The sequence below is a fragment of the Anoplopoma fimbria genome, chromosome 9 (genome assembly GCF_027596085.1).
Source record: "Anoplopoma fimbria isolate UVic2021 breed Golden Eagle Sablefish chromosome 9, Afim_UVic_2022, whole genome shotgun sequence".
Classification (NCBI taxonomy): Eukaryota; Metazoa; Chordata; class Actinopteri; order Perciformes; family Anoplopomatidae; genus Anoplopoma; species Anoplopoma fimbria.
In genome coordinates, this window is record NC_072457.1 from 8036312 (window position 1) to 8104223 (window position 67912).

Below are 67912 nucleotides of genomic sequence, written 5' to 3' on the forward strand. Positions count from 1 at the left end.
TTTCATTTTAAGCAGAAATAAACTTTTATCACTCCACATTTCAGAGGGAAATATTGTAGTTTTACCACATTTATCTCAAGGTTCTGCTTTTCAGGAAAAACAGCCTGGTTTCACCTTGATGACATCATGCTCTTTTAATTTTGTCCATTATTATGTTTATCTCTCCGACTGTCCTCTGTCACAATTTTGACATCGCGGAAATCCATCCAAACTTGGGAGTTAAAACACCAAAAATATTGGATACTTGAGAACATTTTACTTCTTAAAACTGTTTACTTTTAACTAACAATCTACATTTCTGCAAACCGCCACTTTACCAGTTGAACCCTTCATCTACAACTTGTTCACAATAAATGCAAGAAAATATGACCAACAGATGAGTCAGGGTGTATTAAATGAGGTGAAAAGGAGGTACAATTTCCGAGAGAAAAATGTGGTTTTACACTAGAATGATGTTGATCGCTGCTTAAATATCATAATTTAGCCAATGATGAAGCTTTTTTCCTCACAGGAAAAGGGTTTAAAACAAGTACACACACATTGATAGGCTGGAATAGAGGAGGTTCACATGTTTGCCCAGTCTTCTTAAGCTTGTAAGCAAGTAGACAGTTATATTAAAGTTCTTAGTCTTCTTTTTTGATTTGATTTGGCATTTGGCAAAACCTGCTGATTCTGTAGTTGAATAAATCATCATTGAGCATCATATTCTCATCCAAATAAAGATAAAAATCAGACGGGTAAAGTTATGCTGGTATATAATAGATTTTAGCTAAATCAGAGAATGAAGCACTGTTAAAAATAATGAAATAGACAAAAATTAAAACTACATTAGAACTTTTTTCATTCACACAATTAGTTTTAGTTTGGACCAGATGTATTTTAGTTATATTACACTTCCTCAGTGCCACAAAAATGTACATCCCTCCAATTTCTTCACAAATCACTGAGCTGCAATTATATTTAAAAAAAAATAAAAAGTGGAAATAGTTCATGGTTACTGAATTAACTAATAATGCATTTGCATTTTATAATTGCAGTTCAACTTGACATCTTAGAACTGCAGCGCTCCATTCATTTCTACTGAGAAACATATTAACCTGCAGCTGTAAATCTGGTTAAAGGAAATCTATTTTCTTTGCCACATTTTGATTTGATTGACAGTGTGCCTTTACACATCCCTTAGTCTGTGACCAACATCCTCAAAGCTTTTTTTTGAGGATTAACGAGATCCTGTGGAGTGTATACCCGAGGGTGTGGTGGGGCTGTGATTATGAAAACCTAAAGGGAAAGCTAAAAGCACCTGCACTTAAGTAAACACAAGTCCATTTGAATCCCCTTGTCAACAGACTATAAATAACTGAAGACTTTCTGGACAGGAACAAAAAACAGGATGAATTCAGCAAAGGTTTACTCAAAATGTAATTGTAAAAATCTGATGGGGCGTATCAAAAGCTTTTTGTCATCAGACATTATCACTTCTGCTGAAGCCTTCTTGATCAAATTTATTTTTTGGCCCCTTGTGTTGACTTCTGATAGAAGCTGCTACTACAAACACGACAAGATAATAAAGAAAAGAAACTTTAATCTTCCCAAAGAGTTTACACAACATTCAGAATCCTTTTCTTTTCTCAACATTTGTTAATGTTTTATCATCACAAAAGGTAAAGACCCACTAGCTCATGCTAGTTCTAGCACATCATTCTGCAGGTCTTCCAGAAAAAACAATCAAAAACAAAAGCCAAATGGCAGCATTTATCATAAACTACAAGGTAAAATAGAGAAAATTACAAATATATATATCCATCTATTTCAGGGAAACAATAGATTGTTGACACTCTCAAACTGCTATGGTGAGCCATAGGAAAAGTACAAATCCACAAAGTGAGGACGTGACAGCTGGTTATCATTAACAGCGTATAGATATGTCCTCTTTGAAAAATATACTTTTATGTAGCCCAATGACACTAACTGTTAGCAGCTCAGACAAAGGATGCTGGTCTTTCAAATTTACAAAAAAGTTAATCGTCTTTTGGTTTTCACCTCACATATCATACAGTTGTTTTTTAATTAGTCTCAAATGCATAAATGTGCATATGTGCAATATGGATAAATATCTTTGAGAACAGCGAGTCTTAAAAACTTATTTAGACTTTCTGAATGTTACTGGAGTGTTTTTTTTTAAACACAGCTATCGTATGTGTGTTGTGTGGAGTGTTTAAACATGTACAGTCGTACAGGCTCTGACTGTACTGTCCTCTGAGAGTGTGTGCGTTTGGTCCGTTCTCTTCCATCAAGAGTTGGTCCTGAAAACTAGAAGTTAAAACGACTTTTTTCAACAACAAGATCAAATATTGAAGCGCGGAGGGGAAGAGAAGAAGAAATTCAAGAATTCAAGGCACATTTAGTCACATAAGGCTGGTCCTTCATTGTCTCTGGAATTAAAGAGAATCAAACACTTTTATCCATTCAGTCATTTGCCAAACGGAGAATAATATTGATTAAAAATAGCATCCTGTCAGCATAGTCGTCTCACAACAGACAGGATTTGTTGTGAATGGACATCAATATGATTTTAACATCAATTTAAAAGAAATAGTTTCATATTTTGGGAAATACTCTTAATTGTTTTAATGTGCAGAGTTAGAGGAGAAGATCAAAACATTTTCATGTTTGTACGTTTAATATAAAGCTACAGCCGGAAACTGGTTAGCTTAGCTTAGCATAAAGACTGGAATCAGGGGAAACTGTTAGCCTGGCTCTGCACTAAGGCACATCACCTCCTGTTAAACCTCATCTTTATTTATTTTTTTACAGTTTGGTTTTTTATATTTGTGAGGTTTAGATGTGCTGGTAGGCAGAATTTTGTTTACCTTTAGTGAAAGCCAGGTTACCCTGACAGCTAACCGTTTTCAGTCTTTATGCTAAGCTATGCTAAGCTAACAGGCTGCTGGCTGCAGTCTTATATTGAACAAACTCTCAGCAAGAAAGCCAATAATAGCATTTCCCAAAATGTCAAACTAAAACTTTATTCAGAGTTTGCTGGCCAGTTTGCATGCATGATCCGCAAATCTTAATGCCGCTTTGCCCTGTTTATCACAACAGGTGTCAAATCAAATCATGAGAGAATTCATGTTCAGGGGTTCCTGAAGCTTCCTGATTAGACTTTCGTAAAGTATTCATCTAGATCTCACTCAACTGATAAGAGTTCTGTAAATAATGTGTAACCGGCAGTCGTAGCTGTCCTTACAGAGCCAACATGTCCGCCATGCTGCGATACAACATTCATAATGCTGGATTACAAAAGGCCATTTACAGTTCCCAAATGTGTTTACTGCAGCGACTCCTGTTCAACAGATTTGTCAAACAGTTTAAAAGTGCGTTTCCGATGATTTCAAATCACTGCAAGATGAAAACGATGATTTTACAACAACAGTAAAAGGATTGTAGGAGTTTTTTTTTTTTTTTTGCGTATTGAGTTAAAAGATTTACAAGAGTGAAAGTTTGAAAGGCAGCGGCAGTCGAGTCCCCGTAGATTTGCAACATTTCCTGTCAAATTGAGCCGCTGTGGCTTCAAACGGAGTGATTAGTGCTCTTCCAGCCAAGATGGACTGTCCCCACCTGGCATTTTCAACTTGATGTGGAACTGCTTGAGTGTCTGTTCCAGCTGCTGTTGGTTTCCGGCGTAGTACGCAGCGATGGCGTTGTGGAACAGGATGAGCTGGTGATGCAACACCTTCACCTGTATGGGGAGCAGGAAAAGGAAAATAAAGAGACAATGAGCACACCTGGAATGTAAAGCCGTTACGTTTACGCAGGTATGTCGGGCAGAACAACTCTGTAGCCGACCTTGTTCTCTTCCAGGAACTTCAGCTTGATGGAGACGTCGTTTCGCATCCTCTCGAACTTCTCGCGGTGGATCTGGAACTGCTGCTGGGAGAACTCGATCTTGGGCATGGTGGTGGCATCACGGGGCCCCAGATTCAACTCCTCCAGATCCGTACGGTACGCGTCATATTCAACCCTAGACGTATGGTAGTAAAAATAAACATCACTATAGGGGCAAGGCTGTTAGAAATCAACATGAGACAGGAGTAAACCCTGAAATGTGTTATGAAGGAAAATTCATTGAATTTCTTTACTAAACCTCAAGGTTATGTTTAAATGTGTTTTATTGAGCAACACTGAATGGAAAAATAACTTTTGTTTGTTTGTGAGAATCCTTTAACAGACACCTTTAATATGCATTCATTCACATGTATGCTTAGAATATTTCCGAGCAGATGCATTATTCAAGTCACTGCCTGTATGAGAGTGTAGATGTTAGCTTGCATTAAGAGTTAGTGGGCAAGCTCTGTTGTTTTCACATGAAGTGTGAAGTAAATGTGGTGTTTGCCACTAAAGCAGGTCAATTCAAACATCTAATTTTGTTCTTGCAGAAAACAACACAATCAACACCTTTTCTGTATCACAAATAACACACTTTACAGTGCTTGAGGTAAGGAGGCAAAACGTTTTTGATCTCACGAAGGATCCAGCCAGGACCGAAACAAATGGTGAGATCATATTTTGTGGTTGTCTGCTAAATGACTGTAATGTAATGTAATGTAATGTAATGTAATGTAATGTGGTTTGGAGATGGTGCCCACACGTGATCATGCATTACCTACCTGGCAAATTCATACTGCTTGATATTAAGCAGGGTGTCTTCGATTGTTTTGTCCACGAGTGTGTTCACACTGGAGATGAAGTAGTTGATGGAACCCAGCAGTGTCTCTCCGTTTTTGGACAGAAGCTTTTGGGTTTCAGCGTTGTAACCAAACTCCTCCTAAAGAACAGAGTCAAACAAGTTTTAGTTAATTTTGCTTATTTGGCACCGTTGTCTGCAGTGGCTACTGCGGGTGCCAACATCATACAAGTAATATAATATATATATATATATATATATATATATATATATATATATATATATATATATATATATATATATATATATATATATATATATATATATATATATATATATACATACACACAGAAATGATAGTGATTATTAAAGTGTAATAGTGTGACACAATTACCATGGGGAGATCAATTCCTGGTTGTTTACCTCCAGCAATCATTTATTTATTTTTCTTTTTGTCATCCCTTGATCATTTTAAACTATTAGACACGTGTGTAAAATTGTCAGAATTAGCATTTGAATTCTTGAGTTTTAGCTCAAAATGAGTTTGAGAGGTCACAGTGACCCTTGACCACCAAAATCTGATCCTGTTTGTGTCAAATTTAACCAAATTCCCTTGTTGCCAAGGGATATTGTGTTCACAAGAATAAACCGGGCGTATGGACAACCCAAAAACATAATGACCTGACCAGGTAGTCGCCGGCACAGAGACATACAAATAAATGAATGTGCAGACTAGATAAAACATAATAAAACGGCATTGCAACAATTAATATACAGCACAAAATTCCCAAAAGAGCATCAATGTCTGAGATACAAAATACATACATCTAGTTCTATGATGTAGAGACATTCTCTTGTATATAATGCACTCACTCAAATCAGAAAAAGAATGCACTTTGTATTTGAATAATGGAGCCATAAAGAGAAATCACGTAAACACAATTCGAGCACTCAGAGGAAGTGGAGGAGGACCCAAACTTCAACTATGAAAGACTCTTTAGTGCCTTTTAAGCCATTAACTTGCAATGCTTCTAAAGAATACAAATACACAGTGATCTAAGTGATCAGAGTAGATAAACCACAAATCAATATACATCCTGCATTATTTTATGACTCTTTGCTGGGCCGCTAAGTGAAGACGATAACACGCCCCTTCCTGTTTATTCCATCCAATCTGATCGATTACAAGGCATCGAAATATTTACGGACTCACGTGTAGTTGTGGTGACTTGAGGCTGAGGTCGGCGAAGGCGTCGCCCAGCTGCCTCTGCGTCTGCATTATCTGGGACAGCTGAGAGGCCAGAGTCTGAGCCAGCTTGATGACGTTCTGGTACTTTCTCTTATTGTCCCGGAGGACTTCGATTTGAGCCTCCAGCTCCAGGTCCACGGTCCTCGAGCCCCGGCCCAGCTTCTCTGACAGGATCTGCCTGGTGCACTGCAGAGGACGGAGCATTTTTAAACATTAAGAATGAGTGGCGGGAGTCGCTACGACAAATCCTAAAAAACAAGAAATGATATCAACAATTTGTATTTTTCCATTGTTCACTTTTCTGCCAACATCCTAATGAACAGAAGGATTGAGACTGAAGCTAAGAGAAGAAGCAGTGTGAGGAGGGATATAAAAAAAGAAAAAAAAAAAAAAGCTCAAGGACAGAGAGGATTACTTTATATGTGTTGATGCTCCACTTCCTCACTAGGTCCAGTTTTTCCATGGCTGGGCTCTTTAAGTCATCTGAAAGGACCACCGCTCCGCTGTTTGGCTGTTCATTCATCGTGCCTGGACAATTAAAAGTAATTCACTTAGTGGGTGATTAAGTTATTGGGTTTGCAGGCTAGAGGGCTGTGGTGAAAAATGAAGGGAAGTACAATTCAAAGTGTTACAATCATCAAACAGTGTGATGAGATTGTCACGTTAACACTGACACTTAGACACTAATTTTAAGGCATTAGAGGACGCTGATGACATCTACGGTTATTAAAATCACAATGAACATTAAAATACAATTAGTCATGACTTACCATTTTCAAAAAAACAGTCATAGTTAAAGTGATGAAAAGTGCTTTATTGTGGTTTGGGCATAGAGGGGAAATGCTGGAAGATATTGAGCACAGAAACTGACAAAATATACTTAAAAGGATATCAGACAAGTCAAAAACATAGCTGAATACATCACAATAATATTGTTAATTAAAGGGGCCAGTGTGAAGCATTACAGGGGATATATTAAGGAAATGGAATATAATATTCCTAACTGTGTTTTCCTTAGTTTATAATCACCTGAACCTAGGAATCGTTTTGTTCCCGTTAGCTTACAATGAGTCCTTCATATCTACATATGGAGAGGTTCCTCTTTACGGAGTCCACCATGTTTCTACAGTAACCCAGAATGGACAAACCAAACACCGGCTCTAGAGCTTTTCAGGTTTTATGCAGTAGCATTCTGCAACCACACCGCTAGATGCCACCAAATCCTACACACTGTCCCTTTAAATAAAGAAAAAGTGGTATAAAAAACTAAAAAGTTTGCTTACCAGATTAAATGGTTTTATATGTAACCAGTTTACGCAGTCATGCTACAACACTATGCAGCATATAGATGATTACAGCTGCGTGCACTGACTGCTGGAGGTAGCTATAATAACTGAAAAGGCTGGTGGTCAATGTGTTTTTTTTAATTTATTTAATCAACCGATTGGTGGTAAAGGATTTTTTTTTACCAACAACTGAATGGAGGTAAATGGCTGAATAAAAAATGTATACTTATTTTAAAACTATATTTTAAATGATCTATTGATGTATTCTCTTATATCTTTTACTAGTCTGACAACCTTTTACTATATTTGTCAGTTTCAGGATTCCATAGAGAGACTAGGGAAGACTAGGTATGCAAACTTTTGCAAGGACAAAGGTTACAAGCAGGAACAACCCACTGCGATTAGGTGTGAAAGCAGTTCTTTCCCAGCCAAGCGAATTGCTTTAGGCATCAAGAGGTTTCATCAGACGTAGAAATCCTGAGATCTAGATCCTAGGTAAGATGACTCTAAGGGGTGTGTAGAAGGCATTTCATTAGCCACTGCAAAGCAGGAAACTACTCCAGTTAGCCCATACTTATGCAAAGACAAAGTTTGAAGAGCCAACAAACAACGAAGGAGAAGAAGAAAGGTTTGATTCTGAGTGGAGTGCAGCCTGTGGGAACAAGGAGCAGGTGAGAAACTGATGAAAACCAAGAAAGGTGCGACAGGCCTGCGGTTAATTCAGTGTGGAAACGGTGACGATTCAGCATCATCTGATTCATACGGCTGTCTCTGCTGGTACCTTTCTCAGCCTGACTATCGCTGGCAGAGCGCGCCAGGCGGCAAGCAACAGCCGAGCTGGGCGCTACAGAGGCCACGGGAGACGTGGGCAGGCTTGCTGACCCTGGGAGATATTCAGAGTTATGATTCATTAGTATGTCACCATCCAGACGACACAAGCGTAAGGGGGGGGATTTTTTTCATTGAGGTTGATTTCCTGTGCGTGTTTTGTCTTATCGTGGTGGCTCTCTCCTTGTCACAGGATGAATGAATTGATGAACAAAAGCCTACCTCAACCAGTGTAAACAACATGGAAAATGGCCATGGCAACATGGTGGTACACGGGCTGCAACAGCTCCCCACTCTATGGGGAGATTTTTTTTAAAATTTGCATTTGTAACAAGGGCACGATGATGAAAAGGAGAGGAGGGTTACAACGTCGGAGATCAGAGGGACCTCATTAAATTCAATTGGATGTTCACCTTTACAAATTCAAATGTTCTGCCTTTCAAATTTCATATTAAAACCCCAAAGTGGAGCACTGTGAATACAGGAGGAGAAAAACACTGTTTGTAAACACAGAACGCTGCAAAGCAATCAGAGAACGTAATAAGGACCGATACGTTTCTGATGAGCGAGGAAACAGCGCATGGACAAAAAGGAGAGATGTTTTTACCTTTGTACGGTCCTGATTCAATGATGCCTTCTGTTGTTGAAGCAAAGTTGCTGGAGGTGACACAGGACTCTGACAGGTTTAGGGCCCCAGGGCCACTGGGGTAAGAGTCCTGTGGAAAAAGAAAAATGTAACCGGTTTTAGTTGTTCCTAGCAGACAGGCAGCAGACAGGGAACTTTCTGTACTTTCTCTCTGTGTGTCACCAAATATTTTAAATTAACACACACAAAAAGTACAATACATTTAGATTAACTTCTCAATAAAAGCCTTAATAATCTCTCTGAAAAAGTATTTTTATTGCATGTTTACTTAAGTAGAAATGAATAAACATTCCCTGCTCTCTCCTGTCTGGTAACCTTTCCTCGTTTTCAGCAGAACTTTGAATAAGTCATGTCTGTGCTTTCCCCTTAAACAAAAATATAATTTTAATATTTTGGAAAAAATGCTTGATTGTGTAGAAGCGTACACGTCATAACATTTATGTCACTAATGACTGACGTTAACTCACTGCAAACCTGAAGTAGAGAGCTGCAGCTGAATGGTGGACTGCTGATAAACCTGTGAATGCATTTTACATTCAGTGTCTGATTTAACATCTTGAAGCTGAACACATTCTTGTGGTTGTGGCGAGGTGTCAGTGTGACTGTGAGCCATTAGGGGGAAACAGCAGGCCGTCCGGAAGCACTGCCTCCTCAGACAGATGGATGAGACATGGAGGGCACCCTGAGGTCTCAGACTAAAGGACTGCACTGCAGAAGGATCCGACCTTGAGTGTCAACGATTTGTTGAGTTTACTTTAAAATTGGTTGACAAACATGAATCTGCAACTATTTTGGTGAGTATATTTGCGAGCAGGTTTTTACAAAGTTTTCTGATGTTTCATGGACATGCTTTAAACTGATTCATTGAGATAATAATGATGAAGTGCAAAGTAATTGTTGCAGCCCTACCATTTAGCTTACAATGCCAAAGACATAAATTATACATATTTGTTTTTGCTCTGTTCTTTTTCATCCAGGAGCAGAGTTTTTAATATAAAAAGTAGAGCCAATTTAATGAAAGATGTAAATGATGTAACGTTGTTGTAACAAACATAATCTTTCAAAGGAAGGACTTTTTAGACTTGGTAAAGTTTTGTTTGGGAAGCCAATAAACTCATTTTGACAATGACACAGCTTGGAGAGATGCTGTTCCCACAACAAAGCCCTTACCCTCTGGAATACGGTCTCAGGGCTCTGATCCAGGTCTCCATTGCTGGTGACCGGGATCTCAGCTGCTGAGCTTCTATGGGACTCCTCAGTCATTGTGCTTTCCTGTGACACAGAGGGTGAAATGAAGCAGGTTATTCTTTCAAAGCTTTCCCAAACAACTGCAAAGAGAGAGAGAACACCGTTTAAGAGAAGAGGACTCAGGATCCAGGACACAACAGGACACTAGTTGTGGGCTGCCATCTTGTGGACACAGCCATGGTGGAAATCAGTAGCTTCAAAATTGATAATAAAAGGTTGTGGGTATCATATACTGACGTGATAAAGTGATTTCTGAGTAAATATATACATTGGCGATAACAATTTGAAAGTTTAAAAACACTACAATACCTACAATACATTGTAACACAAGCTGTGCCACCCAACAAAATCTTTGCAATAAATATGCCTGTATTCTGGTCAATCCGCCCTCTTTCTATGACTTCTGTCACCAATTTCCAGGACAGGACGAAGAGCTTAGTTAGGTATAAGTCAGTGATGTTGCATTATTACAGCATTTACCAGGATAGCTGAGGTCCTTGTGCAACAACTGTCATCAATTTTCAACACTCCCCTATTTTACAACACTGTTTGTTTCATTACTAAACAGTGCAGGACGTAATATGTTACAGAGAGCATTACACCAACTTCACTCTTTATTCAAACACTCTATTTAGTGGAGTATCGTAAACAAATGGTATGGTGCATCATAAAGGTTGAGTTCATAATGCCTCCACCCATGCATAAAAAGAAAAAGGGCATTAAGCCGTTATCTCTTAACATCGGCTGTTCTCCATAGCGATGTTTTGGACCGACAATATCTGGTTCCTCGTTGCCACGTTCACGTCAGTGTTTCCTAGCAAATACAAGGCTCTACATTTTACAGTGACACCAGCTGTTTCAGACCACATTAAAACCCCGTGTGCCACGTTTTGTAACGGGGCATTTTGTGGCCTAACTCGGAAAGATCCTGTGATGCAGAAACACGCATGGAACAAAATTCTCCTAGACCTGGAATATAATTAACAAATCACAAGGAAAGAGCAACTATAATCTTTATGAAAACATATGAATCATGGTTCCCTCCCAATTGTGCCTGTGGATAAAAATGACAGAGTGACACATTGGTTTGCTTATTGTTGGCTCGTAGCAGGCCACGGGGTGGAGACAGCAGTTTGTGGCAACATCAGTTTGGTTCGGCCTATCATAAACTAGATGTCTGCAAGTTGCAGGCTGAAGATGCAGCTGTGTTGGTTTTTAGTACAATTTATGACCTAATCACTATGGACTTAGGAACTAGGACACTGACCTAACACTGTAAAAGCTTTACATGCGAGAGCTCTGTGAGGTCTGGTAGTGTAAAGCTGGTTAATGTGGATTAATGACACACCTGGCAAAGAGGCCCACACAGAAACAATGCATTATAAATCAATAATCAGAATGTTCATCTTTGAACAAGTTCCTCCAACTACAGGTGGACCTGGCCAAGTGTGTTTAATAATGCAAATAGCTACCAGATAACAAGGTAACGAGAGCTGGGACTCGTCTAAACTGACCGACTGGTTTCACTGTGTGAGCAAAAATAAGTACGTTTAAATCATGGGTTTATATAAATAACACATTTCATAATCAGAGCTAAAATAAGGTATTTACTGACAGCTACAATTCCCTAAAGTACCGGGTCTATATATTGGATTCTAGCTAATTCTATAAAAGAATACTAAACTTAAAGAGACACACAGATTCAAATGTGAGGTTTACTCCTAAAAGAAAGTAGTATATGACCATAAAATGACTAGCAGAGTGAAGTGAACAAAGAGAGAAAAACATTTGCGACCACAATGGGTCATCTGATACTGTACGTGTGTGTTACTAAAAAGGTAAAACTGATCTTGTGAAATCAACCTCCAGTAAAGCCAGAACCAAAGAAATCCTATATGCTCAACCACAATTTAACATATTAAAAAGACCAAAGTGAAGATTTCAGGTTTGCATGTGTAACAAAGACTCTACTTTGTGTCACGTGACAGACACATAAATACTTTAAGGCCATATGACGCCTGCATGCAGGCAGATCAGCACAGACATGCACTTGTAGGCCTGTCCAAACCTACTGCAGATAAACCAACCTCCTGCCAGATAATCATCTGACATCAAGTTCAAACAGGTTGCCTGGAAGAGACACATCTGAGTGCATGCATTTCTAAAATAGGGCGTAAAATAAGACGGATTGTAACGACATTTACTGAAAAGCACAGTTTGTTTTCTTTTAATTTAGCTGCAGTTGTTGCATAACTATCCATGTATCTCCATTTAAGATGCTTCTTATTTTGCAATGGGACTGATTCAGCCGGGGAGGACCAGGGGTCTCAAAGCCAAACGACCCAACCCAACATCTGCAAACATTCTGCAAACGAAGCTTGCTGGAGCAAAGTAACTTCAAATTAATCAGGCATATGAAAAGGCATGGTATGGCAAGTCACGGTGTGCTGTTCCCTACAGCACAGTATCCTGGAAACAAGCTCAAATGACGTGGGAGGAAGGGATAACAACAATAACCTAATTGTCCCAATTAGCTGCGTCAGCTGAAGAGGAAAGAATCATGTCTTGCTTCTCAAACTACAGAACTGTGTATAGAACTGTGATGCATTTAAGGCTACTTAATGAAGAAGGTTTACAAAAAGAGAAGACTTTTGATTTTAAAATTCTTTCAATCTGACATGTTATACTGGCACTTAGCCCAAAACGTGAATCAGCAGCGTGCAGAGTCCCACATTCCAGCAACGCAAGAATTGTGGAACTGCCAGAGAATGTGCAGTCAGGACTCCAAGTCTGTTTTACTTACCCAGTCATGTGATTGACGATATGTGGAATTCACGAGCTCTATGTACCCGACTTACAAACAGGGAAACATTGTGAGGAAACGGTGTCATTTACACATCATGTACACGCTCACATTGCACACAGAGTCAGTGTCCAATAAAACAGGGCAACATTTAGAGAAGTGTATACTTACTTACTTGTACTTTATAATAATATACATAAAGATTGCACGGTAATAAAGAAAAATGAATAAATCACTTTGAGATAAGCCATTTAAACGAGGCAGAGGAAATGTATGAAGCCTTGATCGTCCCCAAACACATAAGGCACCTCACAGAGCAGCACAGAACAAGTAAAAGAAAGGAAGCCACCAACTGCACCATCAACACAGAGCGACAGCTACACCAGCTATACATTTCTAAAACCTCCAGCAAAGCAGAATGAAACCTGAGACACGTCCAACAGGGAGAATCAAACACCAAACATCTCTTATAGCTATAAGTCAGGTTCAGGTTGTTGATTATACTAAAATAAAGCTTCACAACTTAAGTCAATCTGATAATAAAATGTTTATATAGGAAAGAAACCACCACCATCCCAGCTAGTAAAGACTGGAGAAGCAACATGAACAAGAGCACAGTAAGGAAGCGCTTAGAGAGGTTGAGCGCCCAAAGTGACGGTAAATATCACCTGTGTTTCGGTTTGAGAATCTCCACTTTCCTCTGGTGTTTCAGTGGTTTCAACATGATGAATCGTCTCCTGTCCCTTATTTTCTACACTGTCAGACACGTGTGCAGCATCACTGTCACTGCTCGTCAATGCACTCTCCCTCTGAATGCCCTCATTCTCCTCCAGAATAGCCTCGTCATCGTTTTCTGCATTTTCTTCAGCGCTGTCAATAGCAATGTCGTAGAGCACATCGTCTCTGTCATCTCTTGGCCTACTGTTGTCTACACTCTCCTGCTTTTCATCCTTACTCAAACTCTCTTCTGAATTTTCAGCCACCTCACAATCCATCTGAGAGTCCTCGGGTGAGGTCTTCCCCAATTCAGCCTCAAGACTAACTTCAGACATACCTGAAAATAGACAGATAGAAGGGTATAAATAGGTCCTACCAAGACAGTTTGTAGTGCACCAAAACAGTACAATAAAGAAGTACTAAAAGTATAATCCTTACATTCAAGTCACAGTGCTAGGCATGCATGTTTTCTAAAAGATAAATCCCTGACAGAATTGAAAAACTCAGAGGATGTTATTTGTTAAATAACACTTACTGCTACCGCTGTTTTTTTCTAATCAGGATGTAAAATATATTCCACCTTGTTATATAAAAATGCATTTTTACTTTTCCTGTCATGCTGTGCCTCTATTTTAAGCCAGTAGCTGGAAATGACATATCTCTGTGTTCATTTTATACAGCACAACAAAATATTCAATGCTTTATTGTGAATGCATGTAGAATAGATAGCCTTAATTGTAGCACATTTGTTTCAATGCTATTTGCATTATCTATTGCATTATCTAGGCTGAAAACTCACCTCTTCAAGAAGTACTACCCTGAGCCTTCCACTTAGCACTTATTGTATTCTTATTAGTTTGTTGCACTTATTGTATTCGTATTAGTTTGTTATTGCATTCGTATTAGTTTGTTGCACTTATTGTATTCGTATTAGTTTGTTGCACTTATTGCATTCGTATCAGTTTGTTGTACTTATTGTATTCGTATTAGTTTGTTGGACTTATTGTATTCGTATCAGTTTGTTGTACTTATTGCACTTTAGTTTGTATTATTGTATTCGTATTAGTTTGTTGCACTTATTGCTTTCGTATCAGTTTGTTGCACTTATTTCATTTGTATTAGTTTGTTGCACTTATTGCATTCGTATCAGTTTGTTGTACTTATTGCTTTCGTTTAGTTTGTTGCACTTATTGTATTCGTATTAGTTTGTTTCTGTACTTTTGCTCTGGTTTATGCTCTTAGATGCTTGTTTAAGAAAGGAGATGCACTTATGACTTCTGGTGACTAGTAGTTCTCTTGAATACCTATGTTGAATACACTTCCTGTAAGTCGCTTTGGATGAAAGCGTCTGCTAAATGACTGTAATGTAATGTAATGTAATGTAGCCCTGGCCTTGGACACAGGTGGACACATGGGAGCTCAGTGCTGACAAGGCAACACCACCGTGAATATCCAGTTCTTCAGCTCTCTGCAGGAAAAATGTGACCCATTGACATGGAAATCAGGTACTTTAGTGAACAAACGACGTGGATGCTGTCAGTCAAACAGCAGAGGCGTTGGCACACATCAACCTGTTTCTCTCTTTGAGCACCACACACACACACACACACACACACACACAGGAACTGTCAACCTTACCTGTTGCAGCGCGGTCACGTGACTCATAAAACACTGATAAACGCAGGTTGCGACACATTAAACACTGAAGGGCCATTGTTATGTGTTATTTGGAAAAGGAAGCACCCAACAAACCGGTAGCTTCTGCCACTCAAGAGCTCCGCTAACTACCGCGGTGACGTGTTGTTTGCTAACGTTAGCCTAGCTAAGCAGCTGATAACGAACCCATTTAGAACTACAATAAAATGTAATTTATGTTCGTATTTCACCAGATGTGCAGCTCTACGGTGTAAGGGAATGGTAATGCTAAAAAAATAATTAAAAAAACCCACACACGTTGGTTAGCGTTAGCGTGAACTCACCTGTGCTGGTGGCTAACCGTGTAGCTGCGGACGGTTAGTTAGCCGTTGTTAGTGTGGTTCGCTGAAACCGTTGGTGACGTATTTTCCAAACGGCAGTGCATGTGGTGCGAATGCAGCCGTTGCATAGATTCGCACTGACAACGGGATCACCAACGGTCCTCGACTCTCCGTAGCAACGCTCGGCTGGCTGTGTGAACCCCGGAAAGACAGACCCAGTGTGCGGGCCCTCGGCTGTCAGCAGACGACGACCACATCGTTTTTGCAAATCGCTGCATGCGCTCTCCCCCTGCTGTTAACTCGTGGTAGTTGCAGTTTGTGTCCAAAGGTGTTTAATACATTAAAATTCATTTTTTTTGTTCAAAATATTCAGACAAATGTGTGGTAAAACACGTCAATAAAAAGGCTACAGTCAAAGTCATGTATGTTTAACTCAGCTGCAACCAGCGGTAGCGTGTTATAATGTGATGTTACCCCAAAAACTCAATTTCCCATCAGCCCCGGGAAGTGTGTCCAAGGTCTTTAATACATTTAAATCATTTTTGTTCAAAATATTTAGACAAATGTGTGGTAAAACACGTCAATAAAAAGGCTACAGTCAAGTCATGTATGTTTAACTCAGCTGCAACCAACGGTACACTTTTATTTAAACTGTAACGTGTGATAATGTGATATTACCCCCAAAAAACTCAATTTCCCATCAGCCCCATGCTAGTTGCAGTTTGTGTCCAAGACCTTTAATACATTTAAATCATTTTTGCTCAAAATATTCAGTCAAATGTGTGGTAAAACACGTCAATAAAAAGGCTACAGTCAAATAATTTATGTTTAACTCAGCTACAACCAATGGTACACTTTTATTTAAACTGTAGCTTGTGACAATGTGATATTACCCAAAAAACTCAATTTCCCATCAGCCCCGGGAAGTGTGTCCAAGGCCTTTAATACATTTAAATCATTTTTTGCTCAAAATATTCAGACAAATGTGTGGTAAAACACGTCAATAAAAAGGCCAAAAGCCACCAAAAAAAACTCAATTTCCCATCAGCCCCGGGGAGTGGGACAACACATGCTAGTTGCTGTTTGTGTCCAAGGTCTTTAATACATTAAAATCATTTTTTGTTCAAAATATTCAGACAAATATATGGTAAAACACGTCAATAAAACGGCCAAAAGCCACCAAAAAAAACTCCATTTCCCATCAGCCCCGGGGAGTGGGCCGCGCAGCCGCACTGCAACGCGAGCTGCCCAGTCGAGGCAGCACAGCTAGAGGCCATATTGGAATCTATGAAGTCGGTTTACACTTTGATGGGACTGAGCGTCTGTCGTCTTCGGGAGTCTCTACATCGCTATCCCGGACTAACACCCTAGTGATCGCGCCAGGCATTCCGCTCGAGACCCTGCCACGTCTGGACGGCGCGTTGTCTCGCTTCTTTTGTGGGAGAAAAATGAGTCCAACCGATGCTAAACGAGGGGCTAAACGCAGGAAGAACAAGCGGGGCGGTGGCAGTAGTTGCAGTGCTGTCTGCAACACCAGCGGTGGCAAGGCCGGGGTTGCTTCGGCCCTTGGTTGTGCGGGAGCAGCGACACCCGCGTCCGTCGTCAGCTTCCTAACAACCAACAGCGGGAACAGCGGGTCCATGGCGGGCATGAACGGAGAGGTAAGGGGGTCACGGGGATGTCAAAGCGGGGGAGCTGGTTATCAACGACACACACGTCGGATGCGGGCCCGACACTGATGCGAGGAGAGCAGCCACAGCTAGCGGGCTGGGCTCACGTATATGCGCAGCCTGGGGAGGGGGGGGGGACGTGATTTGCGGGTGTTTAACGCAGATAATTCGTGGTTGTTGTGCGTTGCGGGTGAGCAGGACGTGGGAGCCGCACAGAGGAGCGTGCCTGGTTGTGCGGTGTTACACTGACGTAAACATTAGCATCGTTAGCTCAAGTTGAGGTATCAAGAGATGAATCGACAACAACTTCAGCCACCGAGGAGCTTTGTTTTGTAGCTAATGCAATGCTAATGCGTTATGGGGGGAGCACATGGGTTAAATAAGGAGTGTGTAGGAGCTTCATGAGGCTCAACACAGTTTGACCATTGGTTGCTTTTACGCAGATAAACATGAATGCTAGCTAATGCTAACAGAGGAGAGCACTAACAACTTCAGCCTCGTCGGGCCTCCATGTGAACAGGCTGACCTTCCACTTTTCTTTGCTTATTAGGAGTTTAATAAGTTAATAAAATAACAACCTGCAGATATCCAGAGTAGCTTAGTTTTAAGTCATTAGCACACAAACGATAAGTTACAGTGTGAGGTCATTTCTTTGTAATCTTGGGCCCAAATTATTTGTAATGAATGATATTTAGTCAATCAGTTTTTACACAAATTGCCAAAAGAGCTCATATAAAGCTAAAGTAAGTACTACTAGGTCTAAGTTGGTAAAAAAAAATGCCATGACATCAGTTTAATCTTTATGTTTATGTTGTTGTCTACCTGTCTCTCCTGGGCAGGCCGGACAGCATTACCTAACACATTTAAGATGGATTGCAAACTCAGAAAAAAACCTAATGTAGACTTCACAACTTAACAATTACCGGTTTAATAACTCTGATGAATCAAGTGTGTTAGTTCTGTGTAAATATTGAGTTGTTTGTATCCCTCAGGTAAGCAACAGTGTTACACCACAGTTTACGGAAGGACCAGTGAATGCTGACTTCTCCGGGGTTCTTCAGGTAAATTCACATCACGTGTTTCCGAAGTTCACCCAAGGCCACAGTTAGAATGGTATCCCGAAGCCATGCCCCATTCGTCAAACCTATTTTACACCTTTATGCCAGAACTTTAGGAACACTTGAAGGGGATGAATACTACAAGATGGCTTACGTTGCTCTTAGTTGAATGCCTTTACACATACTATTTTTAAAACGTTAAGCGTTTGAAGTGACATAACTGTCACAAATATTAAGCATATTAAATTTCGATTGGCACCAAACAATTGTGCGCTCTGCCACAGCATGACATCAAGATGGTTCAACATCTGCATTTACAATACACATCTGGAACATGACTAGAACCTGACTCATCATATTGTGACAGCCTGCCCTTAGTGATCAATTTCAGCAGTGATTTCAGTCTCTGCAGCACTGTTTTTGACAGCAGTGTTAGAAAGCTGCCTCTACGTTACCAGCACTATGTTAGCATCAAGCCATATGTTAAGTTACTGTCATTTAAACATTTTATTGAATGAAAAATTTGACCGAAACCAAACTTTATATTGTCCTGTCGTTAAGATCTTTGACAGCTAAACTGAATGTCCCAGCATCAGGACAATTAATAACAACAACATTATATCCAAATGAGTGCTATTTTAACGTATGCCTTAGCGCATATATAAGGAACTGTGCACTTATCCCAGTAAAATCTCTGGTCAAAAAACTAAAATGTTCTTTCAAAACTAATTCATTTTATTGATAGCTCTAACAAAAGTATTGATGGTGCATAATGAAAATGTTCAAAAAAGTTGTACTGCTTTGGTGCATTAATGAAGTAAGTAATCATTCGGGCTGTAACAATGTGTTTCTGCTTGTATAGTTCAGAACAAGATGTTTTTTTCAGCACATACAGCCAATCAAATAATGCACCCTGCGCTTGTACAAAGTATGTCAAGTGGATTTTGCTTCTATTTTGTTATATTGTGTTTTTGTCACCACACCTGGTTGTTATTGTTATGTTGTAAACACTGCTCATGTTATGATGACAAATTACTCTCAATAGGTCAGGCAAAAAAAAGTCTGAAATGTAATACTTTTAAAAAATGTAAAGTGACAATGTAAGGAACATAGTTGGGTACTGTTTTTTTTGTTGTATTAAAAATGTATTTAATTGTGACGCAATAATACTGGTTTGAATCAGATTATTTTAGTTATTACGTCCCCACCAAAATATACAGGCAAGATAAGAAATCCCCAGAAATTACCACTGCTGGAGGAGTGAATGAAGCTGAGTAACCTACAGCACCCAAAGATCTCCGGGAAACTACTGGTACACCTATAAAATGTTGCTGAAATAGATGCAAAGAAACCCTTTTTTGAAATCCCCAAAAGCCTTTTAACTCTTTGACAAACTGCGCCAATGTGGATGTCATTAATTGAAACTTCTGGCTGGTAATTATGTGTTTGTGCCACTCTGTGGCTCACTCACTGAGGAGGCTGCACATTAAAAGAAAAGTTCCTGTGTTTTAATGGGACTGCAGAGGGGCGGTGAAGACAGCTGGCTTACCCAGAATGCAGTGGCTTACAAAGGAGTAGAGTGTGACCCGCCTTGATATACTGACTGATTAATCCTGGAGACAATTTCTTTCAATTAGCACATTCTTTTCAAAGAGTCGTTAGTTTGACAATCCAGATTAATTTACAAGGTTTAATGTTTATCACATTTTGTTAACACATAGCTGCAATCTCACTGTATTTCATAATATTTACAAATTATCAGGTTATGTCTTTGAAAATTCTATTTTAATCCAAAAATGTAAAGGATTATTTACGTGACTGTTTATGTGGCTGTTAACCTTATGGTTTCTTTTTTTCTCTCGTTATTTCCTCTTACTACTACTACTACACACTCACCACAGACTCCATTCACGTTCGGCCTGAACCAGCGGGCTCCCTACACGGCGGGTGATAGCTGCCTCTTATGCCGATGTGAGCGCAAAGACAGTTCCGTGCCTCCAGACGCAGGGATCTCGGGCCAGAACGGTACAACACAGCCCAACAAGACACCCAGCGCCCTCCAGCTGCCTCTGTGGGTGTGCTCTGACTGCAGGCGCACGGTGGAGAAGGAGGACCGACACACTGCTCTGGAGCAGTCGTTGGGGGTGAGACACCTGCTGGGTATAGAGAGTTTTGAAGTTGTGGGGAAGGTGTTGAAAATCAATGATGACAGCCAAGTGTTTGTGGCTGTAGTGAGCGAACTGCATGTCCTCTAGTTGTCACAGTTTCCAGACATCATCCGTCTCAGCACTGATATATCTGCCGTTTAACTCGGCTGCAGCCAGGATGTCAGTGGATGGTGTAGCTCTCGTGTTCGCATCCGTTTCTTTGCCAGAAAAAACTGCTGTTGCTGTTAAAAAACGACAAAAACAAAAACGATACAAAAAACAAAAACGATACAAAAAACATACTATCATTTCGTATTTTGACTTTGCTTGACTTTGAACGATAGCTAGATAATAGTAACTAGGCCAAAATATGAAAATTCTGTCAAGTTCTTAAAACAAAGGACAATGCAGTGGATCAACAACTACTATATTCTTTTTAGTATGCGTTATCGTAACTTTTTATGTTCTTTACAATTTATAGTTGGATTTGCTTTACACATCAGAGCATGACTGTAATACGGCTCTCTGGTTTATGTTCTATGAATGCCATGATGTGTGAGACTAATGCCTCTTCATATAAAGAGCTTCTTTATGTTAGACAGCCTGGCTATGTGCTCAGCTTGTGTCTTTTTAAGGACAACACCAGTGTAGAAGTGGAAACGTCTTGTGACTTATAATAGTTATTTGTTTTTTCTTACTGGAATACAAAGTCATTACTATATACTGAATAGACTCCCTTCAATTTTTTTATGGCAAATTGTTTTTACATGTGTGGTTTGATTAAGTGCAAGTTATGAGCAGTTATTTGTTTTTATAAACTCTAAGTAATAGTTTCATATTCCATTATTCATGTTTAAGCAGAGCCAAAGGCTGCTGGTCATTACTGTTAACATATTTCTGCTGCCACTATGCTGTGCTGTGCTTTAGCTTCATTTTGGTTGTGTTACATTAGACTCAAGTAAACTCCTGTCAGTCAAAAATAACCTGTAGTCATCTTTTCTAACGATAAAATATTGTATTAACACAGAGGTAGATTCATTTTGCTGTTTGCACACTGATGACATGTCTCTGAGTAATGGGAAATTCCTGAATAATGTAATCAGATTAGGAAACCAAAGATGTCAAATTAAAAACACCAAATAAAGTTAAAATAAATTGTAGCAAAATTTCTAAAGCATATAAACCTAAAGTAAGTACTACTAGGTCTAAGTTGGTAAAAAAAAATGCCATGACATCAATTTAATGTTAATGTTTATATTGTAGTCTACCTGTCTCTCCTGGGCAGGCCGGACACATTTAAACACATTTAAGATGGATTTACAAACTCAGGAAAAAAACCTAATGTAGACTTCACAATTTAAGAATTACCGGTTTACTAATAAGTATAGTACGATAATGACACATGGGCTCAAGACACACTTCCTGACTGACCTATGATTCAAAGTTGTGCAGCAGGGAATATTATTGTCTATACTTGTACATATGCACATGAATTATTAACTCCAGTCAAAGATGTATAACTCAAAACCTTACTGAGTACCTCAAGTGGTTGTAACTGTTGATATGTTGAGCTGGTTCCTATACCATTGATGAAGCCTTATATTAAGGTTGTCAGGTATGTCGGAGTGGTTGGTTTCCTTGTTGTTGGAGCCGTGGCTGTTTGGCTTGGGTTTGGTTTCCTCGTTAATGTATTGTTCGTCTGCATCCTCACAGCAGTAGGCTCATGCTGACTCAGAATATCATGGCCTTGTAGTAAAACCCAGCCAAACCACTGGAAAGCTTTTATTGAGAAGCAGCTGCAGAAAGTTTGCCTGAACATCATTTTTTAACATTTTAGCTCCAGTAGCTTAGTTACATAAATGTGAATCTTCACAAGTGATTCAAGTAAGATAAACTTACCCTATGACGTTCCTGTCGGGGCGCAAGACTCTCTCCTTTGATTGGCTGATCACAGCTACTGCGCCTGGACTTCTTCCGTTGTCGGCTCATGGCACATCTTTCTTCTTTGTAGCTGCCATAGTGAACAAGGACAAAGTTATTGCAGAGGTGTATCAATGTCGAGACAGCTTTGACGCTCCAGTTTCATAAAGACGTTATTCGTTTTATGGAGAAATAACTTTTAAAAACTCCCTAATACATTATATAACACGTATATGCTCTGCTAACATTTACTGTGTTGTCATATGATGTGTTGTTGCAGCATGTTTTGGTCTTAAGACATCAAAACATCTATTATCTTTGACTGTGTGTCCTGTTCAGGGTGGCGGGGTGGCTGTAGATGATTCCCAGCTGACATTGGGCAAAGGTTGCAGGGTCGCAGGTTGCTCACGTTCACACCACACCTACAGGCAATTTAAAACTATCAATTCATCTAAGCTTCATGTCTTCGGACTGGGGGGGCGGCTAAGAACCCGGAGAGAACCCATGCTGCCACAGGTGGAACATGCAAACTCCACACAGAAGGGCCCCTCTAGCTATGAGGGGACAGTACTAGCCACTAAACCACTGTGAAGCCCAAATCAAAACATGATAGACGTAACCAACAGTAATAACTGTGACTCGACAAACAACTAAAGTTTCTTTTAAAACGTTGCTCGCTTGCATCTCGAGGAAAGCATAGAAACTCTTCCTTATCTCAGTGTGCCGTTTTTGATATTTCCCGCAGAGCCAGGACTTCCTTTTGCACATGCCGGTGGGTAACGGAAACCTTGGCCAGGAGGCAGCCACAGGGGACAGACTGACCGCTGCTGTGCCTACACTACCCATGCTCCCCGCCCCGGACCTCACCGCACCAATGCCTGCTGATACAGTGTGCGGCTGTGAAGCCTGCAACGAGAGACGGTCAGTTCGGAGGGAATACCGTTAAAAGCGGATTCAATTGTAATGCACTGTTTTTAATGTTTAAGTTTTTTTTTAAATTCTTAACGAATAATGTCCTGAATTACAGGGAGATCTCTGCTGAATCAGAGAGGGAGTCCCAGCAGCTACAGAACCACTGGTCGGAGGTTCGATACCTGGTGCGCTGCATCTACCGTCAGACAGGAACCCCATTAGCAGATGACCATGACCAGCCCCTAGAGAGAGACAAGGACGGCATGAAGGAGCTGGTCGATAGGTAAACTGACTCTGTCTTATTTCTGTCTTTCAGGTGTTTGTCCACTAGAGGTCTCTACCGAGCTGTGGATTCATACAAACAGCCTCTGTAAAAACAACCAGGCCTGACAGCCTTTGAAAGGAATGATGTCAACGAATTGAAACTACTTCTATCTCGACTGTATCGGTCAGATTAAAAGCCCCATAAAATGTATTCTTTAGTACCTTGATATGATTTACTTCCTGTTGAAACAGGACTTTTGGTTGTGCCATGACTCACTGAGGGAACAGTTTTAAACTGTAATCCAGGGAAGAACCAGTTATTTGGTTGTAGTTTCCAGAGTTTCTGTAGAGTTTTCTTTCACCTATCCAGTTTGAACATCACATAGCAAGACATATCTCATCAATAAAGGTCTGGTTGAACCCATCATGATTCTGGTAAAGGGGGGAAAAGACACCCTTGTTAGTGATTTCTTAAACTAACCACAGCGTCTTGGGCATCGTTAAGAACATGGATGCCGCAAAATAGCCAAAGCGGAAGAAAAAATTACTCCGCCTATGTCAGGCTTACACCAACAGTCTCAATGTATTACCATTTTAAAGATAATTTGCTTTATTTCCCCCCGGTAGACTCTGTGAAAAGGACCCTTACCAGCTGTATCAACGGTTGGAGCAGCAGGCGCGTGAATACGTCTTGGAAATGAAGGTGCGGCTACTGAAGCACCTATCTACAGGACCCAAGACTACAGGACCAGCTGGGACTGTGGCTGCAGCCCTCGGTCCTCCTCAGGCCTACCAGTTAATTTCCCTGCTGCTCGAGGAGTACAACGCCCTCTGTCAGGCTGCACGCACCATCAGCAGCTTCCTGCTCACCCTGGTCAGTTTGTCTTTTGTGTAGCCAGAGATACAGAGACACAGTGTTGGCTGTCCTGCAGCCGGCATCAAAGGCAATTCAAAGCCTGTTAGCTGCTGTCAATAATTCAATGTTTTGTTTTTTTCCTCAGGAGAACGAGCACCTTCAGAAATTCCAGGTGACGTGGGAGCTGCACAACAAGCACCTTTTTGAGAATCTGGTGTTCTCTGAACCGATCTTGCACAGCAGTTTACCTGCACTGGTTGCACAGCTGAAGTAAGATATATTTCTACCAGTTTGAAAAAATAAAAATAAAAAAATGATTAGTTACTTATCCATCATTATCACTTAATCAGCTATTCTTGACCCAGATTGGACCAGTATGCCACATTTTAGAAAAATAAAAGTTGCAGCGCTTTCTTGTCCATTAAACCATAAAAGTGTCTTTGATGACTTGATGTCGTACTCTGCCCTTTTTTAATGACTATTTCTGCCTTATTTATTTTTTTAGACACGGCACAGCCTCCCATGATTCATACAATGAAGATATGTACAGGACCTTGTTAGAAAGTTACCATCAGCTGCAGCAGGAGATGGCTTCGGTGTCTACTGAATGGCAGGAGTGTGAGAAGAGGATTGATGACTATGTAGATGAACAGGTAGACGCATCCAAGACGAAGCATACACATATTTGATAAAGGAAATAACCGTACTTATATAAAAGGTGGTATTTTATGAAGATTGCGTAATTAAAGCTGTAAGGGCGTGACTCTTTTGCAGCTGCTTTTTAAGGTGGACGGTCAGAGTGTCACCAACCAAAGAACAGAGCCACACAAGTCTTTGATAAGCAAAAACGTAAGAGAATTAAAATCTGAACGCAGTTAATGTTTTTTTTATCTTATCACTAAATTGTAATTCCTTTCACTTATGGAAGTTCACGCTCTTCTAATCATCTGCCCATTTCCAGACTTTGAAGACTAAGCAGCGAATGCTGAAGGAGGACTGGGAGTTCTTTAAGCAGAGGAGGTTTATAGAAGAACAGGTAAACAACAATAATACAGGGTTGTCTTGGCACATATAAAGTTCTGTACCTCGTAGCAGTTTTTAAAATGTTGTTGTCTGTACAGTTACCTAACAGTAAGAAGCCCCCTGCCGGAGAACACAACTTCACAGACACTATGAGGATGCTCTCATCTCGTCTGAGTATTCCAGACTGCCCGAACTGCAATTATCGAAGGAGGTGAGTTTCCATGATTCACTGGTTCGTCAGGCCTGAGATCATGGCACTTTCAATAGCCAGTGTTTCCGCTATTGCGCCATTAAGAGCTGGTGTCATCTTACAGCCAGCCATTGTTAATGGCAGTGGGCCTTAAGCAGCTAGAAGGAAAAACATTTGCTTCTTTAGTTTTGTGCTGATACTCTGGATCTATTTCCCTAAAACCCACCTGAGGTTCTGCTTTGTGAAATATCACAAATTTATCATAAGAACTGAGTGTCCTTTCAAAAGTGTTTTTGATAAGTTCATTTACATTTTTAATGATTCAGAAGGAGTCAAATTCTTCAACTGTTTCCTACTGTTGGAGGAAATCCACCGTAAACATATTTGTCAGACATTTCTACTTAAAGGTGTGGCAATTAAAAGGAAACTGGCCTTGGCATGAACAGGCTCTCCGGGTTTGGCGCGGTTGTGGAAAAGCGGATATGATATAGCAAATTTAAAATATTCTTGAAACTGCCTTTATTGACAAATTAAGGAAAATGTATTCTTATTTCTCTATAAAAGATTTAATTCATCAATTTTGAGTCGGGGGGTTTATACGTCGATGTATATATAGATCTAATTTTGAGATGTTGTTGTAACAAAACATTGATAAGAACATAGACTTCAGGGGATGAACGTGAGTTTAACTCCTTATGGTAATTTAAGTACTTAATAACAAATCAATATTAAGATTGTCCGTATCACCCACCTCTACCAACAGGTGCACGTGTGACGACTGTAGTCTTTCCCACATCCTGACCTGTGGCATCATGGACTCTCCCATCGCTGAGGACCTCCACATCAAGCTGCCCCTCCAAGGGGAACCTCCCCGCGACTACCTGACGGAGGTGCACCCTCCCAGCCTCTCCTCCGGCAGCTCAGCCTCCGGCTCCAACTCCAGTTCTCCCATCACCATCCAGCAGCACCCGAGGCTCATCCTGCCTGAAGGAGATACCAACACCTTGTAAGTTAGCCCGTCACTGTCCCATCAAAATGGTTGTTAATCGTTTTTAACAAATCATTTAGGCACAATTCATACAGATCATAATTGAACACCTCTTCCGATAAACAAGAATCCCCCCTTTGTCACGTTCCCCTAAAATGACGACTCATTTCCCCTCTTCTTTTAGTATTAGTGATGATGACGAAGTGCCTCCGTTGTCCAGTAAGTTCGGGGACATCTACCCAATGACTGGTTATGAGGATAACAGCGTTGTGACTGCTGCTGTGAACGGCCTCCATAATGACATCAATGGGGAATGTGAAAACGTGGAACTAAAGACAGGGGTGAGTTCTGTGCTAAGTTTTGTGAATAACTTTTTAAAAAATGCCCAAGATTAGTTGTGAATTTCCCTTCCGAGTTTCTGGATGATGAAACTGACGTTCGTTATGAGTGGGCTACCAGTTTTTGTGTGCTGTTCCTCACCTATGTCCTAATTGAGTATTCTTTTGTTCAACACATTTCTGTCTCAGTCTCCTCACATGACCAGCAGCAGCAGCTCATCAGAGGGTGACGAGGAGGAAGGTGACGGGGAGGTTGGCGGAGAACCCAGAAGCCAGCGGGAAGAGCTTTCCTCAGGGAAACCCATCAGCCCTCCACCTTCCTACAACCACCAACAGGTACGGTGTTACAATTGCTCGGACACAAAGTGAATAAACCTGTTGCACAAACATTATTACTCAAGTATGATTTTATAATGAAATGACAACTGTCCCTAGTCAATGTCAAATCCTTGACCATAGTTTTCTCTATTGATAAATCTTTTGTCAATTAAATTTTAGAAAAAATAAATAAATAAATGTACCGTATTTTCCGCACTATAAGGCGCACTTAAAAGCCTTTAATTTTCTCAAAAAACGACAGTGCGCCTTATAATCCGGAGCGCCTTATATATGGATTAATTCTGGTTGTGTTTACTGACCTCGAAACGAAACAGTGTGGTCACACGGCGCTCTGTCAACATGTTTTAGTAGACTTAGTAAACTACAAAGCCGCACCGCAGCAGCATTACGGCCACCGTAGTCAGGAGCGTCGCGGAGTAACACACACTGTGCTTCACCATAATAACAGTGTGTGTGTATAAGGACCCAACATGGCTCCTGTCAAGAGACACGCTTACGACGCGGACTTCAAACTCAAGGCTGTCAGTCACGCAGGAGAACATGGGAATAGAGCAGCTGCGAGAGAATCTAACATTAATGAATCAATGGTAGGAAGTGGAGGAAGTTTGACTGACTGACTGTTTTGTTTCGCTTAATGCGCCTTATAGTCCGGTGCGCCTTATATATGAAAAAAGATCGAAAATAGACCATTCATTGACAGTGCGCCTTATAATCCAGTGCGCCCTATAGTGCGGAAAATACGGTAATTGAAATACGTGGAACCAGAGAGGTTCTGCATTTTTCTGCAAAAAATGATTCGTTGATTGAAAATTGCTGCTGATAAAATCTTCTGTCGAACAACAAATTGTTTCAGCAAAAATATACCTAGATAATAATAATAACCTTATAAGGGCACGGCAGATGAACACACACGCACTCCAGAATGAAAGCACACAAACATTTTGAATATGTGTGTTTCCACTCTCAGGTAGAACAGGTCCAACATGCCTGCGAATGCCACGTGTGCAACCAAGACCCGGGCTCCTCCACCCTCGGCCCGGCCACCTGCCTGCCCCCTAGTCGCCTCCACGCTGCACCTCCTCCCACCGTCGGACACCAGTTCTTCACAGACACCAAGACACCCCCTACCCACCCTGCCCTCCACCTCTACCCCCACATCCACGGCCACCTGCCCCTACACAACTTCTCCCGGCCCCTGCTGCACCCTACGCTCTACCCTCCTAGTCCTCCTCTCACACACAACAAGGTGAGGATTAATCTTGAGCAACACATGAATTACTTTCTCCCCTGATTACTTTCTATATCTAGTGTGTATAATTATAGCTACGAGAGTCCCTTAAAGGGAAAATTTATTCATTTCCTTATCACTGGGGACTTTTTTGAGTTTCCAGGAACAATAGTGAGCTTAGTTGTATTCTAGTTTCACTTAGTTTCTTTGTAATTTAAATTGTTCGCCACAAGGGGTCAGGCTTAACCCAATCTAAGTTAAAAGCAATCCAAAGCTGTGTTATGCACCAGCTCAAATCAGTTTCTCATATTCCCAAACAAGTTCCATGATTTGTTTTGTATCTTTTTTCTTCTTTCCTTAAGCCTTTGCCCCCAAACCCAACATCAAACCACTCGGCGGCCAAGCAGCCGGCCTTCAGCCCTTCGTTACCGGAGCACGTTTACCAGAACTGCTTCGGCGGTGCGTGTGGAGCGGGCGACTGGAACAGCTCGCTGCAGTGCCTCTCGCTCAAGTTCGAGAACCTTTGGGATGCTGCTGTGATGAAGAGCTGGAATCCATCTGTCCTGTTGCCCGAGTCCCTTCCAGGTGAGCCTCTCCGGCACTGCAGAAATAATCCATACAAAAAAAAAAATCAGCTTGTCAAACACTGTTTAAATCATTTTTCGTCAACAGGTGACATGCTCGGCCCCCCCCTCGCTGACATGCCCCTGCCCCCGACATCATCCATCGGCCCCCAAGGGGACCACCCCTCGCTGCCCACCCCTCTGCCCCCTTCCTGCTCCGCTTCCTCGTCACTGTCATCGTCTTCGTCATCGTCGTCGTCGTCGTCCTGCTCCTCTTCAGAAGCCAAACAGCAGAAGAAGAGCGGCGCCAAGAAGAAGTGTCTCTACAATTTCCAGGATGCCTTCATGGAGACCAATCGAGTAGTGATGGCCACCTCCGCCTCCACGTCCTCCGTGTCCTGCACCGCCACCACTGTCCAGTCAAGTAATAACCCCCCCATCCACCTAGCATCTAAAAGACCCAACTCTTTAGGTAATATAGGCGGTAGGGGCAACGCTTAGGTTTGCACTGATGTTGATAGATTTATGTGCAACTTAGAAAATCATCAATCAGTAATTTCTCCTCAGTTTTCTTTTGTGAGTAAACATTAACTTTAATGCAGCTAAGTTACTTTTTTTATTTTCGAAAAGAAGATAACACTGTTTTTTGGATATGTTTGTGTCTGGCAAGCTAGGCTAACTAGCAACGATCATGTTGGCAACGATCACTAATGCTCTATAACACTGATGTAGCGGGCACTATCGCTGCATAAAAATATATTAACAGTAAATATACACTTTTTGGGTATTACAGTGTTGACCAGAGAACAAGTATCAAAACAAATAAAGGATATATAAAGATTTTAAACAATTTTTTTCTTACAAATGTGAGTGCTTGTTCATTTTCTGATATTTGATGCTAACTTGCTCCTTTATGTGAAAACTTTGTGAATAACTGCGTGTTTTTAAGAACGAAGATCTAAACAAAGCTCTCAACCAACATCTCTTTGTCTCCTCTAGACGACGTATTTCACAATCTAGGTAAAGAGGACCATAGGCAGCCCGCTCCAGCCCCCCCTAGAAACTGTCCCACAGGACTGACCTCCCTCCCTCCACTCTCGGCCCCCACCCTGCCCCCAGCACCCACCACGCACCTCCCCACGATGGGATCCCAGCCCTTTCCAACGATGGCTGCCCCGGCCCCAGACTTCATGGAGACACACCAGGGGTTGTGTCTGCCGCCCGCCGAGCCACCGGCCTCCTCAGCCGACGGTCCCGTCAGTGCTCCACCCAGCGTCTGCAGGTAAGACCACCACCATGTCCTACAGGCTCATAAAGCAGGACTTTAATCAAATGTAATACCAACAACTGAGACGGATTGATTTTGTTGTATCTTTAGGGACCAGTTCTAAGTTTGATTCTTTTTCAGTGACCCTGACTGTGAAGGCCATCGCTGTGAGGGGAACGGGGCGTACGAGCACCAGCCGTACGATGGCGAGGAGAGTCAGGACGAGGACAGCTGCTCCGAGCATAGCTCCTCCACCTCCACCTCCACCAACCAGAAGGAAGGAAAGTACTGTGACTGCTGCTACTGCGAGTTCTTCGGGCACGGCGGGGTAAGAGGCCCACGTTTATTACTCACTGAAATGAGCATGTTCACCTCAAATTTACATGTTCTTTGAGGGGACGCAAATTTATTCAGTTTGTTTGAATTAATGAATGGATCTTGTGAATCATAGATTATTATCTTCAATAATAATAACTGATTTAATCATTCTCTGTTTAATTCTCAGCCCCCAGCTGCTCCTACCAGTCGAAACTATGCAGAGATGCGAGAGAAACTGCGGTTGCGTCTGACAAAGCGCAAGGAGGAGCAACCTAAACGGGAGGAGCAGCAACCAGTGATAGAGCGAGATGGAGGGGTGGAGGACCACAGGCGGGTGGAGGACCTATTGCAGTTCATCAATAGTGCCGACAATAAACCTGTCTCCAGTTCTAAAGCAGCCAAACGGGCCAGGCATAAACAAAAGAAGGTAAGCGTCCCTCCTAAACCACTACAGCGACTCTTTGTTGACAACTAGGATTTTATCCGCCAAAGTTGTCATTATACTGAAAGAGTGTCTGTCTGTGTGTGCTTCAGGTGGAGGAGAAGGCCCGTCTGGAGGCAGAGGCCCGTGAAAGGGAGGAGCAGCTGATGTTGGAGGAGCAGCAGCGACGACAGCGGCAGGAAGAGGAAGAGGCGGCGCTTCAAAAGGAGCTGCTCCGGCTGCAAGAGCTGCAGCACCATCGGGCCGCCAAGAAGAAAAAGAAAGAGAAAGCAAAGGAAAACACCGCTCCCCCACAAAACAACCCACAGCCCCTCAAACAGACAGCTCAGAACGTCCTGGATAACCTACAGAACGGAAAGTCACACTCACTGCTTCAAACCCTCATCAGGCTGCCCGAAAAGAAGGAGCCCAGATTAGAACCCCTACCCCGCCCCAACACACAGCACAGCCCCAAACACACTAGTGAGAGGGGTTTTTCTACTGAGACCAACATCCCCAACTGTCAAGCCCTCCTCCACAATGGCACTCCTACATCCCAGCTTGAGGTCAACAGTAAAGTAAAGGCCAAGCAGTCTGCTAAAGCGGCCTCTTGTGAGGCGGCTGTGAAGAAAGCCCCAGAGCTACCCAAGAGCTCAGATGGGGCAGCAAAGCTAGCGAACGGTACCGCCCCCACCCCCACCACTACACCAGACACCAAAGCAACGCGGATCAGGCCTGCTGAGGCCCTGACTCCTCTCCCAACCACTGAACCAAGGAGGGAGGACAGGTGTAATGTTGGAGGTGCAGGTGGGAAAAGGCAGCAGCAGCAGCAGCAGCAGCAGCTTCATCATCAACCGCTGACCCAAATAAAGGCAGACAGGCGGAGTCCACCAGTGTCAAACCCTTCCCCGTCACCCCCGCCGGCCTCCCAGTCCGAGCAGAATGGCAAACCTCCCAGTGCAGAATCCCCGCAGCCCAAGGGCAAGACCAAGAAGAGCAAGAAGAAGAAGGGGGACAAGATGAACACCCCAATAGGTTTGTTTCATGAATCACAGTTCAGTTTTGAGGAATCAGGTGTGCGTTTACGTCCAGTAGTTTTATCCCAATCACTAAAGTAACAGGTGTGACTGCACTGACGTCATGCTGGTGAGGTGAGGGAAACACGAACCGTGTTCCTAACAGGGACAGCGTGATCTATTTCCTCACTTGTCTCTTGGGTATCCTGTGGTGTATAACATGTCGCAGCCTTGTTGGTGAATGTGTGCGCTGTGCAGATTGCTGCTGACCTTTTTACGTCTCGCTGTCATGAGCAGGTACTGTGGGGAGCAGCTTAAAGAAGTTTTACTTTATGTCACAAATATTCGTGTCGCACTTGTGCCCTTATTTGCAACGTGTTCTGACGGTGAGAAAGCATTAAAGACTTTTTACCACTGAAAAGGTGCCAGTGGTGAAACTGGGCCCCAAAACTAAATCTCAGAGAGATGTGAACACTCTGCCTCACTTTGGCCCTTAAACCTGCTGAACGAGAACCAAGAGATTGCGGGGGGGGGAGGGAATAGACAACATTTTCGACAATCTGGTATAGAATCTGCTTAATGTAGACGGTGTTGTTAGAGGAATAAAAGAGGAAACGATTCAAGTTTGTCTCACTTGTGTACTGATACAGTATTCGGGAGTTTTCCGCATAAATTCCTCTGACAAACCCGTCTACATTCAGATGTGTCAAAGCTACTATGTGTAGAATTTCCAACTTAAGAGCCACCCAGTACTAGAATCAAAGAGGCGTTTTATACAGTAATGCATATCTAAGCTCCTCTCAGAGACTATTTCATAATACACTTACAAAAGTCATTAATATATTTAATATCGCAGTAATTAATATGCATTCATGGTATTTTGTTTCAGATGACGTATTCTTGCCCAAAGACATCGACTTGGATAGCACTGAAATGGACGAGACGGAGAGGGAGGTGGAATATTTCAAAAGGTATGTGTATTGCCTTGTATTTATATATTTATATATATATATATATATATATGTGACAAATACTGATGAGCTTTTCTCTTGATGTCAACTTTAAAGGTACCCTGTGGAGTTTTTTGACCCCTAGTGGTGCTTTGGAGCAATGTCATCATAAGTGGATAAATGCACTTGTACAAGCACAGTTTCCACAGTTACACGCTGTTCTGTTGATTGACAGTTGAGTGTCAATGAGGTAGACGCACGTTAATTTGCAAAGACGAGGAATAAGACGACCACTAGCAAGCAAACAAGGATGAAAACAATGAGGGTTTTAAAAATCAATAAAATGATCATCTTTTAAAGGAAAGGATATTGAACACCTTTTATGATACTTCAGATCTACAAAAAAAATGTGTTCTCCTGCAAGAAATCTTACACAAAGAAATCCACAGGTTACCTTTAAATAATGATGGAGTGTGGTTCTTCAGAAGGTTAATGTTTGTTTTGTTTTTTCCTGCAGGTTTTGCTTGGATTCTGCCCGGCAGACCCGCCAGAGGCTTTCCATCAACTGGGCTAACTTTAGTTTGAAGAAAGCCACGTTTGCTGCACATTGAGGCTGTTGGTCAGTGACTGTCGGGACACAATCAGTACCTTAACAGCTGCACCAACCCCCACGATTCCCCCCCCCCCCCCCCACCCCTTGCTCATCCCGTTACCTCCGCCCAGCTGTTGTCCTCCCAGAACTTATCTCCCGCTGTGCCCAAATCACACCCACGCTGCCTTGCTTTGTTCTTGTCGCTGTGAGGCTCCAACACGGACCCATCTGGATCAATCCACCTGCAGAAGTTAAAAATGAAATGAAATGACACAAAAGAATCACAAAATGCTACTTTACATCTTGATTAATTTTCCTTGCGTGCTTGTGTGCTTTTAGTCTGAGTTGGGCATTTCTTTTGACTTAAAAAGCCATGGTCTGAAATCTTTTTCTTATAATGGCTTACCTGTAGTCAAAAGATGCTTACTATGTCTGGAATGGTTTCCTTCCTAAAGAAAAAAAAAAAAAAAGAGACAATGGAAACTACAGAAAAAAAGAGAAATGTAATGAATTAAAAGCTGTATTTGAGATATTGTGGCTAAATATCCCGTCGTTTCCCGTTCCTAGCACGGCATCTCATCCACATGATTGACAAGGGAATGGGCTTGGTCAGCTGGTCTCCACTCCCTGCTCCCCACCCCCCACCAACACCACCCACCACCCCCAACCCTGTTTCACAGAAAGGAGGAAAGCGTAATACTTGACAATGTTCTTTTTTGGTTTTTAAGTTCTGTTTAACAAACTGTTGAGTAAAAGTGTACCAGTTACAGTTTTTGTTTTCTTTATTTTTGACCTGTAGCCAGCTTGTATCAGAATACTTTCAGAATGAAATCGAAAAAGAACAATACTCACACTATCAACCTGTTATAGAGTGTATATTGTATTAACACTGAAGCCAAACTGGCTACTTTTAACATATTGTTAAGTAATATTAAATCTTGTCTTTCTTTTTTGAAAGATGGAATACAGTAGTATGGCAGGATTATGCGTCTTGTGTCACATCTTATTTCCTACATGCTGTAGAAATTTACTATAAAGGGGCGTGGACACTTAAAACCACACATACATGTAAAGAAACGGCTTTGGGGACAGAAGCGCATTCACAAAGCTCGACAATGTGAATGTTACAATGTATTTGTTTAATCTGTTAAAAAGAATCGCATGTAAAACCGTTGTTTGGTTGTTTTAGTCAGGACTAGTAGCTTTTTGGAGTCTACGCTAGTTTACCTGGCAAATGTTTAGAGCCAAGAAACAGTCCGGCACATTCCCTCCTGTAGAACGGCATATTTACACATCCTTCTTTTTGTATTGATTAAACAAAAGAGATAGCGTGTTGATGAGTTTTAGAGGGGAAGGTTTGCAGATGTTATTGCCGTTGGACAGAGCTAGGCTAACAATTTCTCCCTATTTTCAGTCTTTGTGCTAAGCTAACTCGCTGCAACAGAAAAAAAAAGCTTGATAGTTGTATCAAAGTTCTCATATAACTTCCCGGCAAGAAATCTAAAGCTTATTTTTTTCAAAACGACAAATTCACGCTTGATTGGAAATTAAGATATTCAAATTGTGATGAAAATCATGTGATGAAATCAGTGTGATGACGCCGATCGTTGCTGCTCTGCATGTCTGCAGCTACACAGGGTTGCAGGATGAGTCAAATCCTCAAATACATACGTCTTCCTTTTAGTAAACAGTCATAATCAGTCTAGAAGGCCACTGTTACTGAGTCAGGTAGATCCCAGGGTTCAGTTTCAATTCCAAAGTACGTTAAAAGACGTAGCTGCCATTGGGCTGCTTCGGATATTTACATATGCAGCCTCATATGTACATGAGGCTCTTGGGAAAATTGATTCAAAGCAGTTTTGAAATCAAGTACATTCCCTCAGAGTAAAAGTGAGCTTGAAATGAGGTCATGCTTTGGCTTATCTAGATGTAGATGAGCTAATACATGCCTTTGGCTGAACAGCAATGACGAGACATAAGCAGCAGTCAAATCTTTTGTTGAGTCTTTTTCCACGATCTTGAGCTTCAATTTGCAGTTGCTAAAACTTATTTCACATATATTTGCACAAATGCACAACGATAGAGGCGGCCAACAATTTAAGGATACAGAAAATTCACATATTTTCATTCTTACTTTAAATGAAATGTAGAATAAGTATTATTACATTACATTACATTTCATTACAGTCATTTAGCAGACGCTTTTATCCAAAGCGACTTACAGTAAGTGTATTCAACATAGGTATTCAAGAGAACTACTAGTCACCAGAAGCAACTAAAAGCATAAACCAGAGCAAAAGTATAGTGCAGAAACAAACTAATACGAATACAATAAGTGCTAAGCGGAAGGCTCAGGGTAGTACTTCTCTAAGTAGTAGCTCTTAATTTAATAAAAACAGTTAAAATATGCTGTTAAAGTACACTGTTCATGTTCAGAGCCAAATGGATGTGTAGAGGAAGTGAGTTGCAGTTATGTTCCTCAGACTGCTTCCTCTCACCTTTTAAAGAGTGCCTGTCTCTTATAAACCGAGGGTTTTCACAATGAAAAATTACCACTCCTACAAATGTAACGATTGCGAGACCTGTGGTAAATGCACTTCATTCAAGGGAAGACAAAAAGGTTTAAGGTTTTGTGAGAGCCACTGGAGCCCATCTGAGTCATAATTTTATTTCAGATATGAATGATGTTTGCAGGGCGTGCGCACTCTCAGTCACCAGTGATGTAAGATGGGATCTACCACATTTGAGCAAATGCCCCACAAAACTACGCTAACGTAGACGAGCCAAAAACACCGAGCGAGACGTCTGAGAGAGACAAACGTAGGCCGTGATCTATATAAAACATGAAATTGGCACAGATTTGGGTATTTCTGATGTGATGCAGAGATAAGAGCTACTTAAGATAACCATTTCCCAAGTTAAAAACAGATTTATAGCTCTAAAAAAAAGTCACTTTAAAAGAAATTTCCATAATCTATCCATTCAAAAATCGTTCCTTGTTTTGACCTTTGCTGTAAAAAAAAAAACCCATCTTGGTTGATGTTGGAAAACACAATGGAGATCTCGGAGCAGTCTGACAATGACGGGCGAGCGCCGATAGGATTATTAGAAGGGATCACAGCTGCCTTGTAGCTTGTAATCACAATGCTGATCTTTTCATTATCGACCGCCTGGAGCGCTTCTGGATCCCATACACTTCCAAAGAGGGAATCCCCTCCCCCTCCCCCTTCATTCCTGACTATATCTGCCACAAACCCTGGACTTTCTTACAAAAAAGAATATAAAAAAAAAAAAAACCTTAATAGCAACTACCTCCACCAACACACGGTAAATCAAAGTGATCCGCTCAAGTCGACAACGCTCTATTTTCAGATAATAAACTTGTCTGCTTTTTTTTTGGGAATTCCCTCGTGATGGCGGGAAATTCCCGTTCTTTTAGGATACACATAAGATTAAAGGCTGTATATCTATCCATTCTGTGTTTGTCTGGATAAGTGTCAGACTGTAGTTTTTTCCCTCTTTGTTAAAAGTATACGACAGCCACAGCTCTACATCCTGATGCTTTGAATCTAGTTTCCAACAGGAACTGATCTTCCGCTGTCACCTGACTCTTTTCTTATTAACTCTTCTGTTTCTTAGAAAAGTTCCCAGACATTCAGGTGGGGACTTGTGACCTATTTCTTTCCACTCTCAGATCGGTGGGTAGCGTGTTTTTTTTTTTTCTGTGTGGAAGTTCAGTCACTTATAGCCCCTGTTGTAAATGCGTGGGTGAGTGTGTGGCGGGGGGGAGAATCCCCAGCAGACAGCTCGTGGCCTTTTTGAGGGGCTGTGTGTGTATTTCTACCAAGCTGCATGCAGAAAAGAAGAAAAGGCCTATAAACGAGATACTGAAGTTGCCCTTTAAATGAATAAATTAAATAAATTGTTTAAACGGATTCAGCCACAAGTATCATCCCCAGTTAGCTGATGAGTCAGTTAGCATGTGATGCTGCCTGGTGTCATTTAAACATTTGGGGAGTTGGGTGAAAGTCAAACCTAGAAGGAGGAAGTCCTTCAGCACTTTACATTTTAAACCGGTTTCTTAAATAAAGGTCAACAACTTCTGGTTTTGTTGCAAAGATTTGAAATAGACCACAAAGACTAAATTAAAGATTTACATGAAAATCATTCAAAACAACTAACAAATATAGAGCTACAGCTCGCAGCTAAGCTAGCCTGATTGTTGTTACAAAATCCTCCTACTAGAACCTTCAAAAGCTCACTTATTAACATTTATTAATTGTTTTTTTCTTTAAATCGGTACAAAAATGTGCCCGATTGACTCTCGTTTACCGTGTAGCTGTAAGACAGAGCTAGGCCCCGGCATTTCAAGGCTTTGTGCTAAGCTAAGCTAACCGACTGCTAGCAGTTGCTTCATATTTACCATACAGAGAACTTTATCAATCTTCTCATCTAACTCTTGGTAAGAAAGCAAAAACAATTATGTAAAACTAAAATATTCAATGATATAGTATTCAAAGTGAGACTGTGCAACTTTGTTAAATAGCAACCACATTTATCATTTGCCAACATTAGCTAACGCAGGTCACGCTTGGTGAACAAAAGAAACCCAGATCGTTTTGAATTGAGCAAAAGTGTGATTCCTCAACGATTCAACAACTCATTTACAGGAAGAATGCGTTGCTTCCTCTTTAGACAGTTTCATATTTATGCTTTAAAGTGCTTATTATTTGATCATAATGGGTTTTGTGTTCACTCACACACAGAACACAGTGGTTTGGCTGCGTCTTTTCTTTGCACTACAACAGCCTACTTCCTTTTTAAAAACAGGGGATGTCCAGCTTCCTGCACTAAACCCATGACAACTGAATCACCCAAACAGCACTACTGACCTGAATGTGTCAAAATTATACTTCACAGAGACGGCGTGACCGCACAATGTTTTGGTCACCAACTGACCCGAGGTCAGTTTGTTGGATGTAACTTGAGCTACGGTCTTTCTCTGGTCCTCTCAGTGGCCCTGTGGTGTTTGCTACAGCCACACAACAGCTGGGAAGATGGCTGTGACAGTACAGCGTGCCCATTCAAGCAACACTCTGAAGGGGTTTTCCACCGTGCGCACAAGCACATACACGTGACACAGATGGACACACACTAAAAAGTCACACACACACACACACACTTAGATTAAGTAGCGCCAACATTTTCGCGGTTAGGCTATGATCTGTGGTTATAGCTTGAGGCTGCAGACTGTCAAGAATTAAAAATGCTCCATGCCATAATGTGCCATACTTAAAGCTATATAAATCACCATAAAGATAAAGTGTGGGTAAACAGTTTTTTATTACAAAAATAATGTGCCGGCTCAAGAGAAACAGCACAAGATCTCAAAAAAATAAGTATATTATTGTCAGTTGGGATGCAATCTTTACATACACTGTTACAAAAAAAAGGACAAAACATATTTTCCAGTTGTAATGTATTAACATTTTTTATCCTTAAACTGTACCAGGAAACAAATATTTCATGGCTTTGGTGGAAAAAAAAAAGGCATCAAAAGCATTGCACTAAAATGCTTTGCCTTCTCCAATTATTTATGCAACATGAATAAATATTAATATAGTTATATATTTTAAAATCTCTTATTAAGAATATATAATTTACAGGACAGAATATGTAAAGTTCAATCAAAAAAATAAACAACAAATAGCACCATATTATCCAAAATAAGAAGCTTATGCGTCATGAATGTCTTAATCGTACGATCCTACGATTCAGTTTTTTGGCTAAATGTCAAGAAAGTGCAACAGGTTTGTAATTTGACACATTGAGGTATATGATATTCGATATATTGCATGGACATCCACTTTCCCACCACAATAATCTCCTGCATTGCCACAGGAGAACACTAAGAACCTGACACTGCTCACTATGCAGACTTAAAAGAAAAAGCCTGATCCACTCATTTCTCTTGCGACAGGGGGAACTTTGGGTTGTACAGTTTTGCTCCATTATGTACAAACATCTCAAGTCAGTCGTTTCATTTGTAGTCAAGTCTCTCCGCATTGGAAACTCCACTCGGTTATGTTCTGCCGTGTAGTGCTGCTCTTCAGTGTTCAGTTACTGTCAGTGAGTGATAGGTGTCTGTCTGTCTGTCCGCCCCCTAAAAAAAACAAGTGTTCTGTTTATAGTCTGGCACAGTCTTCACAATGGTTCAGGTACTCTGAGTAGTCCGTGTCTCTAAACGTGGCGAGGCAACGCGGGCACTGTAACTCTGACAGGCCTGGGCGTTCGTTCCACGCAGGGATCGCTGCTGCTGCTGCAGCGGCGGGTTGCTGCTGCTGCTGCAACTCAGCCGTGGTCCTCAACAGCGGCTCTGAAGAGTCCTTATGACGCCTCGAGGTGATCCTGTGCCCTATGTGCACACGACACACAGGAACCACGTCTCTGGTCTCTCTGCTTGCTCCCTGCTGAAGGCAATGATGTAAAAACGCTGTTAGGATCGCACAAGCCGACACACAATATGGAATATATACAGTATACATACATACATACATACATACATACATACATACATACATACATACATACATACATGCAAGTGTTTTTAGGGCTGTCGTCTCACCTGTTTGTGTAGCTGCTGTTTTAACTTATAAATCTGCTCCTTCAGGTCTTGGATCTGACCCTGTGCTCGCTCTCTGTCGCCACGCTCCGACTTAAAGTCGTCTGCGTAGATGAGGACCTGATTGAGGAATAGAGAGAACTTTTAGTTTTCTTGTTTCTTCAAAAGTCAGTCTATAAAAACACATCCGTTTGCAGTCAAACTCTAATAAGATCTGATTCAACGTAGCATAAAATACAGATATGTGTAGAGGTCATAATGTAGCACAGACCTGCTGCTGCAGAGTCTGGATGCGCTCGTTGTCTCGCCTCCTCATCTCCTCCACTTCTCTACTCAGCCGCTCACACTCGCTCATCCTCTCCTCGAGCAAGCCGTTGAGCCTGGTGATCTCATGATGAAGCACACTGCTGCTTATAGAGCCCAGGCCCGGCATCAAAGCCGGCCCAGAGGTCTCCTTTAGCCTCTGACATAAACCTCTGATATAGTCCTCCCTGCTGGCGTCATACTTCTGCCACCGAGAGTTCAGACTCTGGACCTTAAAAAAGGAACAACAACAATAGCAAGTTTAATATATTTTCTAAAAATGTTTGGTTATTCTAGTGCATGGTTTATTTCAGGGAAAAATAAAAGCATAGTCATTGACCACAACTTGTTCTAAGTGTAGACTTACATATGCAACTCGCTGCTTTAGCTGTTGATTCTCCTCTTGAAGTTGACAGATTTGGGCGTTAGCACCACTGTTGTCAAAGGAGTCTGGCATCTGTAGAAAATGGTGAAAGAGATGTTACAACAGAGTCCTCCCAAAAAAAAAAAAAAAAAAAAAGAATTCAAAACAAAAAGGCACAATACACAAGTAAATAGATGCAAACACATTCAAAACAGACAAAGTTTCACACGCACCTCCTTAGACCTTTGCTGCAGAGCCACATCCTCCCCTTCTCCTCCCCCCTTCTTCCTATCTCCCTCCAGCCTGGCCAGCAGCTCCTGGCACACCTTCACGGTGGCGCCGAGCTGGCCGCGCAGCTGGTCAGCCTCCTCTGCCAGGGACGTGCAGAGTACGGCTCTGGTGGCCTCGGACCGCTCCCTCTCCTCCAGGGCCGACCGCAGCCTGTGGATCTCCTGGTCCTTCTCGTGGTCCGGCTGACCCCTGACCTTCTCCAACTCCAGCTCCTTCTCTCTGAGCTGCATGTTCAGCCTCTGGATCTCCTGGGAGGGGAGGAAGACAGGGACATCAGTTGCATGACCAAAAAAAACCAAACACATTAATGTGTAATCTTTGGATGTATTTTACATATTTAACAATACACATAAAAACCATGTATAAATACAAATCTGTCACTGATTATTGCTTCTAATACTTTGTCTGGTTGACTGCATGTCAATCATAAGTCTACTTGTATCTATGAGGAAGTCTCAACATATTTTAGGCAAATAATTCAAAGCAATACATAACAATAGTCAAATCAACAAATGCCAGCATGCATATATAATATTTCAGTTACTGTGAATTCTTTACTGGTTTTTTTATTGCTCATTTTGGTTTTACCATGTCTCTTGTTTGCACTATCCTCTATGCTGCTGCAATCTTGTAAAATTCCCCGCTGCAGGACTAATAAAGGATTATCTTATCTTATCTTAAATATGGACTTTAGGGGTTTTAAAGCTTGTTTTTTTGTTGCCTAAAGACTTATGTGCAATTACATGAAACAGACCTGCCACTATAATAACTTCTCTCCACCATTCAAAAAAAATTGTACAAACACTAATCTGCATGTAACAAAACATTAAAAAAAAAAAACAACATTAAAAAAAAAAAAACTTATTTTACCTCTGTCTGTCGAGACGCCTTTAACTCCAAGTCTTTCCTCTTCTGCTTCTGTTTGCATATCTCTTTGCACAAACTGTCCAGCAGAGACTTGGACGGCCCGACGACCACAGACTCGTTATCTCCCACAGTCATGTAGATCCTCTCGTACCTCCCCAGCCTCGCCTTCAGGTCTGCGATGATGTTGTCCTTCACGGTGATCTGTTTGTTCAGCAGCTCCAGCTCCTGCTGCGTCTCGTGGTACAGAGTATTCAGCGTGCTGCAGCTCCGCAGCTTCGCGTCGGTATCCGAGGTCACGCTGGCGTTATCCATAGTTTGGCTTGGTTGGGTTTTTGTTTTTGACAGACTAACGAGTCCGTTTTAGTAATCCAGCATTTGACACCTCCGCTAACAGCCCTGTGACTTTAGAAATGGACCGAGGAAGGTCAATTGTGTCGACGCTTTGGCGCACAATAATATCCCCGCACCGTCTTTGGGGGATTTCCTAGGGAACTTCCCCGCGGACTTTTTTTGAGCTTCGTCAAACTGAGCCCTGCCTGCTCTCAAAGACTCACCGTCGACCGTCATTGGGGAGGCAAACAAAAAAAAAAAAAAAAAAAAAAGGGGTTTTATAACCTGCTGGCACAAATGGTAGTGAAAATAGAGATAAATCTTGAATGCAAGGTAAAGAAGTGTAAAGTTTGGTTACCACTAAAGGCTGGAAACAAGAAATAGCGGTGGTGCCTTCAGTGCAGTTGTAAATTTGGACTCTTTGGGGTTTTTTTCAACGCTACAAAATGTTTTAATAGCAAAAGCAAACGAGTAACCCGTAAAAAAAAAAAAAAAAAAAAAAAAAAAAAAAAGTTCATAGGATTTTTTTTTTTGTAAATAGTGTGAAAGAGGAAAAAAATAAAATAATTATGCATCTGAAACTGTTTTGTTTTTTTTGTCCACCCACAAAAAAAAAAAAAAAAAAAAATTATTGTATGCTTCAACAGAGAGTAGCTTCACATGCCCATAGAAATGAAGTCCCCTAAAAGTGTTAGCTAATATTTTTGAACGGAATTACAAACTATTTCAACAGCATTCAAAATTTTCCCAACCGTAGTTTACAGGGTTTTTCACGCATCCCGCCCCATAAACGTCACATCAGTGCAATTGGAGTGTCACAACAAATTCCCCAAACTCAAGAGATGTTGATTTTTCCAATTGTTGTGAAGGCATCACTGCGGACGCGTCTGTGCTGTGCTGTAATGTAGTGCGTCTGTAGAAGCAGTCTGGGTTGCGCAGTTATGGACAAGCCAGGGTGTGTAATTGTATTGTCGCAGTCCAGTCCCAGATGCAAAAGGCTGATTCATTTTTAATGACTGGCAATTTAAGGCGTTGATCATTCCTGTGGGGCATTTCCTTACATTTCTGCTTTCTGAAATTTTGGAAAATGCACTATATCCGTTACCGTAACAAATAAAAAAACAGCCCACATTATTAATATTAGGAATTAACCTCTATTGCCATCTCGTTTACCGCAAGGGCGTAGGTTTGCATATGGCATATGTCCCAAACAATATTTTGGGAATTGAACTTCTCACATAAAGAAAACAGATATACTGAGGAGCAGAATCGCTTGTGGAAATGCCCTTCAGGTGTGATTTAGCATTTACTAAAAATTGTACTTGGTGATATTTGCACAGTATTATAATATATTATGTATCTGGTTTGTAACTTGTACGACTGTAAAAAGGTGCTTACAAGTGAAGTTACAAGTTACACAAACCAAAGTTGGAGTAGTTATGGCTCACTAGCACAAATAACCCTGCTGGTATGAATATTTATGATCAAGTGTATCCACTTTAATCAGAGTTTGGTGAAGTTACAATACCACACAGTAGTCAGATGTATGCCTCATCAAAAGTGTTTTCTGTAAGTATCAGTATGTTTCTAGAAATAGTATGCCTTTATTCTAATTATATTACTTTTTTTCCTGAAAAATATTTAAACTACTTCCTGACTTCCCAGAGGAAACATATGTGGGATATGTTTTGAGTGTGAAGAAAGTTTTTAACAGGAGTAGAAATCTTGCTGAAACACATGAGGTATTCAATTCCAGAGGTTTACAAATGAATTAAAAAGCAATTTAATTGATGATTTAGGTGAATATAGGTACCCCATGCTCATTTAATTAGTAAACGACACAAAAGAGGAGGGAAGAGAAAGAAATGCCAACAGGTATTTTGACTCAGCGGAAATGACATTAATGAGAACAGTTGATCTACAAGAGAATACATATTTGAAAGAATGCTTTAGAGCCGTACTTATATTTTTATATTTACCTGGCACCTGAATTTAGTGTTTTCATTTACAAATAAAGAGTTTTCCAGCATAAATGGATGAAGGAAATTTCACCAGAATTTGACTTCACTAAATGACTGATGTAAAAAAAGAAAAGTAAAAAAAATGACTCTTTATGAATAATGTCCCACATAAGGGTTGACATTTATAGTATTGTTTCTTATAAGCAGCATTCTAATATTGATCTGGTCCAGGTGGAGCTTATTCAATTTACAATTTACAAAATATTTAATAAAGTATTTGCATATTTTGTATGTAAGATTTAAATTTGCAACGTCAATATAGCTCTCAAGTAAATGTCGTGAAGTGCAAAGAACAATAATTCTCATGAAATAAAGTGTAGTGGAGGCATAAATTGGCAGAAAATAGAAATACTCAAGTCGAGTAGTTTGAAAGTGTACTTTAGCCTTTGTGGGAATTTTATACACAATGCATAATAATTAACACCCATAACCGAGCCTGACTTTCACTTCAGGATTAGACAGTGGACTAAATGAACACTGAACCTCTATTCATTATCAGGTCAAAATGAAACTGCTGTCTAGACTGTAGGTGTACAGGTTAAAACCTTAAGCATTCTTCTGAGAGGCCTCATCAGCTCTACTGGCCGGTGGAGAGTCCCAGATATTTCTGGGTCAATCAACCTTACCATAATGCCACGAGGGCTCCTGAGGTGAGTCATTCAGGTCACATGGGCGTCATGTGACAATCGTCAGAGCCACATGAATCAAGGTGTGAAGTGTGTAAAACCAGAGAGAGCTTCTTCAGTAAAAAACTTTCCCCAGGTGATCACTTACAAAAAGGACAAGGATTTTTTTTTTGTTACAACTTTTCTGAAATTGTTTGAATATGCAAATGAGGCATTGTTTTAATCAAAGATGTAGTAATTTGCATATATTTACAGAACAGATATATGAACTTTGGATAAAGCCAGGTTCAAAATGCTTGTGAACTTTTGACTTGGCTTTTGACTCCAATATGTCAACAGGGAATTTGGAGATATGCATGTATCGCTCCATAATTCCTAAAATATTGTCACCAGCCATAAAGAAAAAAAAAAATCAATGAAGAAAGCTCTGTAAAAATCTTCAGAATATAGATAGTAATGAAACTGGGACGTTTGCTGTATGTAAGTGCTACTGAAGTGAAGATGTCTGGCTCAGATGAAAAAAAAAAATTAATTTTGAGAAAAAGGCCTTTAAAAGATATGGATTGTAAATTTACATACATTTTGAAAACACGACAGGTGAATATGGTAAAAATGTTAACTGAATGATATCACAATAAAACTTCCCTAGTTGATTACTTACATAAAGAATTATATTCTGTATTACAAGTTTTCTGAAATTGTATGTTTAAATATGCAAATGAGGCATTATCTAACGCTGACTTTTGGTGAATTTAGGAGAAATCTACAGACCCAAAAATTAACACCTAATACCATACCAAATACCATGTGTATTTCAGAACTTTTTTTTCCTCTAGTCTGAAAGAAGATGCTAAAATATGGAGGCAAAAAAGTCCAAAATCTCAAAACGGACAAGTCCCCCGTAACTGAGAGTTTCACCATCAGACACAATAGAAAATACATAAGTAGATTGATTTGGGGATCTGAAAGGTCAGGCCTCATTCAGATTCACAGAAAGTGAACAACACAAGAATTTACCACAGAAACACAAGTACTGAAAAACAAATATGCATCATTAACATAAAATAAGTGGAAGTATAAAACCATTTGTATAATAAAAAAATTTGGCAAGCATGAAAAGCCTAGAATCAATAAGTAATTTCATGTACACTAGGCTTATCGGCCAAGCTTTATTTAGCATTATAAGCCTATACGTTCAATGGTATTTTTCAGGGTATACACCACTGAAAAAAACCAGAAACTAAATAAAATGTGTTTCAATGACATCACCACCGAATGCCTCATATGCATCCAATTATCATCATGACCAGATTTCACCATTGACTTCCACTAGATGGCGGTGTTTCATCAATAATACAAACTGTAGGGTTCATTTTCATTATTTAAACTCTTTCAATGATTCATTTTTTTAAAAATCCTTATTTATTCTTGAGTATATTGATTTCCTGCCACACACATGAAATGAGTAATTTCAGAACATAATGTTGGCAGCTTTTAATAGCTGGAAACTATACAAAGAATAAAAGGCAGTATTTGATATTTACACAGTATTACTTTCAAAAATATTTTTTACTTTGCACACACACACGCACGCAGGGCCACTTGATTATATACGCCTTACAAGTTACTGCTCATCAAATCAACGCTACCAACCAAAACTCAGATACTCATCCTCTGATAATACCCCCAAAAAACAACTTGTGTCACTCATCAAACAACAGGGGGAAGATGCAAAAACTCAACATAAAAGTTTTACTGAAATATGAAAGCCTGCAGTAGAAAAATATCAGTTTCATCATACTGTGGTAGAAAAGTATGCAGTTCCTCAAGTACAAAAAGATTACCAAGAGTATTAAAATGTTGAACAAGAAGAGAATATAGCCAGCTATCTCTCATTTTTTTGCTTGAGAAAACAGTAGGAGTACAAAAGCACTAACATTACATTTGTCTTTGAACGTCACACGGGGATCACAGCTTCACTGAATATGCACCACACTATTTGAATCAGTTATTATTTTATAGAACTATGAGGGAATATAGTTTTATTTAGGAAGACTTAAAACTCATAGATGTTTAATCATTTGAGGGCTTTGACCCGTGTGATGTCATTTGTTCCTTTTAAGAGTTTTGAATTATCCTTATTAAACAACTGCTGCTGATGATGATGTTTTCAACTGATTTTAAGGAATTATTCATGAAAAATAAAAAGTTTCATTTTTAGGTTTTGATGCAGAAGCAGATACAAATAAAAGGGAATACCAGAAGTGTAAAGGAAAAATGTCTTAAACTCACCCCCAGCACAGGATTTAATAGTAAGCCACATCTTCCAATGCCTTTTTTAGAGTTGATTGTTTTTTAATCCTGAATTCAAAGCCTTGCTAGTTTTCACTCTAACCATGTAATTAGTGATCCTTTACACCTTGGATGCCAGCTGAGTGCAATTAATGAGGGGACAGCAAAGGCAGCTCCCCAGGAGAAGACGCACCACTTTTAATACTGGCCACTGGGGGGCGCTCACTACTCACTAAGTGCAAAATGAATGGTAGTCAATGGATGAAAAGAAAAATCTCATATTACTAGAATTTAATCGACTTTTTCCCCCCTTTTCCCTCTCACTTCTGTATCTGTACCAGATGTAAATATGTGCCCTCCTCAGAAGACTTGACCAATCTGTGTGATTTAGCCACTTAACAATTAGTCATATTGTGGCCTCAATGGTGAATGTAGCTTGAATGTATCAGCATAGCCCCTTTCAGAACATGAAAATCTATCAGAATTATAATTGTAGAGTTGTTTTCTAGCCAGCAGATATGCTTTGTATTGCCTATTTTTTTGTAAGTGGACCAAAGAAACATCTCTGCTGGAATCTAGATAGGAATCAATGAACCATAATTGCAACGTCTGTGACAACCGGAAAAGGGATAATTGGAAAATAGCTCAACTAAACTTTTTCTTCAACAGTTACACATGCAGTTTTTCCCTCCCCCCCCTCCCTCGCTTCCTAGCACTGCAGCTTGCGGATGCTGCGTGAAATCCTCTTAAACTCTCGCTGTCCCTTCTGCCAGCGCTTCAGCGAGGTGATGACCAGATGGCCGTCCATCTTCTGGCCCATGACCAGGTAGGCGGCGTGGATGTCGTTCATCTCCTCGCAGATGCACTGCAGGCCGTCCTTCAGCCACAGCACTGTCTTCCTCAGCTCACGCTCCGTCACGCCGTTCAGCTTGTAGATAGTCTTGCTCTTGTTCTCCGGCACTATCTTGGTGTCGCCGTTGATGTAGGAGATCTCTTTAACTTTGATCTTCAGAGCTAGATGCAAGCAAGAGAGAAAATAATGGATTTTCTTCCACAAAATCTGTATAAAGATCTTTTTTTTGTCAAAATGAAGACACATGAGAAGGACTATTTATGGTTTTAGTGCTAAAAAATGCATGCAATAGGTGAGATAAAAAGTGAATATGGAAATCCTGGTCACAATACACATTCTTTCTTTGCATGTTCTTTGTGAATAAAACAAATTTAACAGTGAACATTTTTCTGAAACTTCCCGGAACCTCCATTCATGACCTTCTGAGCTTCACCTTGAACTAATAAAAAAAAAAAAGGTATGTGGACTTACCAAAGTCATTCTTACACAGGTTGTCAACAATTTCGTTGTCATTTTCATCCGTTTCCTTGCAGGCATCACACACCCTGGGCACTAAAAAAAAAGAAGTCAGATAAGGTAAACATGATATCATCTACCACAATTTAACTGGAAATGAGCTAAATAAGGAGGACAAACACATCCAGATGTGTCCACAGTGGACGATGTTGCAACAAATGGACGCATATAAGCGAATTAAACTAAATTAATGACACATTTACGCACTGGAGGGGCTTCGATTTGCTGCCAAAAAAAAACACAGTTTAATGAAACCTGACCTTCTCTGGTGGCTGGCACGACGTTCTCCACGCCTGCAGGCGGTATGCACAGGTCATTGTCGAGAGGGAAACGCTCGCACTCCAGCATCTTTGGCCAAGGGAAGCCAAACGCGGACATCACGGGCTCGCAGCCGTTCTTCACGCTCTCGCACAGTGACCTGCACGGCTGTATGGGCTCGTCCAAGTCATCCAGGCACACGGGAGCAAAGAGGGAGCAGAGGAACTTCCTTGTGTCTGGGTGACATTGCTTCTGGACCAGCGGGATCCAAGACGAAGCCTGCTGCAGGACTTCATTCATGGTTTCGTGGCCGAGCAGGTTCGGGAGGCGCATCTCCGTGTACTCTATGTCGTGGCACAGTTGGAGGTTGGCAGGGATCGCCTTGCAGTTGTTCTTTTTGTAGAATAACTCATGCTGTCCGAAGTTGTACAATCCGTGGAGAGCTTCCATGCAGGGTATCGTCATCACCCACAACACCGTCACTGTCGAGATAAGGGCCCTCATTTTTTTAATGCGCGTAAAACCTGCACAATGTTAACGCTTAATATGTGTTGCTGAGCATCAGTCAGCGTGGATGGAGTCTCTGTCAGTGGCCAGCTGCTACTGTAACAAGAGGGTTTTCTTCCAGGCATGTCTGGGAGGAGTCTGCATGCTGTGCGTAAATACTGTTTCTCCATTCAGCACTTTGGTTTTTTTTCCTCACAGATAAATGTGTCTCCCTTAGTCCTAAAAAAAAAAAAAAAAAAAAAAAAAAAAGGCCCCAATCCTCCCTTGTTGCTACTCTGTGTCTCAAGAGATATTTTAGATTTCTAATTATAGCTCATAGTGTTTTATCACCACTATATCCTAAAAAAAATCCACCCCCCTCTATTTCATCTCATGCCCTTCATGGAAATCACAACAAAACGTGTCTGACAGGTTTTTCCCTCATTACGCCCCAAATCAACAGCAATATATCATGAGTGATCCCTTAACTTGCTGTTTTTAGCCCAGCGCTGTAAATACTTGGGAGATGTTGTCAGTGGGGGCATTTAGCTCAGTTCACTGGAGCGTTCATTTTTCCATCATTAGGGGGGCTCAGCGGTGAAATCCTCTGGGCAGGTCTGCAGGTTCGTACCACATGGTGATATATTGTTTGCCCTGGTGTGAGAAGCAGACCTCCACTCAGCACATGCACCCAGGGGTGAAACCAGATCTGCGGCTCTGGCTCCTATCCGCTCTCAGACCCCCTTGAGCTACGGTCTGGTCCGCAGACAGCGGTGTGGTTCTTCTCAGGCTTGACCCTCTTGCTCTGAAATGAGTGAACACTTAAATCTTGCATGTGATGGTTGTGTGGAATTCCTACCTAAAAGGGTCAGTTCACCCAAATTACAGAAACATATTTTCCCACTTACTCCTTGTGGTTTTTAGATATTCAGATATTTTGGGTTTTACTTACACATATTTAGAGATATATGTCCTTGAGACTTCTGCTACCACTTCCAACTAAACAAATGTACATTATATATAAATTGTGATTCTATTTTCCAGAAGTAATGCATTTATCAGCACTCATCTATTCTAAAACTCATCTAGTGTGAAAAGTAACCTCACAAGTTGATTCCTGTGTCGTCCGTCTCTCAGAACCTCCTCAGCTGTTGGTTCAGTCCTTCACAGAGGTCACGAGACACTTGTTTTTAAGAAGTGGGGAAAAGTATATGAATAAAAAACACAGTTGTAGTTAGTTTTCTCTGAATTAAACCTGTGATTAAAGTTTATAGCTCCAGATGTGCCAAATTTCTTTAAGCAGAACTGAACAGATGATCGTTTTGGAAAGAGGCCCCAGCTTTTCTTTTTCTTTCCGTTGGAAAACAAGCCAGAACTTATTAAAAAAAAAAGAGGGTGAACCTGGCATGAAAAAATAGTGTTTTATGAATAAAGTGCTGCACCCTTGAATGAGGTGTTTGATTGTTTTGGCAATGTAGTTACGGTAAATGGTTCCTGACTCCTTAACAAAGGAGCCTGAAGCTTCATACTGTCTCATGATGAATCCACCTTATTGTGTGATGACATTAATCATAAATATATTTTGCTCACACCCAGAAACTGTTGATGTTACTGTACACAAGAGCAAAACTACAGCAGTAAGAGTTCATGTTGTAACTGGTTACTTATGGGCTACAATACTTATTTCCAGTATGACTTTCACTAATTATCTTCACCGGGACAATCATAAAATGAGTCGTACGCGCCTGTCCATGAGTGAATGTGCACCTCTGTGTCTGTCCACGCCTAATCTCGCATTCTGCTTCAACGAACAGCATAATATTTTGGGTGCCTGCTGGGGCTTCAAACAAGGAAATGAGAGAGGGGAGAGTGAATCTAAACAGTAGAGTTTGAGGAACATAAGAGTGTGACATCGTTAACGATACACGCATTGATTTGATCCACTGTTATTAAGAAAACTACAGGTAATAGCTTCTTTTTTAAAGAGAAAATATCTTCCGAGCTTATCAGGATTGAGCATGGCATTCAGAGCGAAAAAACAAGGGGCTACGTTTGTTGGGGGTTGTGTTGCTTTAGGTACCAGTGAGACATGAAATCTGATCCAGGAAGTGCAGTTTGAGTGACAGATCCATGAGTTTGAAGGATTGTTAGATGCCAAAAACACTGCAAAGCGGTTCAGAATACTCTGAGACAGAATGATGTTCGCGATGGCAATTATCATTTGTCACGATGATTTCCCCGCTGCAGCACCAGATCGAATGAAATTAATGAGAGTTGTCTGAATGCGGCCTAAGAGCACTAGAGGAGGGACCTCACTGGTCCTTCCGTCTGTGTCAGAAGTTTAACTTGTTTTAATAGGGCAGCTCTCCCCCTCTTATCCCCTTTCCTTCAAAGTGTGTTAACTCTATTCAGGTCTCTGTAGAAACACTTATATGGCCATTTAAGGGCTGGAGCCCCTTATTAACCTGCAACTGGACTCCCTTTAGCTGAGCGGTGGGTCAGCTGGCTCAACTGTGGTGTGGCAGGTCACATGCTAACCTTTCTTGGGCGACTGAATGTGATCAGCTGTAAACACACTCTTGGGCTGTATATGCAAACTCTTATGGGACATGCATTTAGGCATTATATATAAACAAAATATTTGTGGTAAAGTAGTCAGAGTAATACATCCTCTGGAAACTTCGGCTCGTCTTTTATGATTACAACAAATAATACAAATCATGGAAATGGACTGCAGCTAGGATTGGATAAAGCCTTACCAAGCTAAAGGCTTTATATCTCCAAACACAGATAACATCCAGTCTTCGTTAACAATACGGTTTCACAGACAGTTAAGGTCCCGGGATAGAGGTAAGCTGATCCTAGGCCTGTGCTTAAAGTCACCCCAGCAGGTTTTCATTACAGCTCTGTGTGAAAATGAGACGCAGATTGTCGGACCTAGTGGTCCATCTGTTGCCCCTTCGCTCTTTGTCTTTCCCCTCCACTACCATTAACCCTTTACCCCTTTTCTTTCATTTTTTTCCATAAAGAACCAAGGGCTACACTACTGTCAAAAGCAATCACGGGATGTATGGTGCAGGTTCAAAAGAAAGCCAAACCCCATTGCGAATGTTTTAAAGGGAATCAATTTATTGAATGTTCATGAAGACTCATCGCTCAGAGTGAGGAGCATCAAAGCCATCAGGGCAGCTTTAATGGAAACCAAATCATCTCTGTCTTGTTACTTAGAAGATTCCACATTTTATGCAGACATTTTATGCGGACAGGCTACCCAGCTCCAAACAGGATCTTGTGATCTGGACAAAATTACATCTCATTATAACAGATTAAAAGATATGTCTGGTGGTCGTCTATATTTTTCCTTTCGTCAGCTAATCCAAAACCGACAATGACATGAACGAGTATTGTCTGTCTGGTCAGAACTTTTTCCTTATTCTTGAACAAAAGCTAATAAAAAACATAAGGTTGCACTGCGTGAAATGCTCCTTCAATGCCATGAATATGGGACACGTTAGTTTATTTTGAATCAATCCCACATACAACATCCTGCTGCCGTAAACACAATAGTGCCCCAAATGTGTATTAATCCGCAGATGAAAATAGTCCCCAAGAAATGCCTTATTTAATCCTGTTTGTGTAATGTTCACTAAAAACTTCAGTGTCCAGCTGCTTTTGGAAATTACGGAGCCTCTTTAAAAAATTAAACTACATTTTAAAGATAAATGTCTTCCGTATGAATAAATGGACTTCAGGTTGAGTGACATAAACGGGCTGGAAAAGTCTGAGAGCATTGAGAGATAGTTTTGGCTTCTTAAGTAAAAGGTAGAATAATGCCAGCCTTATCCTTTTAGAGGAAACACTTTTTGTGCTGAATCACTGCCAGTTTTGAGTGTAGGCTATAGGTCAGACTCTGTAAAGATGGTTCCTTTACAAAAATGTTGTTATCTGCCTGAAAATAGGGATTATTTAGTAGCCAAGAATAGAAAAAGAAACCACAACCTTTCACTGTTTGGACCACTTGTCTTCCTCTTCCACAGGCCCCTGACTGCCAACTAATCAACCATTCAGCTCTGAACATTGTCTTGAAGTGCACTAATGAGCTTGTTAACTTCAATCACTGCTTCTACACTGACATTTGGGAAAGAATGTATCCCATCCAAGAGGAATTAATCTCATTAGAGCTCCAGAGACATATAGATTGTGCCTGCTTGGCGTAATTGATGTTCCTATTGTACAGGTCTAATTGACTCAGTATGGGGTTTCAGAGCAGCTGTGGGACTCGTAGACGACTCTAGCAGACTTTTGGATAACCACATGTATATAAGAGATGTGGGCACTGTACAAACAGCGGACAGATATGTGGAGAGAGCACAAGTTGTATTCTCTCTGATGATGAAGATGCAAAAACCACAGTGTGAAATATTATTTTACAAGTTAAAGTCCTGAATCCAAAATCTTACTTTAAGGTGCTCAATACAACATGGCAACAGCGGCTGGCCCGGCTACGTAAAAAAAGCATGGAGAAACTCGGATAACAACACACACAGAGGGAGAGTGACTTCATTCTCTGCTCAGGTTATATAACTCTTCTATTCCTTTACATAGCAAATAGTTGTTTGCAGCTATATTATTACTCACTTTTGAATTTAGCACCTGGAAACCTCTTTCCAAATCAACATTTCTCATAACACAGAATACCCCATTTCAGAATAATATGTGAAATGCAATTTATTTGTGATGCACTGATATGTAAGCATCACGAATGTAGCAACTTACTTTAGGCTTATTGGCTACTGATGGGTATCTTATCCTACAATAAAATATAATCATTGATTTGTTGATGTATATTTTGTATCAATAATCTGAATCTGTATAGTGACCAGTAACTTAAATTAACAAGCAAATGTGGTGGAGTGAAAAATACAACATTGGCTTCAAGAATGTGAAGAAGAAGGACTAAAATGGAAACACTCAAGCAAAGTACAAATACATGAAAAACTACATAAAATAGAAAGACCCAAGTAAATTACAAATACATCAAAAAGTGTCCATAACTACTTGAGCAAATGTACTTAGGTACATTCCATTCCTAGAAGATTCATCTCACTCTCATCTCTGTGTGATAAGTATCAACCACCAGCTGTTAGCTTAGCTTAGCATAAATACTGGAAACGTGGACAGCTAAACTAGCCCAGTCTGAAGGTAACAAAATCTGCCTGACAGCATCAATAAAGCTCACAAATTCATTAATCAAAGCGCTATATCTTGATTTTTTAAATCATGCAAAACCAAAGTGTGCAAGCTAAATGTTGCGCATCTGTGCCAGACTAACCTGAATTAATAAGACTTATTTTTGTGCTAGTTAGTGAACTTTAGCTCTATGAGATTGTTATCAATCTTCTCATCTAATTGTTGTGAAGAAAGCAAATAAATGCATTTCCCAAAATGTTAAACTAATTATTCTATTGGCTTGCTGCTAATTAGCTGCGAACAGAAGCTCAGTATTCCAAGGCTTGTCAATAGTCCAGCCAGATTTGTGTTACGGGATCCAAAAACAGTGTGTTTGTACCATAAAACACAGCAGTGAACCAGACAGGTTTATGCTGGCAGGATGTCCATGGATCAGTGTGACAAGCAGATCCTTCTGTAGGGCCCCGCTCTTTGACCCCTGACCGAAACTGAAGCTGGAAGACTCACACTGTGAAGGGCTCTCGGGGGATATTTTACAACTTAGACAAAAGTACAAGCAGCTCTGCCGTTGGTGAAGAGTATTCTGAATGACCCGTACCTGATCACCCCATACGGAGCAGGACACCCCGTAGTCCTGCCCCTCGCCACCTTCACACATTCCTCTCAAAAGAGGTGTTGCTGCTCTCCACTTAATGAGTGGAGCGCTAACTGAATCCTTCATGAATGAAAACCAGAAGATGGTTTGAACTTAAATATGTATTTATCTTCTGTGAGGGGAGTTTCCTGCTCTTATAAGGAGGTTTCAAGTTTGTTTATAACTGCAACAAGTGACATTTTATAGAGACAGATAAAAGTAAACATTCTGTACTTTTACCCTTACTCACAACCTAAATAATTTAACCTATTGAAGCTCAGTTAAGAGTAGAACCTAAATGAATGCAGAAGAGAAACAGATGTGATCACAAACCCTCTGAGACATGTTTTGGAATAATTGTAAAATATAGTACTGGTAGTGATGAATAATATGTTAGCTGAAGCAAAATGCATAATTTAGAATTGACTGGTTTTAGCTGCTATTGTTTGCCTTTGATTCGAACATTTGATATGATGTAACACCACTCTTTGTTCTCTTTTGTTTATTAATCAGGGGGCAGAAACAACAAGACTGTGGAATTGATTATGTTTGTTAATGTCCTATAAAATTCTCAAGTTTGGTTTCTTTTTTTTTTAAAATAAATATATTTGAATGTTGTTGATTAATGTTGATATGAAGGATTTTGCACAAATATATATATTCTTTTTTAAATTAAAATATTTATTTACAGAATCCTTATATCTGTTATGTTTTTTTCCTGCTCTGAGCTGATATATGTATTATATATGTATTATACATTGTATAAATTACTATAAACTTTGCTGTAAGTGTGAGTTCAGTGAATTTACTTTTGAGGGAAGTTTGATAAATGTGGGTCTTGGATCTAAATCTGCAACGTTGTACTTTTTTTTTAATAGTATTGTGCTGCTGGATCTCAAGTTTGACTTGGTTTACTAACATGTACTTCTTAAAAATGTGATGATTAATGATTATTTGATTTAATTAAATTTCTTGTTTGATTCTTTTCTATCTCAATTATGAATAAATATACAAAAGTTTGTATAACAAATTACATGTTGAAAAATGAAAAAGACAAATGACTTGATCTTGAAACACGTTTAAAGTAAATTTTTCAAATTAATTAACTTTCTGCAAAGACAAGTTCTCCGTGACAAGAACAAATTGCCACTGGCTGAAGCCATGGATCATTTGCCTTTTGACAGTTTATGTTATGAAATATAATCTTACGAACCTTCATCTGAGGAATTTGGGGGTTAGAAAAAACTAAAAAGAAAAACCACCCCTCTTAATTTTAGCGATGGTGACAGCGGGTTAGCAAGTGACCCACAGTGACCCCTGGAATACCAGACACAGGCTCAAGTGTAAATAAAGGTTTGGCATTCATTCACAGTTGTGACACCACAACAAGGACACATTTTCTTTGGAGGTAAAACTGAGAAGCGTGTGTGTGTCAATCTGAAAGAAAAAACTGACTTCACACAAGTTCAGCCCAAACTCTGAACAACCTCTGCTCACTAAACTTCAAAACCGCCACTCTGAACCGTGAAACAAGATTTGACTTGTAGCCGGTTTCTACGGTTCCAAGAATGGGACAAAGTCATTAAAACATATCTTTCTCCATACAGAAACTAGTGCAGCACAGAAAACAGATCCCAAAGATAATCATTGTGTTTTCTTTATGATTTCTTTCCCCTGACACTATAAAATGTTTTAGTTTCTCCCAGTGTACTGCAGGTAAGACTGATAACTCCATTTAACATAAATGTAATTAAGATGAATTTTATCCAGAGACTCCAAACTTCCAAAATAACTACACCCATGCATGATTAAACAGTATATATCTGTATACACAATCGTTTTCTAGGAAATTTGCTACGGAATGTAACTCCTCTAGTTAAGATCTAAAGGAAAACATCACATGAAATTATATTTGCTGTATCTGTTATGTTAATATTTGAATTGTGATTACTGGGTGATCATGAAAAGAAAATATTAAGATAAGAATGTTCTGCACACTCAGGGTAACCCTAACCCTGTTTTATGATAAAACCAAACTTTCCATTTCAAGATAATAAATCAGTACGAAATCAAAATATCAACAACAGTCTTTCATATCAGAAAAGCAGGGAAGAGAAGGGAAGGAGTTTTTCTATTATCATTAGAAAAACCTAATTTAATGGGATTAAGTGGCATGTAGGTGTAGTTGAAGATTGCAACATACTGATTAACCCTGCGCTAACTCCTCCCTTTCTATGACTGCAAAGAGTGCATTGATAGAAAGGAAACAAAAAACATGGTTACGTGACTCACATTACTGCAGTTTGGCCTTCAGGTAAATTAAAAGCACAAAAGGGTCAGGGTCAGTGTTTGGTTTGTCCGTTCTGAGCTACTGTAGATGCATGGCAGTGCAACATGGCGTACTCCCTGGAGAGAACCCACTCTGAAGAATTTATTCTAACTAACAAAATTATAATTCTTAGTGTGTCCTACTTTCCATTTTTGCTAAAAGATCACCCAAACGATACACATTGGCCCATTAAATTCAGTACCTACAACACTCAAGTATTTATTTATAGCATAATTCTCGTATTAAAAATCCTGCAAGAACTATAATGTATGTTTGAACACAGTAGGCTATTCTTTATATGTCCCTTCCTTTTGATAAATGTACATGCTCAGTATGCTAAAACAGGTTCTAGTCTAGAGATAATACCGTGAGGTAAAACAGGATATTGTTGGATAATACTTCAAGTCACTGATCCTTCATCATTGTGACAAGACATTTTTAGTATTACAGTGTGCACGATGACTCTTACAGGAAAACATGTATCTGATCTCAGATGTGTAAAGTCAAACATTTATGGCTATTGTTAAAATTGGATGCAATGATCAAATCAAATTTAGCAATAGTTTAATCTGGGCTAGCATGCAATTTGCTATCATAAATAATCTGTGTTTTGAGTATGAAATATTATAAAAACGTTTGTAGCCTGCACAGAGAATAGCAGCTGCTCTGTTTCATGGCAGTTGGAATAGATTTCAATGGCAGCAGCGTTTCATGATGAAAAATGTCTTCATACTGTAACTGCTCCAGCAAAAGCCACTTCAGCCTAAACATGCTGCTTCCATTTGTCACCAGCACATTCAGCTGTTTATGTTTGTAATTCACGATGATTAATGTCGATGCGTGCAACAAAATTAAACAGCTCATCGTTCCAGTGACAAATGTAAGCTGTGTTTTTAGCAGTTAAAGATGCTAACTTTATGAAACAATTTCAGACAATTTTCCTTCAAAAAAAAGAACTAAACAAGACAACATTATTATTTTTTTCTCTTAGCCCACTCAGTTGCTAATAAGACCAACGGAGCATAACTCAAAAGGAAAAGCTGCACTATTATCCTAATCAGCGTCAAACAAGCTTAATTTTTTTTGATCTACTTATTTATATCTTTTAACTACTCTGTACGTCATCGTTTCATATTTCCTCTTTTCCATCATATAACGTCTGGCATTGTTATTTCACTACTTTGCAGAGTATATGTTATAGATTATTTCCAAAAATAGACATTTCTCCTCCGTGGTAAATGCTTTTGTAAGAGTGCTAACTTCAAATGTAAATAGTCTAATGGACCAACAAACATGTCATCACTGCTTCCCTGTTGCTTTCATAAGAAGGCAACATTAAAACCCCACATGCCGAATTCTCCGACTGTGGTAACAGAGGAAAAGACCCGAAATGCAGTCTGAGGGAATCACCAGGCCCTTTACGATTCCTCAGTGGAGCCCCAGAAGAGAGCGTGTTAGCGCTGTCTAACAGTAGCGTCATTACCTTGTGCGTCTGTGTGTGTGTGTGTGTGTGTGTGTGTGTGTGTGTGTGTGTGTGTGTGTGTGTTTCCGTCTATTGGCATATGGAACAAGCCAGAGGCAGTGCACATTAAACCTGCAGAGTCCTGCTGAGAGGAGGAGGAAAAGACCCTGAGTTATCCTAAACTCTTTTGGGAGACACATCACTGCACACACTTAAAATCCAGCCTCACATTAACTAAATGATGGCTTCCCCTTAACGCGGAGGGCTTTTCCAACCTCAAACATCCAACAAAACGACCTCTTCCAGAGTGCTCCTGCTATAATCTTTTGACATTCTCCTTTATTTATCACAGGAGGATGAAACAGAAGCTCTGTGAAAGTGTTTTAGTGCCTCATCACTGCACCGCAAGGCACACGACCAGAACGTAAACATCTTTAACAGTTTAATTAAATCTTTGCAAATCTGTGCTTGACAGTCCTGGTTAAATTATGGTGATGGCACAATACGGAGCTATCACGTGCCAACCAAAACATCCAACCAAGCCCCCTGCTGCCAGAAGTTACGTATGGCCTATCCGATGACACATCCAGTTTATACAAGCTTACATATAACATTTATTCTAATCTATTCCGTGCATGATGTCTGGGTTTTAAGGCTGCTATTACAACTGTAATGTGAAGCAAGAAGTGACAAACTCTCTCAGTGTCAAGATGGTGCTACTGCTTTTTTTGCCTTATTTTTTTAATCAATTTTTTGTTCCTGCTGCTCTGCCAACATAAATATCCCATTGTTTATATGGATTATTCTGATAAAATAAAACTATTGAAAATCATTCAATGCTACTGCAGATTACCAGATTAAAAGGATTCTTGGTTTGTGTAGTGCATGTATAATGTTTTTTGTAGCTGTTATTGTTGGCTAGCAAGTTGTTTTGGCTTGATTTTTTACAATGGCTGTTTTTTCTGAATATGTACAGTCACTGTCCGGGAATGTGAGTGTTAAGGGAAGATAACATAAACCAACGAGACCAGATTATCTGACAACTACATGTTTACTCAATGGCGAGACATTTACACACCTGATAGAGAAACCAATCGGGCAAGTAAGAGTAACTGAGCGCGTATACATCTTTATATGCTTTTTACTATCCTGCAGAAAAAAATGAATTGGCAACAGATGCCAACACTGCAAAGAAACCCCCCAAAATCTGTCTTCCAATATCAAAGAAGCAACAATGTTGCTAATAGTTTAGCTTCTGCAAACTGCAGCCAGGCTACACTAGGAGCAACATAACGCACAGACTTAAAAGTTTTACTTTTAGATAAATACTACTGTAGGTTCAATAAACAAATACATAACAGAAAACATGTTTTTCAAACATTTAACAGACATTAAACTAAACTGATAGTCGAAATGAACACATGCTTTGTGCTTCTACACTCTGCAGATTATCCTCAAAGTGAAGGGACAAAATGAGCTCCACATGGAAACAGTGTGCATAGTCCTGCAAAACCACCTCCATAAGACTAGGAACCCCCAACACACACACACAAATTCTTACACACACACAAACACCAAGCTTTTCCTCCTGTCTCCCACATCTGTGTCTATGGCCCTAATTGTTTAATACCTTTCCCTTCCAACCTCGCTGTGCAGCCGAGGCACTAATAGGCCCATCAAAAAAACTGCTGGGGCCTCTGATTCTTGTTACGGTGAGCTAACCGATGGGGATTTCACTGGTCAGTGGATGAACTCTCTACTCACCACCTGTGTTTATTCCACATGATTGTTGCTGCTGGTTGCCTACATGAGTGTGAGTGGAGGATGGTAGAGGGGTTTGGGTGTTGTTGAGGGGGAAAAAAGGTTTCTGGTCTGCTTGTTTCAGTCTGTCTGTGTTTAATTTATGCATGCTGTTTAAGTTGTACATTACAAAAAAATCTGTTTATTTTTGCTCTGTACATTACGTCAGCTCTCCTTTGTTTAGCAGGGCGAAGACAAAGCCTCTTTGTTGCTAGCAGCACCGGATAGAAAGACACTTGTGTCTGCGTCAGTTGCTACCTGCACTGAGGGACACCCATTAAAAAAGAGGGAAGGTTGGAAAGACTTGACCCTAAAGTTGTTTGATCCCCTCCATCCTCCCGATGTCCCCGTGGACAAAAATGACGGACTCCTTTTGTACTGGAAGGGAGGAAAGCCGTCATTGCCACCTCGTCTACGCTGTCAGACGCAGCCGTTTGAACCTGAGGTTGGGGCATAAATCTCCACTCTCGGGCCGGCCTTGACATTCTGTTCCCAGATGGTGCCTCCCCTGCTGTGGACTCTGCCCCAAAGGGGCCTGGCATCTCAGCCAGACCCATCCATCACTGGAGAACCAGGCCCCCTTATACTGGGAGCGGAGGCCCCAGTGGGGAGCACCTGCCCCGTTTTCGCCCCTTGTGGCTAAATCAACCCGCCACCCTCTAGAGCACACTTCATGCCCCGCTGAGGGGTTAGAGGTCACTTGAGGGTGTGAGACAACTTTGCATGTCCAAAAACACTCTCTTAAGGTGACATTCGCACTATAAAATCTATTAGGCCTCATATTACAAGCAGGTCAAAAGGTTGAGATATGTTAACAGAAGGCCACACAAGCTAAGGACAAAAACACGACTCAGTACTACAAACTATTGCTAAGAGTGAAAACTACAAAACAACACTTGAAAGAAATGCCAAAGTATGGAACATGAAGAAATAGACAACATTTCAGAAAACAAAAAAGGAAAGCTGCAAAGCACGGATCAAATGCCCTAAAGCGAAAAAGAATGTTACTTCTTACTTCCAAACAGCTTAAATACAAAAGAATTATACTCCTCCCATTTTTGGTCCATCTGTTTTATATAGTGTGGCCAAAAAAACATCACTGATTTGATTGGACCCAAATGTGATGCTTGAGGCTCCTTCAGACATCCAAAGCCTGTTTGACCCTCCCTTCTCCTGCCCTCCACCAACAAAGCTTCCCTCTCCCCACTGGTCTCGTTCAAGTGGCTCCAGGCTTGTAGACGTGTGTGTGTGTGTGTGTGTGTGTGTGTGTGTGTGTGTGTGTGTGTGTGTGTGTGTGTGTGTGTGTGTGCGTGTGTGTGTGTGGGGACTGAGGAGTCTGGTTCCAGCTTATTGGGTTGCCAAGCATCAAACCACCTGTAGGTTTAAAAGGTGGCTCTGAAAAGCTTTTATTTGACGCAAGTACAGTTTGCTGTTTCATTGTCGCATGCAAACGTTCTAGTGGTAGACGTCAACAACTAACCACTGCTGTCAAATGTAACCTAAGCCGACTTATTTTGGCATATTTTATTTATTTGTATTTGACAAAATAAAACGTACAACAGTGGTTATGATATTTTCCTCAACTTCTATACACTTCTATAGCTGAGCAACTGGATTATTGTTGAACCTACTGTTTGTTGAGTTCAAGATGAAAACTGACAAAGAAATCTTATTTAATAAAATTTAATAAAATTATTTTTAAGATATTACACAATATCTTAAAAAGACTGCCTGCCTGCTGTTATAGTTGGGCGGACTGAGGAATAACAGAGTAATAGAATATCATGAAATAATAATATAATGCAATTACATTGCATTATATTATTAGATCACTTATAGTGATGCATTTAAAATTGTTACAGATCATGGTTTGGTTAATGTTAACTACTTAATAAACTGTTTTAAATTTGACTATAATCATATTTTAAAAGGTCATCATATGTCTTGTATCTAAAATCTACTAACTACCTAACTATAGTATCATTGTAGTGGAGGAAGAAGTACAATATTTGCATCTGAAATGTAGTGCTGTATTATTACAAATAGCATAAAATGGAAATACTCAGACAAAGTACAAGTACCTTAAAATTGGCTCAAAATAGCTAAGTCTGAGCTGGCGGCTAGCAGCTAACGGTGCTAACGCTATCATTGCAAAAAGACAGAGCTAACACTGTTTGCATGAGGGGAAACCAGATGGCACCATCAGCAGTAAACGCCGAATGAACGCAGTGCAGAGTGATGGATGTGTGCTCACATGCACGCTCACATGCAGGAACATGCACTAAAAAGCATGTGCAGCCGGCTCGGCTACAAAAACAAAGCCAGGAAAAAGCTCTGATTACAACACACACAGAGGGAGAGTGACATCATTCTTTGTTCAGGTAGACATTTACTCAATAACTACGCAAATAGTTGTTTGCTGCAATAGTGATGAGCAGAATATCAATTTTAGCACCTTTAAATACTTCCCACTATTTGCTGTGGTTCACTGTAGTTAATATAAATTGTGTTCAAGAGGTACGGACGTTTTTCTTCCTTTAACCGATATACTTTATCGGGTTTTGGAATGAAACACCAGAGTTTGTGGAGACATAAAAGAAATCTACCTGGCAACAAGCCAGATTCTACACTCTTCAAATCCTTGTTCCCAGCTCTGCTCAGCTATCCCACATCATGCCTGTGTTAATTTCCATCAGGGCCAGGCACAGCAACACACTCTGGCATACATCATCCCACACACTTGTCAAACATCTGAAAAGAAGATAGAAAGAACGTTCCACATGGTTCTGATCAAACGGAGGTAAGCTGTGGTCAGCGCGGTTTACTCGTTCTCGTTCTGTGATTCTTTTTGTAAAGTGCGTTTGTAAAGATTGAGGGAAAATTGCTTTATACTAAATAAATGTTACAATTGGTCCTCATTATTAATACATCATAACATTTTTTTTTCTTCTGCTATCAACTGTGCCCTTTTGTTTCGGGGAAGAAAAGTGAAAGGGAGAGGAAACAGAAAACATTGGATCGTTTCCAGCTCGTAAATGAAGCATAAAGCGTGCTCTTTGTGTGACCATGTTTACACAATCTTTCAACAACACAACTTAGATGAACTTACAGATTTATGGAAAAATATCAAGACTCTGCACATATGTTGATTGTCTGGAGTCAAAGGGCCCAGTGGTAATTTATGATATACTGAAGATGGCGATTTATGTTTTCACCACGAAGCTGCTGACAGACTGTAAACAGATTCTGGCTCTCCTCTAAACTAAAAACGTTCTCCTGCAACCACTTACTCTAGACTGAATAAAATGAAAAACAGAACTTCAACTGTGTTGGTCCTTCATTGAATAAAAAGTGAATACTTCATTGCTTGTGTCAAGTAATTCAATTCCTCACTCCAAATGTTTCTTTTATAATCTCAGAAATGAAATTACCAGATCCTTAAAGACTACAAGCTTGAATACGAAGATAATCTGGGTTTAAAAATAAGCAAATTTACCAGATATCTGCACTAGCTTCTTATCGGCTTGAGGCTAACAGCTCAAGGCTACAACTGATATCTGGGATATAGGACTCATTCCTGCAGCATTAACTAAGCTGCTGGAACATCCCAAGATCAAAACAAACTGTCGGCAGTCGAGTTGCATTTTGGTCAATGTATGTACCAGGGTTTTGACAACAAATAAGAATTTGTAGATTTAAAATGTTTTAGGTTCTGCTGCATCAAATTTTTATTATTTTTTAGAAAATTTAAAATGGGAGTTTGACAATGTTACAGAAGTTCACTGTTAAAGTTCACTGCTAATATGTCAAATAAAGTGAAAAGTATGGTCATTTTCTCATAGGCATCTATACAATAAAACTCCTTATTGCAACCAGAGGAGTCGACCCCTGATGGCCATTAGAAAGAATGCAAGGTTGAAGCACTTCTGCATTTTACTTCACTATTCAGACCAAACATTAAAAAAGGAATTGTTCTGCTCTAAAAAAGGAACTGAGTTGAAAATAAAATTCACATGCTTTTTTTAACCTTTAAAAAGTAAGGTATATCAGAAAATATGCACATTAAAATTTCAGTCTATAATCTATACCATCTTTCATGTAAGAGGACTTCAGAAGCGTTCCCAGACGCTCTTGTTATAGCTTTACTTACAGGTGGAATTTGTAATAGAAAGCTCATGTCACAAATCTGCTTCACATATCCTATTTTTCTACTGTTAGTATGGAAAACATCTAACAACCCACTGTACCTCTGGCACCAGACATAACAAACCAGGATCAGACTGCTGCAATTTGGTTTAATTAGATTTTACTTTCGTCAGTGTTAAAACTTCCAGTTTAGCTAAACACATATGTAAAGTAAGGTAACACACAGTAAACACAAAAAGTCTACAACTGTTCTGTATTTCTTCAACTCCATCAAATCATGTTTTAGCAAAGAGGAAAATGTAGTAATCCATCAAACCTTTTAACACCGGATATGAAAACGTTTTAAAAATAATTCATATTAAATCAACTGTCACTCCGACTTCACCTTCCCGCTCTACAACCGTTTCTCTGCCAAGTGTATCTAGCCTAAATTCCTTCAGTGCATCACAGCCTGAAGTTTCCTGAGAAACAAAACCAGAAACGACAATGCAGAACTTGTTTAAAGGCCAAATTCATATCTCCACATAATGCAAACAGATATAAATATGAAATTCAAGCCAGGATGAGAACACAGCTGTGTTTTATTTGTCAAAAAGACCTCCCCACCCAAGTGATTATCAGATTGGACTAGCAGATGATCATCTATTCTTCAGGGGGGACGCTGTGAGCTCAGCCTTGACCAAATTTGACAAGTGATGATCTAATACAGATGAGTATATACAGTATTATTGTGGAGCTTAGATATCTATATTTGCCTTTTTGACTGTGCTTCTTTGACACCATTTTGTTCACCAGTATCATTTGCTCAAATGACAATGATGTGCTTGGTTACAATTCACACAAAGTGGGCAGCTGCCCTGAAGCCCCAGACCCCCATTGGCTCCAAAAGCCCCATGCTCAATTTTAGTCAACTAGTTTTTTGGTAATTTAATTAATTCAAATTTAGTTTTGGAATATAGTTCACCAAAGCACAAAGTCAAGGGACATGACAAGGGCCTTTAGGGTGGTCCTGTTTTAATCTTGAGGCCCTGTCTTGACGAGGGTCCCTTTATAAGTCTGGTTCAGATCCTTTAAATTCAGCCCACATCTCAGATTTGTTCAGTAATTCTAATACGATATGCAGGTTGGCACAGCAATGCAATAAGTCAACTTACAGGAGTAACAACTCCTCTATCATTTAATTATTTTGGGCTCGACAAGACAAATGTAGTTGGCTCAGAGCAACTATTATTGCAGCTTCTGTGTAGACTGAAAATCAGTCACTGCTGATGGCTAACAATCGGTGTGATTGCATGCCCTTAAAGGGACAGTGTGTAGAATGTCATGCCATCTGGTGGTCTGGTTGCAGCTGGCGAAAAAACAACACATTTTTGTTTCAGGTGATTAAACACTAATGAAAACATAGTTTTGAACATTATATTCCATTTCTGCTAATAGAAACCTGATCCAGAAATGCTAAACACCAGCCCTTGAAGTAACTCGCTTACATTTTTTGGAATGGTTTGGACTTTCAGACCTTACTCAGTATGTTCTGGCAGGCCACATCAGAACAGGAAAAAAGGAAAAACAATGCAATAAAACGAAATGAGTAACACACAGGGAGAGTAGAACAAATGTTGTCGATCCAACGACAAGAGAAAAGAATTTCGGACACTTTTCAATTATTTTCTGAGAGGAAAAGATGTTGACACAGCGATCAATGTCAGGTATAGGGACACACAACTCACTTAGGGGATGACGACAGGACATAGGTATGCCATGTATAGTTCGTTAATGCTCAATGTGAAACCAAATCTAACAAATGTATACAAAGTAAAAAGAATGATAACTTTTCTTCGGACTTTCAGGTAGCTCTAGTTACCAATCACCAAACAATGGGGCCAGGTAGTATCCCAGCACCCCACACATGGTGCACAAAGAGTGCAGCTTTGCCAAAGGGCTCCCTAGCAGGTTAATCTGGTAGTATACTGTTAATAATCTTAAGTATGTATTATTCATAAAAAAAGAGCGTGGTGCAAAAATACCTCAGTCTTAAAAAGCTAAGAAATCTTTTTGTACTTGAGACCTCCTGAACTCTCAGCAATTTTCGTTGTCTGACTGACGGGCAGTATTTGATCCACTGAACAGTTGTGGGGACTGCTGAGCTGTGGGCTGAGACACAGAAGCTTGTTTGGCCAGATCACCTGATATGGCGAGAGAGCTCTTCCATCAGCGTGATCCCGAGGCCAAGGACCTGCTGAAATCACAAACACTGAGGAGCGCAGAACTTTTCAAAACCCACTGAAGTGCAGAGGAGAGGCTGAACTGAGTCAATAAATAATTACGCACCGATCAGTGACTACATGCACGACACACTTGGCTTGTGTAGTTCAGGGCCCGTCTGTTTATTATCTCTCATGAAGCTATCTGATAAAGAATCAGCTCCTCAGCTCATATGTTCCCAGAGGGCGGCACATTTGGATTAACAGCAGACCAAGTGGAGCCATGTTGAATCACTTGGTATTTCTTTACCTTTCTTAGAGGAAGAATTCTTAGATATTCAGATCATTGTTACAATCCCAAAAACAAAAGTCTCTATCGTGGAAAAACTCTCCTCAGCTATTTCAATAATAAATGGATGGAATTGATGAAGATAACTAATACGGCATGTAAGAGTTCATGGTAAAATGTGCTGCAATGATACAACGATACAAGGGAAAAGTGTCTAAAAAAATCTATATTTCACTCAAGCATGATGTGGCCTCAATGAAGCTTAAAAAACAGAGTTCACTGTAAAGTTGTTGTTCTCTACCACATAAACATGTTTTTAGAACTTTGAAGCTACTTAGGACAATTTTTAAGGAAAACATCAAAGTTCAGGATCAGGCTTTTAATCATGGCATTCCCACCTTTATTGTGTGGAATGCAGAAGGAAATGCTTCACTTTGGATACTGGTTTTGAAAAAGCTACAGAATTTGGACACAAGAAAAACGAATTCAGAAAATAATGCTCATTATAAGCAAAATACAATTCTATGAAACATTT

At 40.3% G+C, this 67912-nt stretch overlaps 4 protein-coding genes across 8 annotated transcripts; 1 reads left to right on the plus strand and 3 right to left on the minus strand.

The window, feature by feature from the left end:
* Positions 1-1564: 1564 nt before the first annotated feature.
* arfip1 (ADP-ribosylation factor interacting protein 1 (arfaptin 1)) lies at positions 1565-15697 on the minus strand. 3 transcript variants are annotated; one of them, XM_054604430.1, is made up of 10 exons: positions 15441-15697; positions 13413-13798; positions 9864-9965; positions 8655-8763; positions 8001-8102; positions 6349-6461; positions 5898-6119; positions 4668-4825; positions 3847-4021; positions 1565-3739 (listed from the first exon to the last, which is right to left on the minus strand). In XM_054604430.1, exons 2-10 carry the CDS (start codon positions 13794-13796, stop codon positions 3584-3586), a joined length of 1521 nt encoding a protein of 506 aa, XP_054460405.1. In that variant the 5' UTR covers positions 13797-13798; positions 15441-15697; the 3' UTR covers positions 1565-3583. The 3 variants fall into 3 exon arrangements, with proteins under 3 accessions (XP_054460405.1, XP_054460407.1, XP_054460406.1); XM_054604432.1 differs by lacking the exon at positions 13413-13798; XM_054604431.1 differs by lacking the exon at positions 8001-8102.
* A 1015-nt stretch (positions 15698-16712) lies between these two features.
* fam193a (family with sequence similarity 193 member A) lies at positions 16713-34589 on the plus strand. 2 transcript variants are annotated; one of them, XM_054604521.1, is made up of 23 exons: positions 16713-17098; positions 18100-18168; positions 20067-20309; positions 22978-23153; positions 23260-23427; positions 24036-24282; positions 24410-24534; positions 24770-24917; positions 25039-25113; positions 25226-25300; positions 25386-25498; positions 26241-26483; positions 26650-26806; positions 26993-27139; positions 28110-28388; positions 28733-28955; positions 29043-29405; positions 29933-30215; positions 30342-30528; positions 30706-30945; positions 31053-31974; positions 32845-32926; positions 33423-34589. In XM_054604521.1, exons 1-23 carry the CDS (start codon positions 16886-16888, stop codon positions 33514-33516), a joined length of 4872 nt encoding a protein of 1623 aa, XP_054460496.1. In that variant the 5' UTR covers positions 16713-16885; the 3' UTR covers positions 33517-34589. The 2 variants fall into 2 exon arrangements, with proteins under 2 accessions (XP_054460496.1, XP_054460497.1); XM_054604522.1 differs by having other exon boundaries at positions 29043-29357.
* A 4239-nt stretch (positions 34590-38828) lies between these two features.
* Positions 38829-42499, minus strand: tnip2 (TNFAIP3 interacting protein 2). Of its 2 annotated transcripts, none has more exons than XM_054604779.1 (6): positions 41948-42499; positions 41020-41325; positions 40790-40879; positions 40391-40654; positions 40123-40239; positions 38829-39964 (listed from the first exon to the last, which is right to left on the minus strand). In XM_054604779.1, exons 1-6 carry the CDS (start codon positions 42254-42256, stop codon positions 39683-39685), a joined length of 1368 nt encoding a protein of 455 aa, XP_054460754.1. In that variant the 5' UTR covers positions 42257-42499; the 3' UTR covers positions 38829-39682. The 2 variants fall into 2 exon arrangements, with proteins under 2 accessions (XP_054460754.1, XP_054460753.1); XM_054604778.1 differs by having other exon boundaries at positions 38829-39967.
* Positions 42500-47255: 4756 nt separating this feature from the next.
* Positions 47256-49399, minus strand: sfrp2 (secreted frizzled-related protein 2). The gene is made up of 3 exons (XM_054604760.1): positions 48843-49399; positions 48538-48618; positions 47256-48227 (listed from the first exon to the last, which is right to left on the minus strand). The coding sequence occupies exons 1-3, from the start codon at positions 49342-49344 to the stop codon at positions 47923-47925; spliced, it is 888 nt and encodes a 295-aa protein (XP_054460735.1). The 5' UTR covers positions 49345-49399; the 3' UTR covers positions 47256-47922.
* Positions 49400-67912: the final 18513 nt, after the last annotated feature.

What these genes read in the sequence shown, in the direction of transcription:
- fam193a (XM_054604521.1), top strand. Translation starts at nt 16,886, where the DNA reads ATGAGTCCAACCGATGCTAAACGAGGGGCTAAACGCAGGAAGAACAAG. An exon ending in ATGACTATGTAGATGAACAG is followed by an intron (nt 24,918 to 25,038) that starts GTAGACGCATCC and finishes ACTCTTTTGCAG; the next exon opens with CTGCTTTTTAAGGTGGACGG. An exon ending in AGTCTTTGATAAGCAAAAAC is followed by an intron (nt 25,114 to 25,225) that starts GTAAGAGAATTA and finishes GCCCATTTCCAG; the next exon opens with ACTTTGAAGACTAAGCAGCG.
- arfip1 (XM_054604430.1), bottom strand. Translation starts at nt 13,796, where the DNA reads ATGTCTGAAGTTAGTCTTGAGGCTGAATTGGGGAAGACCTCACCCGAG. An exon ending in GGAGCATCAACACATATAAA is followed by an intron (nt 6,120 to 6,348) that starts GTAATCCTCTCT and finishes CGTCCTCTGCAG; the next exon opens with TGCACCAGGCAGATCCTGTC. An exon ending in TCAAGTCACCACAACTACAC is followed by an intron (nt 4,826 to 5,897) that starts GTGAGTCCGTAA and finishes TCTGTTCTTTAG; the next exon opens with GAGGAGTTTGGTTACAACGC.
- tnip2 (XM_054604778.1), bottom strand. Translation starts at nt 42,256, where the DNA reads ATGGATAACGCCAGCGTGACCTCGGATACCGACGCGAAGCTGCGGAGC. An exon ending in TGCAGCAAAGGTCTAAGGAG is followed by an intron (nt 40,880 to 41,019) that starts GTGCGTGTGAAA and finishes CATTTTCTACAG; the next exon opens with ATGCCAGACTCCTTTGACAA. An exon ending in AACAGCAGCTACACAAACAG is followed by an intron (nt 39,968 to 40,122) that starts GTGAGACGACAG and finishes CATTGCCTTCAG; the next exon opens with CAGGGAGCAAGCAGAGAGAC.
- sfrp2 (XM_054604760.1), bottom strand. Translation starts at nt 49,344, where the DNA reads ATGAGGGCCCTTATCTCGACAGTGACGGTGTTGTGGGTGATGACGATA. An exon ending in CGTGCCAGCCACCAGAGAAG is followed by an intron (nt 48,619 to 48,842) that starts GTCAGGTTTCAT and finishes CTTTTTTTTTAG; the next exon opens with TGCCCAGGGTGTGTGATGCC. An exon ending in CCTGTGTAAGAATGACTTTG is followed by an intron (nt 48,228 to 48,537) that starts GTAAGTCCACAT and finishes GCTTGCATCTAG; the next exon opens with CTCTGAAGATCAAAGTTAAA.